The following is a 60,948-nucleotide window of genomic DNA, read 5'->3' on the forward strand; positions in this document are numbered from 1 at the left end:
AAAGAGATTTATGATGTCCTATTTTCTTTTCTACTTGTGTAATGGCGCATTTGTCTAACTTAGATAGTTAGATAATTAAAAATGTATAATAATCTTTTTCAATAATGAACCTTGTTATATCAAACAACATAATTAAGAAACGAAAATGAAGAACAGATTTATGCAAACAATTCTCATTGAGAGAAACTTAAACTGCCTACTTTTCTTTAAGAAAATCTTTTGTTTGATGCTGTTTTGCAACTAATTTGACTACATTGCAGTTTATTATATAGACTCATTATAATTACACAGTGCAATTATATTAGCAAGAGTTTATACCGGTTTGACACCGTTTGACCTAACATTTGACGCCGGAAATGCGTTATATATCATCCTTCTTCCGCATCCGTTTAGCACGAAATTTTTCATACTTCTAAAAAAAGTACACTCCAGCGGACTGACAACGAAACGACAGGACAGACACTTGTTGCTAAGGAAGCAATAATAATTCGACCGAGAAAGAGAAATACAGTTAATGGTTATTACCGGCACTTCCGGGAGGGGCGCGCGAGGGTGAGGCGAGCGCGTCATTTCCCTTCGCCTGGAATGTTTCATCTCGCGTAAATAGCGAAACACAGGCGACACAGGGAATCCTTAAAAAGCGTCGCGTACCCGAATTCCCATCGGTCCGCACTCTCGGGCTGCAGCGAAGTTTATCAGCCCACTTCGATAAACGCCCGCGCCTTTCGTTCTTCGCGCGGCAATTAAACGTCGTGAAGTGTCACAGAGACGGGAAATATTAATTTCCACTCGTCACGCGACCGTTCGCGAAAGGAATAATAATTTCTCCTCGTTCGGGGCCTAATAAAAATTCGCGATCGACACGAGACAAACCGATTGAAGAAAAAAACAAGTGTCGCGGGTTCGACGAGCACGAGCACGAACACGAACACGAACACGAACACGACCACGCGTCGGTTGGCAAGGAAAATCGAATCGAGCCCTTCATTATCGCTCAATTTCATCCACGCAAATGCGGTGGAGCAGCATGTCGGGGGAGCGGGGCGGGCGGGGTTGGTGCGCGAAGGAAAATCAGCCGGATTGAAAAACTGATGGAATCGACTGTGTCCAGCGCCGTGCGTCCGCGGGACAGATAAAAGGGAGGAAGGGACACGGGCTCGCCGGGGTCGTATTATAAAAATCCACAAAATAACCGACGCGGTGGCCATTAGCGATGCTCTTTTAACCCTCGCCATTCAGCCTCGCCCTCGTGATGCGTGTAAATTTTCCAGCGGCGGTCGCTCTCTGGCTACATTTTTCGTCGAGTGCCACTGTGTGTATTGCGGACCCATAGCAGCCCCCTCCCCCTTCCCCTCGGCGAGCCGCGCGCACACCCCGCGCCCATCCAACCAACCCCCCTCGAAACACCCTCCCGGTGGTAATCCGACTGGCTAGCCACTCGCGCCAACAAATACCCTCACCTTCGGCCACCCACTGCCACCACTACCGTCTACCCCACGTCCGGCTACCCCCCGAGCTACCCCAGCGCGACTCCGCGCTGCCGACCAACCATCTCTTTCTCTCTCTATCTCTCCTCCCTTTCTCTCTTTCTCTCTTTCGCTCTAGCTTCGAAACTCCCGCTACGCTCACGGCCTGCACACCGTGGACGCAACTCATCCCCGCGTGACCCAACCCGCGGTACACTCTCTGGTGAACCACCCCCGACACCCCGAACACCGCGAAATGAGCGGCGTTGGCCTCGTACACGGGCCACCACACGTCGACGGGAAAATTTTTCACGGCTACTTCCGCCCTCTCCAGAGGAGACCAGCGCCGCTAGATCGACCGGGATCCCGCGATCCGACGATCCACCGCCCTCCCCCACCCATCCGCCACCCTTCCACCCGCAAACCCTCGGCGCCACCGCGGTCCCCGCGGCCGCCACCCACGCCACCGGGACACGATTTTCGTCGTAGCCTGTCTGACGTTGTTTGTTCGACGTCGTGTATACTGTTTGATGCGCTTTTTTAAAATTTTTATTTTGTTTTTACCCCGGCTCTTTTTCGCTTTGTTTTCGCGAGGGTTGGTTTTCTGTTTTGTTTGCGTTGTTACCTGGTTTTTTTTTTTAACGTGGAGGCTGATTACGAATGCAGGAGGAAACATCGGAGATGGTTACGGGTAATGGACGACGAACGCTTGGAATTTCTTCGACGGACTCGGAAGATCGTGACGGGTCTTTGGAAGTAGATCCAAAGTCATCGACAGAGATTAGGATTCGCGATTGTTTATTGGATAGAGCTGATAGTTTATGTGCAATAATCCAAAATAATTCCTTGCGGAAGAGGGAATATGTTAAAGTGTATTTTTCAACCTTCCTTTCCACGATTTCTAATTTGCTTTCAATTTTCTTATTGATATTTTGATTCTTTTATCGCGATAATTATTTGTTTACGCATGTGTATACCCAAAAGTATTTTCACGCACAATGAGCAGAAATTATGTTTGTTTAGTGCTTGCGTTACACTGTTTATTATATTTAGCAATGATTTTTCAACACGATTGCTTTTACAAGATGACGTTAAAACGACTTTTGATATTTTTCATTCGTTTTATCACACCAAAAATATTATCGAGTGTTCTGATTTGAATAACCCTAGAATTTAACCCTTGAATTTATTTAATTTACGAATCAAAAATTTGTCTAATTTTTGTTATAGCCAGTTTGACGTTGCTTGATCGAACGTCGTGTCTTTTGCTTGCTATTGTTTTCTTGTAGAAATTCGTTTAGCTCTCTTTTGTAGCGGATGGTTATAAATGGTTTCGGAGTTGAAGTATTGGCGACGCTTATCAGTAATGGCTGAACGATCGACTGGACGTCGTGTTGCAAAAGCTGTTTGAAAATTTAGAACTCGAAATAAACTTCCTCCGAATATCGTAAGGTTGTCAAAATTTCCTATTCCAGGGAAAGTAAAATTGTTAACCCTTATCCAAGTCCAAAATATAATTCTCAAATTGTAAATTTACACTCTGAAATTTCAAATCATAGAAATATCGTAATTCAGTTACTCTTATTGTTGGCGCTAATCAGTTCCTTAATTCGTTGCTTGAAATAATATGAACGAAATATTTGGTGACAGAAGTCAAAATAGGGGTGTAAACAAATATAGAAATCGTGTAAAATTCATGGGGTACGTATAATATCTTATTGAAAATTTTTCAGACAAAACTAAATGAAATTACCGACCTAAAGTAAAAAATTAAACCTAATTATAAATTTTCGGAAATTCTACATCTCTCATTGAAGAAAATATTTATAATTCATGTGTATTTCTGAATGCAAAGCTGGAAGGTATTTTCAATCTTTATGATAAATTTACAACTCAAACAAGTTAAATAAAAATCCTGACACGAATCTAAAACTATAACAGGACCTAAAAATTGTCAATAAGGGAAAATTCATAATTCGCTTAAATTCGCTAAATTTTAAGTAGGAATTTTCAACCCTCGTAAATCTATAAGTTCTCACAAGAAGTTATCAGCATCTTACGATAATCAAGAGTTTTTGAAGCTGAATTAATTTAGAGAAGAAAATTCGTGCTTTGTGAATATATTTAAATTTCTAAAAATATTCATCATGTATCATAAATCATTAACCCCGCCGTTCTCTTCGGGTCTGAACGACCCTAAACCAAATTAAAATTCTCGTAGGTATCGTGTTTCTTAATATTTATTTTATACATTTACTGACGGTACGTTTCCACATTTTCATTACATAACTTCGTTACGGTTGTGTTCTGAATCCGAATCAAACACGTGGAGGGAGTATGAGCGTGGAAACAGCGGGGTTAATTGGAAATATGAATAACGTAATCGTGTTTAGAAGAAGACACGATTCACGAGCGTAGAAAAAATTGCAACGAACCGTGTTGGCTGAATTTCGACTCACGTCCAATTAACTTTTCCACCGTTGGAGGATCCACGCCGTCCTTTAAATATCCGAATAGTGTATCTCGCGATGCGGACGCAACCATAATGGGTTAAAGTCCATCGACGTGGTTGGCTACGTGATGGGTGCGAGCATTAACTAAAAACCGAACCGAGTGGTTCGCTCGGCGAGTCCACGATGGAACGGCGGCCACGGGGGTGGGGTTGGGGGGGTGGGTGAAAGAGGGGTGATGCCAGAGGACCGTGACAGGTACCGCGTTGGACCTCGCTTTAACGTACAAACCAAGCACAGTGTGTACGCGTGCATGAGACCGTGCGTATGCTGTTCGACGCTGGAAAATGCCAATCCGCGTTCATCATCCCGTCGCGACCATCAATGATAGTCTGCCATAATTTCATCGACAGAAAGAGCCCTTAATTACATTTGTTGCCCGGTCGTTTTCTTCTGTACGGAAAATCGCAATCGACGAAAGGGAAATTTTAATATCAAACTCAACTTTTGTCACGGTCGACTATGATTGGGCGGGGTTGCACGCCCCTCCCCATAGAATCAGTGCAATATTTCCATCGTTCGTTGCCGTTTGTTCCAACGTTTCTTAACGATTTGGCATTCGAGGTAATAAAGAAACAATTATCGCGATTTTTGTTCCGACGATTAGTCCACCATTTTGTGGCCCCTGCGACTAATTTAACCCTAGCCACCAGGTCACAAATATTTTTCTTTTCAAGTGTTTGCAATACTAGGTTTACTAAACTAATTTGCTACAAACATCCTGGTTTAGAAAATTCAATTTTTTCTGTGAAATCATTTCCCAAAACTCTCTTTCAATGTTAAAGAATATATTCGAATGTTAAAAAAAAATCAAGTTAAACCGGAGAAGAAATAAATGCGTGTATAATTGAGTTACCAATTTATAGGTTAGATTATTAGAAATACTTACTCGATATTATCCGAAAATTTGAATAAAAATTGGGGAGTGAAAAGATTACGAGAAATTTAATTTCCTGGGCAGAATTATTATTATATTACAAACATTCTACTTTGAAAAATTCAATAGTTTCTGAGGAATCCTTACGAAATATTTTCAACAATCTTTTCATTGAATTTTGAATTTATATTTGAGATTATTAGATACCCTTACATACTCAACAGTGTCCTACAAACTTATGCAATCCAATTGTATCAACAAAATTATCGTTAATAACACTTGTGAATCCGTTCTACCGTTCCCCTGTGATCTTCAACCGCAATTTGAATTGTTTTTTATCGGTGTATTATCGAATTACCTGTGAATATTGAATAAAGAGAGTCTATAATTGAAGTTTCATCAAAAAGCAACAGAATTTGACAAACAATGGCGCTCACTATCGCGTTGCAGGCTCTCGTCGGTGCGTACTCGTGCCTAACTAGGCCAGGTAGGCAAAGTGTTAAGTAATTCAAGCGGGATGGTCCGCCAATTATTTCGAGCGTCGCGTTTTAACGCCGGCCCCCGAGAGTTTATAACGGAGCATAAATAAAAATGACGCGGTTCGTTCGATTAATCGACAACACGCCCGGGTATAGGATCGTAAATATGCACCGTAAGCGACGGGGGATCATTCGCTGCCGAATAATTATTTTCTTTCTCTTCTTTTTTTTTCGTTTGTTTCGCGCCCCGGTCCGACCGAAATTAAAGTTTCATCTTGCTAAAGCGCGAGGCTGCCGACGGAATTAGAGATGAATAAGCGAGTGACAGGGCAACTCGTTTACCGACGATAACACATTGCGGCGACGAGTTCGTTCGTTGGCGCCTGTATCACGGTGTACGTTTTGGTGGTCTTTACGGGCTCCATATCGCGTGGTTATTTGTCTTCTCGTATCTCCGCCTCGGCAAAATTGTCCTCAATCCTTTGCGATCTGAGGAATTTTCGATACTCAGATCATTTATTGGGTCATTGGCTATGAAATGTACGATTCGATGCTTTCTTCTGTTATTATTCAGTGACCAAAAGGTACCATAATTATACAGGGTGTTCGACCACCCCAGGGGAAAATTGTAATGGGAGATTCTAGAGCTCAAAATAGGACTAAAATCAAGAATACCAATTTGTTGATGGAGGCTTCGTTAAAAAGTTATTAATTTTTTTTCTCGAAAATGTGCAGGTTTTCGGGGGTATGTCTATTCACCAGAAATGATTGTAATTGACCCCCACAACCGAAAATAATTTTTCCAGAACGATTTGAAATTTTTTCTTTTTCGTGGAAAAATTTAGGCTTCTCGAATTTTTTTCTTGAAAATGCGTAAGATTTTGGGGGTATGTCTATTCACCAGAAATGATTGTAATTGACCCCCACAACCGAAAATAATTTTTCCGGAACGATTTGAAATTTTTTTTTTTGTCGAAAAATTTAGGCTTCTCGAATTTTTTTCTTGAAAATGCGTAGGATTTCGGGGGTATGTGTGATGGTCAAAAATTATTTTAATCGAGTCCTGCGATCGAAAATAATTGGTTCCCTTCTAAAGATTCAGCAAATTTTTACGAATATCTTTGTCTAAATGTATTATATCCTAGGAACGTCATTACCATACATTATATACATTTGTATAGGGATATTATCATCGTTTAAGAAAGATGTATGACATATTCATCGTCTACCTGCTGGTCTTTGATGGTAAACTACCTGCCTAATTCCTTCGATTATGCGACCAAACCCTATTAGGTTGAACAATCGAGGAATTAGTGTGTTTACAGTATTAATCTTTTCTTTATAAAGCAGCTTGGACTTAGGTTCGCGAGGGTGTCCTACTCTAATTGAAACAGTAAATTTGCTTCGAAAACTTCAAATGATAGTTACTATAAACATAATGGTGGGGAAAATATAACAAACACGTAACTTTGTTCTAGATGAAGAGGCTACAGAGATTACAAGATTACCTTTTGTTTTTTTAAACGAAACTATCTATTTTTCCAATCAGGGGAATCCAACTTCTCCTTTCGTTTCTGTCGAAAACAATATTAATATTAGGATCGCAAGTTTGCATAGTTAGATTCACAAACACTCAAGAAATAGACTTGTGGCGTCGCCTCCCATGCTCGCCACTAGAGGGCTCGCGCTCTCACAAGCGCTCGACCGATTGTAGGGGAAGATGTGTAAATACAAATTCTGGAATAAATCAAAAATTAAAATGGAGTTCTAGTAAGAGCATTATTTACCAGTGTCATGGCGCTATTTCCGATAAATTAAATAACTTTTGGATTTGGAACGTCAGAAGCAAAATACTGTCTCTTTCGGATTAGTTAAAATGTACAACACTAATAACCTTCTAAGAAATGTTTAAAATGAATAAAATTAAAGAGCAACGAGTCGAAACGTAAGGAACGGTGGGGATGGCTCCGAGTGTCTTCAAGCCGGTGCTAAGGTTCGGTCATCGAGCGAGGGATCACTGTATCTCGTAGAACGGGTTGAAGAAAGAGGGCGCGATCGAAGTAGGCGGACGTGTAACGATGGTTCTCACGGTAAACGACAGTTGTATCGGAAGTCAACAAACTGCTGGGCCAGGTATTTCGTATCGCCGCGCTCGGCCGACCGGTTAACCGGCAATTAGCCGATCTCGCTCGTAAATGTAAATTAGCGCCGGCCAGCCGAATCGGCGACCGAAAAAAGAGTAAATTATCGCGGGACGGAGGGCAGGTGAGCGGATGCACCGCCGGTGAAACGCGGCCAGGAAGCGAACGTTCTGTTCTGCGACCTGTCACGTGAACGATCGTCACGGTCCGCTCCGGCGAAGCTTCGGGAAAAGCGTTTCGTCGATTTAGAATTAAAAGCTCCCAGCATCCTACGACCAACTGGCCACCGGAAGCTTTGAGGTTCATTTCAAATTATTTATATTCCTTCGGTCAATACAACGTTACGAAACGCTTTTCCTGCGTCGAACAACGTCGTCGATATTCGAAATAAATGTTGAACGCTCGAAAATTAAAATTGGCGACGTATTGTAGGTTTACAATTTTTAAAAATTCACTTTCGTAATTTTGTTATTCTTTATTGTAAAATGTTTTATTTGAAGTACAAGACATTAATATTTATTACAATTGTAATATTACGTGTCCTTAGAGAAATTAAGTTTTACGGTATAATCGTTTCAAAATTTGTATTTTTAAAGAATGCTACATTAATTGTAAAATTTGGTTCAGAACTAATTCATGGAACTTATTCGTGCAGAAAATAAAATTGATATTCTTTGATTTCTACTACAATCGATGCCAAAAAAATGGGAATTTTCGAAGTCCGTAAAGTTAAGAATTTATATTATCTTCTTCTGCCGATTCTGGGGTGTAAAATAACACGCAATTCTCTGTCTTCGAACAAACTATCGGACAATTCTATCAGTTTTCCGCCGTTCTTCTCTCTTAATCTCGAGCCTCTGCACGTAGGCGAATCGTAGAGCTGACGGTACAGATTCCGAGGCGCTGATAGGCTTCCGGACTTCCGCTGCTGACCCGTCTTCCGTGTCTGTGTTTCTGTGGACCCTCCTCCAAGAGAAAAATCGTTACCGCGCCTTTAGCGCCAGACGCATTTTTAACCCTCCTTTTCTCTTCAACAAATCGACAATTATCCAAAGAAATAACACAGTTGCTCCCAAACCACGCTATATTTTTTTCCGTGTCATGAAATTTGGGTTTTGGTGATAGCAATCGAATGATCGTTGTTGCACGAATCTCAGACACCTCAGACGATCGGGGTCTTCGGAGGTTGTTTCTCCGAATTTCTGGTTACTCGTCGACCTTATGTCGCTTTCTCCGTGACCGTTTAATAATTCCTGACGGCGCGGCGGGAGCAATGGGTGGCAGCTGCGCAATGAGATGCCGTTCTTAATTAGCGTGCGTCTTAAACGTCTGTTCCGAAGAAGGGGGCCTGACGTTTCCAGGGTCAGGACGCGGGGTTACAGGTATTCGAACAGGTGCGCTGCTGAACTTTGGGATTAATTACAGTTCGATTTTCCCCCTTCCACCGCTGGCCACTGTCAGTTGCTCGAGGAATTCTTTGTGGTTAAATTTAATTCCGTGGTTTCCATACTGTTCCAAAGACGCCCCACAGAAATAAATACCGGATTTACTGCGGATGAGCTACGCTCGTGTGGATTAAGAAAAAATTTTTTGTTTTCTTCCAGATACAAATTTGCGTCAGTTACACTGCATGACGATTGTTTTTTTTAACACTTAACGACATGGTTAATAACATTCTTGAATATTAGTACCCACTTACTTTTTCCATCCATCTAAAAAAAAAAAACGCTTTGTTTCAGATGTTTACAGTGGTCTAACCCCTCAATTTTTGTCAAGGAAATTAGAATCTCCAAAGTTCGACTTTGGAATATAAAAGCAGAAAGTTTTACCTTCCAAATCACCCCAGGAAGATGAATACTTCTTTCCCTGTTGCTATAATAATTCATACATCAACAATGTTTTGTCCAAACGCCCCAATTCTTATAAGCGGCAGTTTCGAAAATCGGTGACTCGGCGTTCTTGGTCCAGGAACGACAAGGGAGGGGGTGGTAAACGAGGGCGAATCCGCGCCCCCCGTACGGTAGATCAGAAAGCAATTAGAGCGTCGTACGCGATCACGGCGAGCGAGGAGTGCTCCGTCCGCGTCAACACTACCGGTCGATGCAAATTGCGGCCCCCCCGGGCCCGTAGAAAAAAAATATGATACCCATCAGGCCACCGCGACGTTTTTATCGCCGTCGGGGGGGAAAAAATGTGCCGGCCGGTCGCCGCGTTCGCGTTCGCGATCGCGCGCCGCGCCACGGCCGGCGAAATTTTCGAGGCTTCGTTTTTTGTCACACGGCCGCGACTTCGCCGCTGCTAACGGCGACCGAAAAAAGGCAACGAGCAAGCAAAAAAAACAGAGAAAGAGAGAGACGCGCGCACACGCTACGTTACGTGGAAGCAAAAAATCGAACCAACACGGAAAAAAAAAAATAGAAAAAAGTAGCGATCGAGCAAGACGGACGTAGAATAAAAAAGGGACGGGGCGCGTTCGAGGAGAGTGAAAGAGAGAACTCGCTTGACGTCACACACTGGTAACGGCGCTTTATCGAACTCTCATTACCACCGGGTGGGTGGTGGTGGTGTACGGGGGTGGAGAGGCGGGGGGGGGGGGAGGGGGAGGGATAGGTTTGGCGGAGAGTGTGTTTTTCGGCCTCGTGTGGTCGGCCGCCACTCCCTCGTTGCACACCAGCGTTCCACCCCTTTCCTCTCGCGTCCTTCCGCCCTTCGTTCCCCACCCCCCCCCTCCCGCCCCCGACCCCGCCAACGGCTGCCTAACCCTTTGCACGCCCCGCGCGACCCCTCGTCGCGTAAACTACCCCGCGCTCTCTTCCATACCACCCCACACGACCGCTGGACGCAATAATAAACAACCGCCGGTCGCTATGGCGACGCGTCCATCGCGCGCGAACAAAACACTACTCCCTCTCTCTCTCTCTCTCTCCCTCTCTCACCCCCGCATTCGACCCCCCTTCGTTTAACCCCCCCTATCCTCTCTCTTACCAACGTTTCCAGCGTCTCTTTCCACCTGGTTGTCTTTCCTCGTTCGACCCTCCGTCTCTGTTATTCTTCTTCTCCCTTTACCTGTGTACACCGCCCCCACCGCACAACTATTCACCCCCTGGAATCACCTCTCTCTCATCTCTCTCCGTCTCTCTTTACGCGCGGTTGCTGGTCGACGGGTTTGTCGCTCGCGCTGTTACATGCGTGCATGAGCCGAACGACAAACCGGCCCTGGAATTACATTAAAACAGTACCATTCGGGTGGTTAAGGTTTTGCGGGATGTTTGCCGTCCCCTTTGCCAGGCTCACGGATTTTTCGGGGGGTGATTATAGCCCCGTGGCGTTCGCGCGACGACGCGCTGATCGAGCGACACCGAAAATTCGACAGCGCTTCTTGCAGCGGCGGAATGTTTCACAAAATACGATCTTGGGATCTGATTTTCAGATGTTAGGCCACCTCGTCAGTAGATCGCGGATCTTTATGCAAGTTCGTATGTTTATTGAGAAATTAATGATATGGGAGCTTCGTAGAGGGTTGTCTCAACCCCTAAATATAGTAAATCATATCTCACTTCAAGTGTTATATTTTTGCATAAGTGCATTCTGTAGTTTCTTCCAGAATTAAAATTTCCCATAAATGTACAAGCATCCACAGTCTAATGATACATTCATTTTCAATCGTCGATGTATAGATCTTTGCAGTCTACTGCCTTCTTCCATCTACGAAATAAGTTTCAAATTCCATCTTCGATAATTTCGTTACCTGGTTCCAATTTAACATACAAAGTGCATCGATGGTCCCATTACGATTATTATTCTTTATTCATTCAGCAACATTTTCATTTATGTGCTTTGGAAACGGTGGATCTCTATTGCTAGTAAATTGGTGTTGGAACCCGTGTTTTCAGTCTTGGCGTAATTCCCATTTTTGTCAAACGTCAAGGAATGGCCAATGCTGGCTTGCTTAAAGTAAGTTGCAAATTTTATTGTCACTTCAGGGAGTTCTTTCATTCGGGGACGAGGATTTTAGGCGACTTTTAAAATGAAAGTATCATTATTTAATTATAGAGCAAGGATTTTAAAATGTGTCTCGAGTGTTTAATCATTTTTCGAGGTAACATAGTACCATTTTAATGCAATTATCTTTATTATTATTTAAGTTATTGTGAATAGTTACCATAATATTTAACAAATGGATCAATGTATAAGATAGAATGCAAAAGACTCTCATACTGTTACTAAACATGCATAATTCTGACAATTTTGTTTTTGGACCAAGAAAAGAAACAGAAATTATTGGTTTTTACAATATACGACGTAGACATAATGGACGATTTTAAATAATTTAAAATAACCATTTATTTTACACTATTTAGGGGAAGAACTATATTTTCCAACAATTGAAACTCGATCCTTCAATATTCAAATAATTAGATTGTTTTCACCAACCTAACAATAGAGAGTATTCTAAATATACCAAGCACAATAAGAATTTGTTCAAACTGTATTACAAGTAGTCTAATTCCATTAAATAAATCTAAAAAAAAACATAAAAATGTTTTCAAAAGTAATTAGAACCAATCTATGATGAGCACGTAAATCAAATTAAAAATCTGTAATAACTGCCCACTTGTAATTGAGATTTATTGCGTAGATAATCACAATTTATTATAAATTTCATATTCTCGATAACTTCTTTGTATAATTTTCATTTACTTTGAAATAAATTTGAAACAAATTTGAAGTTTAAATATCTGAGAGGTCACATTACGGGATGAATCATAAGAGAAACTGACTGCACTCGCAGAGACAAAAACAAAAAATAGTTTAAATTATCGACTCATTGGTGATGGTCGATCGTAACTGTCGATAATGTTGGATCTCTTATTTCTCATAATATGTTTATTTTATAAACGTAGTCCGACCTGATTTCCAACGAAACCAAAGAAGTCGATGATTTTTTCAGTAGATTTGAAATGTTAATCGGGATATTTTAAATCGACAAGGATCGATATACGAATCCTCCCCGCAGTGTGTCACTGCGAGTATTGAATTCAGGGCGATGTTTGCGAACACGTATTTCGTTCTAGCCTCATTTCGCGCAATAATAGCAACCGAAACTTCGCGACTGCCCCGGGGACGCGTATTAGAAAAATTAATTAGCATTTCATTTTAATATCAGTAGCTACGCGGGGCCCTTTCTCGCGAATTTCCGTTTCGACGAAACTTTATTAAAAATTCCTGGACAGGATGACGTTGAAAAATTGGCGAACCGGTGCTGACAAATAAATTGCAATTAAATCGCGTAATGAATGACAGCGTTCCCGTGAAGTTAAGTCCATTCGATATAAGGGAAATACGCTTCAAATTAACGTTTCGTTAATTAACCGGACGAAATTTCGTCGAACGATCGGCGATTAAAAATTGGCAGAGAACCATGCTTGTCGATATATATTTGTCGAGGGGTTACGTCACATTAGCACCGATAAACTCGGGGGTATATTTATGAATTTTTGATAACGATACTGTACGTCCGATTCGAATCAATATTTCATTACGTACGGAACGTATAATAAGACTGGAAAACAAATATTTTATGTGTATGCGCATTAGACTCGACTAAACGCGATGGCGTTTATCTAATCAGTATCGTGTATAACAGCGTTCGAAAAACCGAACTCGAGGAATATTACAATTTTCAAAAGTATGTTTTTATTTAAATATACGTCTGTGTATATTTAATATTTATGTATATTTAAATTTATATTTCAAAGAATTCGATATATTCATTCTTCATCGTACGGAGTTATGAAATTCTTTGAATTATTGAAATTGTAGAATTTATATATTTCAAGGAAAACGAGTTATGTTCGACGATAGGGAATATATAGTGAAACAATAGACTTACCATAATTATCATTAAATCTTTTGAATGCTAAAACAATTTTCAATAAATCCAACTCTTATTCGTGGACCATTGTCGACGTTAGTAATAAAAGAAGACGTATTAAAAACTGTTTTTAGACACATTAATACTTTTTCTATAAACATTCATATGTCATATTTCTGTTATTATTATAATTTTTTCAATGAGATCGTTTCTATATTATTTTTAAAAGATCGAACTATTGTTTCACAGAAAAAAAAAGTTTTTTTGTTTTTTTCTTTGCGAAGATGACGTAAAAATCACTATCGTTTAAAATATTCAGCGTTTATCGCGACGATACGACCATGCTGTCGTAATGGTGCGCATCGAAAAAGGGGTTGCGCACCCCCCCGGTGACGAAGGGTGATAAAAGTATCTACGTGTCGCCATCTCTGAGCCGTACTTTGAACAGGGTAGTTTTCTACGAGTCCGGCTCGAAAGAGCGCTGAAATATAAATAGTTTTATTTCGGCCACCTGTGATGAAAAATTCGAATCCCCTGAAAAAGTATTTCAAACTTCATTTTGGAACTAGCTTCGACCAACGTGGCCTGTATGATTTTACTGTTATTCTATATCAAACGTCGCGAATGTCCAACGATTTTGGAATCTTAATTATTCGCAAATCTATTGGTTCAGTAAATTTTAGCAAGCATAAATTTTATTTAATATTGGAAGAAATTAGAAATTAATATTATATAATCCATCCTTTTCATTGTTTCGAACACATTGTTTCGGTGTTCTACAGAAATATGTCCGTAAAATATAAAAATATATAGAAGAGCAGTTAGTGTATCTATATGATTGAAATAATAATAAACAATATCAATTAACAGTAATAGTATTAATAGAATTTTATGTAAAATTTTATGTGAAATTTGTAAACTATTTATAATACTTTACATCCACATTGACAGTAATTTAATATATTTTAAATTAATATACAGTCTAGTTTTATTACTTCATTTCACTTGTTAGGGGTGTGATAAGTGAGAATAAAAGACGTCCATACCTTTTTGATTTTGTAAATAAAATTATTGTCTATCGAGCATGATGAAGGGGTAATATTTTTCTAAACAAAACTTTAAGTTATTTGTGAATTTAATGAATTCAATATTTAACATTGGAAAAGTACTTTGGTATCTTTTTAGAGTCATACTATTACAATTTACTTTATAGTAGGCATAGAAATTAATTCAGTGCCATTCAAAAATATATTTATCATTTATTCAACAAGAAACTTTCTATTTTTGAAATATTTGGCATTATTTTCGCTCTGTTCTATCTCTTAGAAAATTACTCAATTAAGGATCAAATTACAGTTAACCCTGCTATAACACGGTTAATGCGTTCCGTCAATTAGAATTAAAATAAATCGAAATTTAACATTTTAATAAAAATTAGAAAATACATGACAAAATTTTCTGTCTATTTCGACAAAAACCATATGAACAAATATAATTTGTGATATATGAAGACCAAATTTATTAAATAGTGTTATATGGAAACCATGTAATGAATACCGTGTTGTAAGAGGATTAAGTCACGAAAATCGTAGTTATTTTTCAAAGTTTCTTTAAAAGTTCTAATCGAAGTGATACTTAATATCCAAATATCTTGGCCACTAAGAAAATAATGTGAATTAAATCTGTTAATTTGTTAAGAAATTGTAATCAATGTTTGCAAGCAGGTTTCAATCTAGCTTACGCGATCCAAACGAATCTTCAAATTCGATTTTCTCGAAAACAAGGCTTCGAACGAAATGGTTTCGTACCAAATTGTTTATTTATTTTTTAACGAACGTTATACCACTAATTTCGTCGCACTTTATACAATTTTAACATTAAAGATTCTTTGAGACCGAGTTATGATGCTCGAAAGACTCGAGCTTCGTGCAACCCTATAGTTCCGTGTTTTAAAAACGCAGAGCCGTCTTTAACGATTCACTTTCTTCTTTGAAGCAGCCGCCATTCTCGCTAGCTTCAGTTCCTACTTTTAGTTGTGTCGAGGATCCGTCTTCCTCCGACACGTGGTCGCCTCAGCCACGTTCGTTTCTCTCGCGCCACCCTGGCGTCTGGAACCAACCTCCGCCCTTCGAAACCGCAGCACCCTCTCATCCTCGCCCTGTGCGCCCTCCCTCCCGCCACACATCGCTACTAACCGTTCAGGAAATGTTTATTCTGGCCTTTTACGGGTTGTTCCGGAGGATTTTTGGATTTCCTCAACGTTTACCGTCCGAAAGCCAACGACCCTTTGTCGCTCGACGCCCCCAAGACTCTCTTCCGTAACGTAAAAACCTCGTTTCTCCACTTCTTTTCACCCTTCCTGGATTCCAAGTATTTTTATTCCCACCACTCTTATTCGTTGTAACAGAAACAAAATACATTGATTGACAATTGAGCTCTCCAACGACGCCATTATGCTAGTTACGAAGATCTAATTTGCATTCGACAGCCTCCAAAATGTTCAGTACACAATTCTGTTTTATATACTCAGAAAGTGTATTGGTATTGTTAATGAATTCGTGTCCGATATAATATTAATTCTTAACCCCTTGCTGTACAATGACGAGTCTGACATGTTACAATTCTTGATACCAAGTTTCACAACCATGAGGCTACACACTGGTCTTATATATTAAAATCAACACATTTTTACATTCACAAGGTAGTCGTACATCAAATCTATTCTTTTTCGTGACCATTCCTTGTACGAACAAATTTAAACCAAATAGTATACGTTTCAAAAATTACATTAAATCGTACGTCAAGGGGTTAACAGTCGCTAGCTCAGCGACCAAGTACTGTTGTCGCGTCAATGGTGACTTGCGACCATTAGTGTAACATAGTAATATAGGACGTGGACATGGACATGGTGAACATGTGTTTACGAACCACCCTGAAAACAGAAATATGTAATAAAAAAAAAAGAAATCAAGTTGGAGTATCAAACACCTGTCAGTGAGCAGTTCAGGACGCAAAGGGGCGAATGTTCCGCGGTAAAAAAAGATTTCCAGGCGAAGGTGGGTGGAACAGCCAATCGTAGGTAAAAGAATGGACTCCCGTGTTTTCTCGGGCGCAGGTTCTTCGGTGATCTTAGCTCGAGTCGAAGAGAGAAGAACGAGGATGCGCGGGTGGGCTGGCCAGGCCACAGCGCCGCCCCTCGACTCTCGACTTACTTTTGCCATCTTGCCTCCGATTCTGCGGTTAGTCCCACTACGACCAGAAACCTAGGAAGCCGCTTGTACTCCTCGGTCGCAAACTGGCCCCGTAGAACGATCATTGGGGATGTACCCTGAGAAACCCCTTTCATCCTCCTACGGGACTATGAAAAATCTTCGAGCGTCCACTTTGTATGAGAAATGCCTCGAAAATTTGGGTGAAGCATCTGGGGGTTGATAGAGACATTGTCGTGTATTGTGGAGACATCGTATGTTGTCGACTCTTCATAAATATTTCACCAAAATCATCTTTGGATTCTCAACTAGTTCGATGTTTCTTTTCTTCAGAACCCTTATCAGACGACGTATCTAGGTATGTACAGTGATCCCTCGATAACGATTATTATCTGAGTCGATCGCGTGTACAATTTCATTCCACGTGATAAAGAAAGCAATTGAAAGAAAATTAGGATTTCCTGAGAGGGGGTTGAGTGGGTGGAACTGGCAGATGATTTTCCCTTCTCGTAAGATGTAGATGTGATTAACTTAGCTAAAGATAACAATTCGTGTGAAAATTTATAACCTGTGAAAAGAATATGGAGAACGTTAAAGGTGGGAGTGGAACACGTGGAACTCTAATCATCTTTCAAATTCTGCACAGTACAGCTAATGTAGTCAGTCAGCAACTTTCAACCTTTGCACAAGCCAAACAAACAATATTCTCCTAAAAAATTAATTTCTATTTATTTGCTCGATTAAGTTTAACAATGGTATTCGCATTATAGTTTCTCATAATCGTACTCCAATCATCCCCGTGTGTCTAACGTTGGTCTATAAACGTCAATCAATCCGAAAAGCTGTCTCGAGTTGTTCGGTTCGATTTCACTCGTGCTATAAGCGTCGAGCTTTTTAGTTCGTAGGTAGAAATTTGCGAAAGTTATTCACACTTCTCGATTCGTACAAATTTATTATTGTTAAATACTCTGTAACGAAAGTTTGCAGAGATAACGAGAAAATACATAGAAGTTGAAAAGTCTTACAATAATTATTACGTTTCGTTTAAGTCTGAGGGAAATTGTAAAATCGTTGACAAATTTGCCTGAATATTCTTCAATATCTTCAAGTATAACATTTTAGAAAACTTACCAAAATATACATATTTCTGTCGTCGAAATATTCATCACATTTCTTAACAGTAACATCAATTTTAATTTTGTTATATTGTTTCTTCTCTGAGAATTAGAGGAATAATCAAATGTTTTTATCCATTTTATTTTCTGCATTTCAATTAGGAGAACAGTTCGATAATTCTTACGAATCGTTCTTGTCACTGTATAATTGGCAAACGAACGTTTCGATCGGTAGTAATGTTTGTCATGGCGGATAATCGAGGCGTTTGTAAAGGGTCGCGAACTCAAAGGGGCATTCTTAAAATATTTCAGTTGTTCGATCGATCGTCCGGCCCACGCGTTATTTATTTATCCCGGATAATGGATCGACTGATGAGCTGCTGAAGCAGACAAATGCCAGCCGCATCGAGCTACTGGCACGGAACGGCATTCTGGTATGTTTTTCTTTTCGTCGAGTGCGCAGGAATTATCGCGGTTACTGTTCTGCGTGTCTCCGTGATGCGCGGTATTCGGTTGATCGGCACCGATTTCCGTTTATCGGTTCTTTCGAAAAAAAAGAGCATCGAACCAATAATTTCTGCCTCTGCGAGAAATAAAAATGGCCTGTCGACGAACTTGGACGATTCAAATTTCTCACAAACCCATTCACAGTGCACAATGAATCTCAAATCGAATGGTATCATCCTTAAGTTCTCAACAATATAACGAAATACGCGTTCTTTTATGAACAAATAAATTGTAGGGATAGTTGGTCAAAACAAGATACTTGGTGGTATAAAACTGAGAATAGTAAATGCTATTGCTTGGTGCAAGCATATTTGCTAGACAAATACTCGAGAATCCACTCATCAAAATAAAAATTTAAAAACAAAGAATACTTAAAGTAAGATACAAATTATTATATTTAGGGGTTGAAACTTGTATAAAGCTCCCATTTCATTGATTCTATTACTAAAAATATGAATTTGAGTAAAGATCCACAGTCTAGTAACCATACACAAAACTTCTTAAAACAGCCAGCTTTAATTGAGCTCAAAACCTACAATACTCATCAAGAAGAAAAGGGCCATATTCATAAACCTACAATGCATCCAAGGAATCATACAACAGAGGGCTTCCCAGATCTATACTGTAATAGACTGTGGATGTTTATGCATTTATGGGAAATTTTAATTCTCGAAAAACTACAGAATCCACTTAACGTGCAGAAATATAAGATATACTTAACACTGGAACTACAAAAGCAGTTAAAATTCGTAATTTTCAATCAAACTTGTAAAAAATTTACTGCAATAAATTTTTGAAAATTTATGATAATTTTCTATAAGAGAATAAACACTTATTTTCATTGCATTTACATGTCTTCGTGTATCTATCGTTTTAATTTCTTTGGTACAAATAAATACAGTATTGGTGTTGGTATATTTAGTATTAAAGTAAGATACGAATTATTATATTTGGGGGTTGAGACAGCCCTCTACAAAGCTCCCATTCAACTGATTCAAAAGAAACACTTATATCTATTGCATTATACATTTCTTCGTGTATCTATCCTAACATGGAGGATGTCCTTAGACAGTCAAAACTAGCATAGTAGTCAACGCGTTAATTTACAGACTCAACCAGAACGGACGAATCCCAAGTGAAAATTCCATTTAACCCTTCCATTTAACCCCTTGAAATACAATTTGATTTCGAATAATTTTTCAAACGTGTATCACTTAATTTTGTTTAAATTTGTTTGTACAAGAAATGGCCACAAGAAAGAACAGATAACACTCGAAGACGAGTAAGTAGCCTCATGATTGCGAAACATGTCATCAAGAACTTGTAACAAGTCAGGCTCGTCGTTGTACGTCAAGGGGTTGATAAAAATAATTTGCATAAAGATCCACAGTCTAGTCATAATTCGAAACTCGTATTCGAGAAGTCGAGAAAAAGAAATGTCTCGTCAACAGGCGAAAAAGAAATATCTTCTCGATCGCAATAGTCGGAGCAGGGATCGTTAGAGCAGTTCGATCCGGTCGAAACAATCATTGGGGGTTGCAAAGGTCACGTTCGAAGCGCGGGTCGGCCCCGCGAGCGTGACGTCGCGGCGCGGGCGTCCGAAAAAAGAGCGCGGCCTCTGGTTAAAGGGTAAAAATTCGCGAGGTTGGCCCGCGGCGGCGCGCGCTCACGGCCATAATAATAATTTTTACAAGCCCGCGCGTAATCAAGGCTGCGTGTTACACATGTTCCGTCGACGAGCCGCCCCTACTCGCGCCGCTCACGACCCCCGTCGCCGACGTCGTAGGGGCGGCCGCGGCACGTGGTAGGGGCGGCTCGCCGCGGGAGGGGGGCGTCCGAGGACCACCGGAGGGGAGAGAGTTCCAGTTCCAGCGGGGCGGTCGCGGTCGTTGGAGCGAAACTACCCTCCGCGAAAGAGAGACGAGCGTCCCCGTACGTAACGATGGCTGTGGGGGGGTTTGCGGCGCGCGGGAGGATTTGTGGGAGGGGTGGGTGGGGAGGGTGGCGGCGTAGTGTTCACGCGGCACGGTTGCTGGTCGTGCTGTGCTGTTGTCGCTGTCTCTGCTCGTGCCCCGGTACCGTTCTTCGTGTATTGTTGTCCAATCGAGCGTACCGACGAGCCGGTTTCGAAACACGCGCGCGCCCCGCCGCTATCCACGCATGGTACGGTAACTTTTTCCTTTTTCCGATCGGTCGTTAAACGTCCGCGCTCGCGGCCGGCCCCCCCGCGACACGTGCTGCTGTTGTTGTTGTTCTGGTGTTGTTGAAACATGGAGAAATCGAACGGGGATAAAGATGAAAGTTGATTATTTTCGGTTCGAGCGTGTCGGAGGAGATGGTCGTTGAACTTGGTGTCACGGTGATCGGTCCCTGGTCGATCTTCGCACTTGCGACAGTTTGTTGAACTTGTTTTCGAATAAGTGTCTTTCGTCGTGATTCGAAGTTTTTAGTCCAATGGAATAGAATTTATGGGATGAAACAGGGGGGGTGTTTGTACTTGGTCTGGGCAGAAGAGTTGTTTGTTTATTGGCTATGTAGAAACAACGAACAGATCAAGACGGGAATCATCTGTGTCAGAACTTCTTAGGAAACGTCTCTGAAATTTAGAAACTCTTTTTGGGATTGATTTAGATGGATTGTTTATTATGTGATGCACACTTTCGTCGCTTTAGATTGAACTATAGTGCTCTAGCGACTGTCCCTGATGGTATTTATCATCTCTCGCACCTTCCAATCATTAATATCAAGTTTGAGAAGTTTGAGATTTATAAAAATGAGAAATCTTTGTGTACATTTACAGTAGGCCATCTCTAACACATGCCTACTTTTCCTTTGTGCCATGATTTACTTTTAGGGGATGAAATCTATCCTCAACACGTTGAATGCTACGTCACCCATAAGTGAGTGATAGGATTTTGCACCAATTAGATCGAAATATTAATTTCCAAGGCAAAATGTTAAAAAAACTAAATTTGGATAGAACGTACAAATTTTAGGTTATAAAAATAAGTACTACCACAAACATCAGATTAAGCTCCTAACTGTTTAGGAACAGAATATGGAGTTCACAGAAAATCTCATGGATTTGGCCTGACAGTCGATATATTAAAGAAACTGATCATTTTTATTCCTCAATAGGAAAGTTGGGAAACGTTTTCAACATCCTGTGATTCCATATTGTTTTAATAAAACATTATCAAAGAAAAACAGTCTGGCAAGATACCACTTTAAGCAGTTTACGTCTGTTTACATGATCCATTCATTTTAACGAATTTTATATTACAATCTGGTGTTCATACAGATGATCATGTAGTTAGGTATTATGAAACTATTCCAATAATAGGAACTGCTAATTTAAAAATCAGAAAAGATCTTTAAGGGGTGACTGAAAGCATGCAACCTTTGTTAAAACTTTTCTTCAATATTCTCGAGATATTCGATGAAAAAGATAATTCTACATTTTATATAAGGGTTCATTTCACCCCCTAAAAGTATTATAAATTGTGGCACGAACGAGAAATACAAAGTTTCATAATTTTTTGGTAATATCTTTCTTAAACTTCCTTTGCAAGTACTTTTCTATTTTCGTATTGTGCAATTACTGCGTTAACAACTGGTCTATAATATTCACCATTTTGGATTTATTTGTGTCATTAAACGTTCCATGCTTATTAAATCTTGAATTTTGGTTCTCCTTTCGATTACAAAACTTCTACCTATTTTAGATTTATGAATCCTTTTATAGAAATCATTTGTACACAATACTACCAAACACACATCGTTCGAACATTTATGTCAGTCTTTCCATATTGCAAATTCGAACGATTCTAACATTTGCTTTCAGATCTCACTCATAATTTCAACTTGATTGACTCGAACCTAATTTCGTATTCAAACCTAATAAATAACCAATCTTATGTGTGACACAAGAAAGTAAAATTGGGGGTTGAAAATCTTCGAGTTGGAAGCACGAAATGACTAGAATTCTGACATTCTAAATATTTGATTTAAAATCTCGAAATCGTAAATAACGAAGACTATATTGCAAACATGTTTAGGTTGCGACGAAGTGAATTTTGAAAGGAGAATATTCGAGGACGAAGTAATTCATAATCTTCCCCCGTTTGGAATCGAGGAATTAAGGGGAATGGGACCGTTCGTGGTCGGACGCGGCGACGTTCACGAAACCGCGCGTTTTTTCCGCCTCTGACGCGATCCCGCCGCTCGCTTTCCGCTCGTTCTTTAAACGAACGTTTTCGCGGGTATCGATTTGCGCGGTTTTTCGATGAATCGCGCCGCGTTGCGTGATCGCGTTCGCCTTCCTTCGATGACACGTGCTCCGGATTACGTTTCCATCAGACGCTTTATCGCGCACGCCGCTCGAACGATTCGATATACAGCGAAAAATCACGATCTTGGCACGCGCTACAACTAAAATTAATAATAACATTTTTATCAACACCCACGATCCTTTAGACACGGTACAATATCAGACTTGGCGGAAAGATTTTCTTTTCTTTTTTACAGAATCTAATAAAGCAATATATTCTTTCGATCTATGTCATTTTAGTTAGTGAAATTTCGTCTCCCTCGCATTAAATAATTGTTTAAATAGTTACCAGGAACTTTTAAAGTTTGTCTGGTTTAATTTAAAACAAATTAGATGCTTCTCAACCTTCAATTGGTGACATAATTTGTGGATATTTTTTCTAGATACGACTGAGTATTTTCTATGTAGTTATTCAACATTTATGAAAATATTACGTTGTAATAAAATTATGCAGTAAACAAAAAATAATTTTATACATCAAATGGAAATATGTTTTGCCTAATAAAATTATTGGGACCTTGGTAATTAGAATAATTTGTTTGGGGAGCATAGAAAAATCTTCCACCATAAATTAAAATTATCTATCGTATAATTACTACAGTAATTTCGAATTAATTGAGGACCTTTTCGATTGGCATGTGCAAAATATTTTAATTAAAATTTTTCTTTATTTCTTTCAAATCGGTTCCACTATTCTCTAAAGGACTTTGCATTTATAAAGCAAGGAAAAAAGAATTTTCATCTTCATAAACATAAAACTTGATTACTTTTAATAACGAGCATCATATTGTATCAAAGCAAAAATAAATGTTAATATTTAATATTTGATAATCAAAAATACCAATTTTCAATAAATATTAAACTTTTTGACGTGATATTAACAAAAAGAAAAATAAACAATTGTACTTTCCACGGGTCCTGATATATAAAAATAATCGCAGCATAGAATGAGCACAAACGGAAATATAAAATGGATTTGCTCAGGCGCCACATGTTGATCTCGACGATCCAAGTACCGGGATCGATCTTACGATTGATTAACCGGCGGTAAAATTAAAAATAAAGTGTTCGAATTTGGAAATCCTTTCAAATCATTTCATTTTAGTGAATGCTTGGTACAAAATAATTACGAGAAACCAAATTGTTTACCGATATTGAAACAGTAGAAAACGGGATTCGAATAATAAAATAAAAAGTATTTTTCAATGGGGGAAATAAGAAACAAATATATAATAGAGAAATCGTATAAAATTATGGTTCTATCAAGTTAATTAATGATATTGACATCTTCGAAATGTAGGTATTCTAATCTTCTAAACTTATATCGTAATTATAATTTGTTTTGTGCCATATGCTACCATTAATACTTAACATAGTTTTGTAGGTACCTTTTATTATCCACTTCGATTTGAATTTTTTCATTATTCCAACTCCTTTTTTTAGAACTATTTTTTACCGAAGATATTTAAAATTTAATGCATTACAAAATTGGGCAAATTTTATTTAAATTCACTAGTAAACTAGTTCTCTGCCACGACTTTGTTTATCTGAATATTGGTTTGAAAAGTTTGTTAATAAACTCTAATTTACAAACAGATTTGTGAATGAAACGTACATGAATCGATCTAAAATTTGTGTTATTTGTGAATGAAATTTGTCCAACTTTGGATGATACTATAATAAAAAAATACTTGAACCGATCGATGACGAAGAGAATAATTTTTTATTCGTTTATTTAATAACGGGGAATGTATTGACAGTGTAATTGGATCGAGAGTTTGAAACTTTCATTGGCCGTGGATTCCGAAATATATTTCTGTTTGTTGGTATCTGAAATAATGAAAATCGAGAGTAAAGGGTAGTTTACTGAAACCATGATGCTCGTCAAAAAGTGCTACTCGATAATGAAGAGCAGACACGAACGCTCCTCCACAACGATCATTTATCGACAGCGAGACCATTAATTACTGTCATTCATCCCCTCGTCGCACGGTGTTTTGCGTTGATCTAGGGATCCTTATAGACTGAAAGATCACCGTAAACGTTGATCAGTTGTCACGAACGTTTTATCGAACACTTCAAATTTCTTTCTCGAAAGCTCTCCATTAAAATTACACACTAAATTATTTTAAAAAGAACAAATATTAATTCAACCCTTAAATGAATAAAATAGAATGAAAATTACTAATCTTCCGTACACAAGTATAATAGCTTTTTCATTAGAAAAATTAGACTCCTAGATAAAGAGCAATCATTTTATATTCATTTTGATTTTCTTTTTAATGTAAGAAATTTGTTTATTTTTTACAATATTTAGTAATCTATATACGTTTATAAATTTAAAAAATTCTGTTTACTAGTATCGATTCGTCGTATACGTTGTATCAAATTACTATACGCGGATCTTGTTGGTTATCTGTTATTCGAACAAAATTTTACATCGAGCGCTAGATTCGTCAGATGTGAAACTATTAATGCTGCCACGGTGGTCACCGGTGACCACAGCTTCGAACTTACGGCGAACTACTTGGAACGAATAAACTCTAATATTTTTAAAGTTCCCAATATAACAAGTACTTTATTAAAATAATAAATATTTGTATTTTTCACGCTACATTAAGAAATTTAAATAACGTTTCGAAAGGGATAAACGTACAAACAAAATGAGTTGGAAATATGTAGTTCAATTTTTTCATACGATGTCCCCTTTTTAAGATAATCAAGTAATATTCTATTGCATGCATGCCCCATGGAATATTCAAATCGATTTCTTCGAAAACGCAATCTCGTGTAAACAAAATTTATTATATATTTCCGATTTACTTTTCCAGTTGCACTATGAGTACTAGGATATTCTGTATAATAAAACAAAAATGTAATCATTGATGAAACTATTACTAATATAATTATTTTGAATTGGTAGTTGCTCTGTCGAAATCGTCTCCGATTATAATAATTATTTTTCTAACCTAATGGAGACTACGTACTCCGAGGTAGGACCGATTAGACAAAAATTCTGAACGAACTCCAGTTATCCTTTTAGCATTCGAAATCATGAAAGAGATTAATATTTATCCAAAATTATTAATGTTACTCCATCTGACCATCTATCGGGCATTGCATAACGTCAATAATTTATTCATTAACCAAGTTCTGCGATCGTCTCCCCTAAATATTCACAGTAAGCCCTTTTTTCTCGTTCCACGTTGCGTTCATCTTCATTTTCACTCATCAAAGGGGTCGCTCCAAGTATGACCGAATGAAATAGAAAAAAAAGTAAAAGATCGCGTGTCCCGGTTTTTGGGGAACAATCGGCGGGAGCGTCGGTGGCGAGTCTTTGTTGCCCGCGTGCTAGTTATTCCCCCCCCGAGAACGACAGTACGAGTTATCGTCGGCAGAAATGGCGGCGAGGGAAAGAGGAGGCGGAAAGAAATCGAGCGGGAATATTCCGCGGTCCCCCGATTCGCGCGCTGATCGGAGCGTGACGAGCGGTAATTGAATGTAGGTATGGCATTTGCATTGACAAGCGCCGGCAGAGATAATTCGAATCTCGTCGAACGCAACGGTCCACACGGGCGTTAGGTCGTTTGTCAATACGACGACGGCCGTCCAGTTTCCACGTTTCCAGCGTATCGCTGTTTGTCACCGTCTCGTCGGCGAATCGCTCGCCGCTGAATACCGGCGCTTCTGCAGCTCGCGCGATTCATTCCGCGGACCTCGTTGCTGTTATTCAAATAAACGACAGATTGGAGGGGCACCGCGGCGCCATCGCCTCTGTTTCCCTCGTTTTCGTCGCGTTTTCGTCGGTCCAACGCGGCCGCGAGCTTTCCCCGCCAACCGTTCGTTCGAGGTTTCGAGGTTTTCGATCGTTCCGCGGACTTTAAAAAAATGTCTTCGATCGTATACACGCGGCAGACTACCAATCTTCGCCATTAAAATTAGTACTTATTTTCGTAACCACGCTAAAATCCTTTACGAATTTTTGTCCATTAACGTTTCAGAATTAATCTTTGGAAAAAGTCTTGTCACCAAAGTGATAACTATAGGGTAGCACAATCTTCACAATTACATTTTATCATGAGTAAATAAATTGCAAAGCATGAATTAGTTGGCTGGGGGTTGCGGAATCTAGCTGGATTTAGAAATTGTGAATGTTCAGTGTCCAGAAGGTGTCTGTAGAGTATTTGAGTTTAACGTTAATAATGTTCGTAACTTAGTAGGAAAAACAAAATTTGTTGGTTGGAAACATACAGTATCGAAATCAATTTTCTATTACTTTGATTTCTTATTGGAATAAAAGTCTGACTTCTACGTTACAAAACTCGATCGACATCTAAATCTGACCGATACAATGGCTATGTTTGCCAATAGAATATTATTTAACAATCACGTTCAGCGTAATTTCCAATATAAGAATACCTTAGCAATTTATTTTGGACCCCATTTAGTATGATACATTTTGCAACTTTTTGAGTGTAAAAGTTTTATACGAATTAGAATTATGTATGTTTAAAGAACCCTACAAAGGTTAAAACTTTGTCTTCAATTCCGAAGTAGAAGCATCAACAATTAGTTCAATCGTGATGTCTGCAGAGGCAATCTATTTGCATCGATGGATTTTCAAACTTATCCCCAGAAACTCGAAAGATGTCAAGCGGTGTTCCAACTAATACCACGTTTACCAAATCAATTTCTCATAAGCCGTCTAGTATGGCTGAACACACTCCGAATTATGTACCTTCCACCATCGGTGCTTCCTTCCATGTGCCTTCGTAGGTTATGAAAATACGAACAAGCCTTCGAAATGGCTTCCACTCGGTTCTCACGGATCTAAAATACCCCCAAAAATTCATTTTCGAAAGTAGAATCGCCTTTAAAAGTTCGTTCCATTCTGTCTGTTCCGACTTTGTTTGTCTCCAGGAAATTTAAAAGATATCAAACAACTATCAGATCGATCAGATCAATTTTTTAGAAACGTGGATCAACTTCAGTGGGCATAAACTCACTTTGATCAGACACCCTCCATCGTTAGTTTCTTCTCAGTGTCTTCGTAAATTACGAAAATGCATAAGAAAGTAACAACTTTTAAATTGTTTCTCAAGTACTTATCACTTATCACCAAAAAAAATCTGTTTTTTTAAATCTATACCACGTTCATCTTGCTCGTGTTCCCATGAGTACAGATAAACTCGCTCAAAATAAATGATTTTCCCTCATCGGTGCTACTTTCTAGCGTCTTCGTAAGCTACTACATCGTGTACAACTTTCAAATCCTTTCCAAAAATTTAAAACGCTCAGGTGTCCAACTTTATCCAACTCTGCTCCAAAATGTACCGCCAGAAAACCGAAATCGTTCATCGTTCGAAACCCATAACCGCGTTTGCTCGATGATGATCCCCATAAGTAGGAACTCGTTTCGAGCCTCGAGCATCTTCTCGCCATGCTTCCTTCCAAGTGTCCTCTCGATTCTTTCGTCGATCGAAACCTGCAGACACACTCGCCGCGCTGTACACCGCGCCGCTATACGCTACAATGGAGCTTCACTTTCGAAAATCAAACAGAGAGAACCCAGTCCGGCGCATCCTCGCAGCAGCACTGTTTGTACGAACGTGCAAACAATGGAACTACCCATTTCCTGTGCGAATATATCCTGACGATAGCCGACCGGTCGCAGACTTGCCGGCGGGCAAACACGCACGATGATGCGCGGACTTCTGCTCGGAAGATCGAACTATCGATCACTCTGCTTCTTGCCGCGCCACGATTACGCGTCTATCGCGCGAGATGGGATCGATCTCCCACGGAAAAGAAGCGTGTCGATCCGATAGGTCGAACGAGCCCCTTAAAGCGTCGACGATCTCGTTAATGCCGCTCGATCGTCGGGGAACGTCCAGACCAGCTGGCGATCGCTCGACGCGTGTAAACAATCGGTGCTCGCGAACAATAATGACGGGGCCTGTGCATGTGTGTGCGTGTGCGTGCGCGTGTGTGTGCCGTCTCCTCGTTAACTTTCGGCCGGGTAGGCGGCTAATTAAACGCAACGACCACTCGTTACGACTCGTAGACCCGCGAATTTCGGAGCGGCGCGCGGGCAACAGCGCCAAGTCGAAGGCGAAAAAAGTCCGTCCTCCCCGGTTCCCGGTGAATCGCGCTCGATAGATCGATCGAAGCGGTGCCCTCCCACCGGCGCGGCGGTCCGTCAGACGCACGCGAGCCACACCGCAAAAGGGTCGACCTGGGGGGAAAGAGAGAAGCGTGTGGGCGGCAGGGCGAGAGGGAGGAACGGGGGAGGTGGAAACAGGGGGGGTCCGGTGGGAGATAAAGCGATAAAGAGCAACGGCGCCGAGAGAGAAAGAGGGAGGAAAGAGAGGCGAGCCGGCGTAACAGAGAGGAGGACACCCGGCGCTGAACAGAGACGCCACGACAGCGAAGGAGTGGGGTGCCCGAGGGGAGCCAAGAGGGAACGGGAAAGGGGAAAGGGATGCTGCGTGTGTTGGCATGGACCAGTGCGTCAACGGCTGTTGCCTCACACGAACCGCCGAAATTATAGTTAGTGGCCCCCAACGGGTGTCCCGACGATACGCCTGCGACTAGCAAAACACGGCTGGCACGGGACTGCCGTGTCCAAAGTGATTCCTCCGTGTTTCCAGAGGATTCCGCACGGCCCTGTTCCTTCGGAGGAGACGTCGCGCGTGGCGGGACTCGTTCGGTAGTTTACGCGTAGACGATCCCCCGAACCGGACGACAGACGATGACGGATCTTCGGAAAAGTTCCAACGTCCCGTGGATCTCAGTGGATCTCCCGTCGACCGATCTCGTGGTGGTTCTGTTCCCAGTGATGCAAGTGCCATTTGTATAATCCGTCGGTCGCGATGGTGAACATGGTTGACCAGTGATTGTGTCTTCAATGGGATTCTTTGCGCGCTGGTACTGGATGAAAACGTTGAACTCTCGCGAACGGAACGATCGTCGAAAGCTATTCCCAACGATTATCACGAAATCTGGCCAGGAGGAGTCCCCGTCTACGCGGAGACCGGTTCGTCCTACGGTCGCGTAACGGATCGTGAAGAGTTCACTGATATCGGTAGCGATAGCTCGTGCCGCGTTAGACTATTCCCACCGGAAGTGCGACACACGGCGTCCGCCCGGTAAGAGATTTGAATGCGAAGTTAAGCGGGAATCTTAGCCGTCGCTGCCTGGCTGGGTACGTTCTTTCGCGATCGTCGAGCGACGCACCAACCCTCCTCGCTCGGTGGATGAGTCGACCGCGGTGCTCGATGACAGCGATCGAACAGATCCGCGATAAACGTCCGTCGAGTACGGGACGCCTGTTCCGCGATAATCAACCGGGATTGCTCATTACTGTCCCTCTAATCAAGCGCGTCGCGTCGAAATCACGTGTGGATAGTTAGCGATCGAGTGCCCGAACGATTCGAATTTCTCCTCCGTTGACGAGCGACGCTGCATTCTCGTGCGTGTCCGCGAGGCCTTCGATACCGAGGCCTCTCCAGCATTGACAGAGCAACGTGGCAACGTACCACGTGCAGTTTGACACGCGGTTGTACGTGCGTAGGGGCTGGGTATCCCCGTGTGGCGTGTGGGGGTTGCCTGCCGGCGGGAGTTCTTTTTCCCCTATTTTTTCCGTCCCCACCACCGCGGCCGGTCCAACCCCTCCTGGAACCACCTGGATCCGGTGTGTCAGCCCCGGTGACGTGCGCAAAAATTACTGAATGAACGGTGACGTCACTAGCCGGCCGCGTGAAAAGTGTGCGAGCCGTTCCTGTCCGTGTCAACCCATTCCGCCTCCACCCTTTCCGCCCCGTTTCTCCTCGTCCACCGTCTCCGGCAGCCCTCGTACCGCGATCACCCTGCATTCCGGGGCTGTCGCGTTGCTCCGTGCCTCGACAGACACGGTTAAAGGGCTCCGGTCGCGAGATAAAGGCTCCTGGAAGCCTTCGTTAAATGGATTAGGGGCCGAAAGGGTTGGTCGCATCAGCGACGAGACTTGGGGTTGCCGCCTCCGGTAGAGGCTCCTGGGACCGACCCTTTCCTACGACCCTGCGAATCAATTTTTCCTCCCGCGTTCGACCATCTACGGAGACCTACTGACCACGCCTGAATTTTCTTGCTTGCAGGTAGATTCAGGACGCCCCCGCTGTTCGTGGTTCGTACGGTTCCCTTCCCCGAGGCGGCCGCCTAGAATAGAAACGGTTACGCGATCGTGGCAAACTTCCTACTCCCCCGTCGATCCGGAAAGGAACGCCCGAGCCCGTCAGATGACGAAAGGGAGACTTCCAGCGAGAAGGTACCCGATGTTCTCGAAGAACCGTCGCCAAAGTTGCCCCGTAGCACGACAGCTCGACAGGCCTTAGGCACGCCGGACCAGTTGGGTAGCAGTCGCGCAACCGACACCCTCGTCCAGCGTCGGTTGCTACCATGCTGGACCGAGACGTCTGACCCAGGACACCGTCGATTCCGCTAACGATACTCCGGAGGTCCAAGCTCAGCCCGTGAACCGAATGGAAGGATGTATCATCCGGCGTTCTGACTGCCTATGGATATATTCGGCCGTTGCAACGGCGGCGGTGGCGGAAGCACAGTATCCGGAAGCGGCGCTGGCACGGTGAGGGGGTCCGGTAACGAGTCCAGCTGTGGAACGGCCAACTCTGCCACCGAGAGCGGTGGATCCAGCGGTAGGATGCAGTTGACAGGAGCCTCGGCTCCTGGCACTGCCGCCTCGCCGGAGTCGGGCGTCTCTCCCTTGACCGACGCCTACACGAAAATGACCAACGACATCCTGGCGGAGAGGACCCTGGGGGACTTCGTCAGCGAGCATCCTGGAGAACTGGTCCGAACAGGTGCGACTTCGACGCTTACCATCGCCTAGATTCGCGGTCCGTTTCGCCGAAAACTGAATTATTTGCACCGAACAGACGGCCATAACTATTGGGCCAAGTCATAATTAATTGACATCTCTTCCTTCCAATTTCACATCTTTTTTAAAAGAGCCTCAGAGCAAGGAAATAGCAATACCTTCGGGTCACCAATTTGACAAACTTTGAACACTGATAGATTTCGACACCCTTTTTACGAAAATTATAGAGTCAGACACTCAATATTTTCCATGGTATTCAGGTTTAAAGCCTTTTAGTGCCATTAAAAACACTGTTGAATGAAGGAATTGGTAATTAATATTGTGGCTTAGATGTAGTAAACCGTAGTGTTAGTGTAAATCGGGGTTCAGATCTCTCTAGTTAGACAAAATTTATTCAATTACCTGCACAAATATTTATGACAGTGTTTTGAGACATGCAGCAAGATTGCAAGGAAAATGAAAGTTTTTAAATGTAAACCAAATTTGCTTTCTAATGAAAGCACCTACTAAAGAATAAGTGCAGGTGCAATAAGACTGCATTTATTCGAGGTGTAAGATGTTTCTCGAATTTGTATTCCTTGTTTTTACAAAAAGTTCTGTACTTTTGTTCTGCTATAATTCGCTTATTTCAAACAATTACCATTCTTATAAAAAGTGACATGAATTATTTTTGTGATTTTTATACCGCAATGAAATTTAAAACGTACTCCAAATGAAAGTTCATTCACTATTTTCATATAGATGAATATAATCATATAGATAAATAAAAAGGAAAAATATGTCTGGTTGACCAGAGGATTTAAGAACACAGGTATTCTACTACTGAGCCACAATAGTAAATATCGAATTTTTTCATGGATAAAGTTCTTGAAATCAAAGATAAAAGAACAGACGTTAGAGTTGATTTTCTCTGATTGCTCTGCACTTGCCATTCGTACTCGGTCATAGTAATCGCACCTACGTTGCTAAGAAGTAATTAGAACGCATGACAATACGGATAATGGGTGATAATGCTGATCAGACGGTTAGAGCAGTTTGCCATGTTAGAAACTAGATATAGAGCGAGGTGAGAATCTCGTCAGAAAATTTGTAGGTCTGTTTCAACGACTCTAGTAAATTAGATCATTTTTAAAGTCACATCACAATCCTATGTTAAGAAGTCAAAGAAAATTTTCTAAATCTATCCAAAGCATCGTGCTGAGAAGTAGGCTCGAGTTTCAGCAACTTTAAAACGGCAACGCGAGTTTTGAACGGGTTTGAACGTGTTACAGGGTCACCCCATTTGGTGTGCAGTGTTCTGCCAGCCCACTGGCGGTCCAACAAGACGCTTCCGGTGGCTTTCAGGGTCGTGGCCCTCGGCGAAGTCGGCGATGGCACTTTGGTGACTGTTCGTGCTGGTAACGACGAGAACTGCTGTGCTGAGCTGAGAAACTCGACCGCCCTTATGAAGAATCAGGTGGCCAAGTTTAACGATCTGAGGTTCGTCGGGAGAAGCGGTAGAGGTGAGTGTACCACACGGTAGAAAATGTCAAAGACGAGTCGTGCTCGGACCGTTCGCGATCGAGAATATTCCACGGTTTATGAGTTAAAAGGATTAAGAGACACCAGGACTCGACTGCAGGGTCCTTCGAGTATCGTCCCGCGCGAAACTAGAGTCTAACTCAATATTCGGTTCACCAGTCCTGTTTGAAGAAAGGGCCGTAATCTTTGGAACGCTGCTTCCGGTAAATTAACGTTCTCAAACGACCGGAACAGCAGTTGCAGAAACTTCGTTAAACAGTCATGCGTTCCCAAAGAAACTTCCGAAGTGATCCCGCGTTTCCTCTCGTTTCTTCCCCGGTTCATTCATGAAATTGCGACGTTGTTGATCCCCGGTTGACAGACCGCGACGCGGAAGAAAACCCCGCGCTGGGGTGGAATGGAAGTCCCCGTCAAAGAATTCGGCCTCGTAGTAAGGGTAGGTCGCGGACGTCTTGAGACACCCTCGTTTTTCCTCCGTTCCTCGAGGAAAAGTGTACGGTTCTTGGGGCCGTGGGGGGTTGAAATTGGACGTTTCGCAGGGGTTGGTTGGCGACGTTGATTGGTGTGCGAGAGGACTCGAGGAGACAACGAAGACGTCTTGGAGTGGGTAATGGGTTTTATTTGTCCGCACCACCACCGAGCAACCTCCTCTTTACTTTCCTTCTTCGGTGTCTCGATTCCGGGAACAGACGCGCCGTGGAAAAGGACGCCTTCTTCGTGCCGCGCCCCTGGATACAGGGGCGGCCGATATTAATTGAGGTTTCAGTTAGCTTTTAATTAACGTTATTAGGGCCGCTATTTTCTCTAGCCTTCTCTTCCGAACTCGCGACTGCCGATTAGCTGGTCGCGACCCAGTTCTCCAGTCACCGCCGGAACTCGATTAACGCGTCTCTAGCCGCTGACGTAATATTACGTCGTGGGGGATGATTACCTTAGACGCGACACTACGTGTTTTTCTGAGGGATTTTCAAATGTCAGTGAGGTCTGTGTCAATGTTTTTGTGATCCTAATGTCTAGCACCTGCTAATGAAATTATTCTAATTAAAATTGGGCAAGTAGGGTTTATAATATTAAATCCGTGGTGAAGAATTTTTTCTCTAATTAATTTTTTCATGTACTTGTCTCTAGCGGCATTTCTAGGAACTTTGTTACCCAGGTATATGCATAACATTTTCGTAACAACTGACGTAATATTACGTCATGAGACGTGACAGATGATTATCCTAGATTCGCATTTTTCTGAGAGGTAGATTATAATCGGGGGTATATATCTCTTCATATTTCACTGAGGTCTCTATCAATATCTTTTTGTGTTCCTAATGTCTAGTACCTCCTAATAAAATTATTTCAAGTTCATTAAAATTGGACAACTAGGGTTTATAGTATTATACCCGCAGTGAAGAATTTTTTCATGTACTTGTCTCCAGCAGCATTTTTCTTGGCCTTTTTTACCCAGGATTTTGGTTCAACATGTTCGTAACAACTGACGTAATATTACGTCTAGTCATAAAACCATATATTTTTGCGAAAGATAAATGATAACTAATAAATTAGTAAATTTTTTCACATTTCACTGACATCGATATCATAATATCTTTGTGATCTCAACACCTAATAGTATTTCAAGTTAACTATAATTAGCTTTATAATACTGAATTGAATACGTAGTGAATTAGTTCTTCTATAAATATTGACTCGTTCCAGCAGCATTTTCCTTAGAATCATTGTTATTAAATAAATGTTTTAACATGTTTGTAGTTATTGACGTAATATTACGTCCCATCGTAATACGAGCAGATCTAGTAAAATTGATTTCTGCATCTTCCTAAAAATCTTCATAATGGTCTCGTTTATAACATTCCCAGTCACTGTCGTAATATTGCGTCGTTTCGTAAACCCGTAGCCATTTTACAGCCATTTCAACGTTATTTATCTTTAAGTGCCACAGTCATAGTTTTCAGTATTCTGTAATCCGTTACGCGTGTTTATCGAATCTTTTCGTCTCATTTAACGAGTTCCATCTTTCTCGTAATGTTTACACCTACGATTCGCAAGTATGGATCGTCGACATTTTATTCCCGATTAATTCGCCGCTGAATGCTAGACGGTGGAAGCATGCATGCGAGGTTAGGGTCGCGCGAGGGAAACAGGGCGTTCGAAAATCACGGAATGCCTGAATTTTCTATCCCGACGGGATGGTGAATTTTCCCTTGTAGGGCGGAGGGGGTTCACAGGGCGTCAGTCATTTGTCTGGGATTAGCTCTCAATTGTTTTCGTCGAGCGCGGAATTAACATAAGCTAGGATGAAGAATGTAAGAGAAGTGTCTCTCATCAGGATTCCTAGGACTCGACTCCTTGAATATTCCCTGGGAACCGATGCGCGCCGAACTCTAGCGAATCCTTAATGATCCTCTCGTTTGTCAAACGCGATTCCTGTGTGTGCATGTGACAGGAGGACTCGATTCCACTCGGTTTAGAGGCGGAGCTGGAATCGTTCTTGGACTCTAAAGAACATTATTATTGAGCAAGAAACCGTTTGTCGATGGTAGGCAGTGCATGATGGACAGGTTATCGAAACTCAAACGTATGGAACGATGTGTTATGAATATACAGTCTTCCCAAGTTAAACCATCAAACTATGACAGTGTGCTGTGTGAATAAACGTGAAATGAAAGTCTCAAGTCTATTATTATTAGGCAAGAAACAATGTAAAACGAGCACATTATCGAAACTCAAATATATGAAACGATGTAACATGAATATACTCTTCCCAAGTTAAAACATCAAACTATAACTAAAACATGAAAATCTTAGGTTTAAAACAGATTCGTTTAAAATTTAAAACGTGATTGACTAACATAGGTAACAATAATTTAATTGTTCACTTAAATTGTTGAGGTCAAGGTCATTTGCAGGTTACAGAACTCAGTCGTCCTTCAGCGACGATTCTGCCAAGTCACAAACTAACTATTTTTATCCGAAATAATTGCCTTTGAAATTTGTTATACTACTTACACCCGATTCGAGACATTTTTAAGCCCCCGTCGAAACAAAGTTCTGCACGAGAATAAAAAGTAAAAGAGAAATTAAACCAAAATGAAAAGCCACGAAGTTACATCGAAAATAATTAACAGAAGAATACAAAATGGAAGATGGAAATAGGTGAAACTGAGCTAGGCTTTATTTGTTCGAACCACCCGAACATGGATCATCGAGATTCGAAATCCTATTCGTTCGCACGCTATAAAAATGCACGTTTACGGGGGCATCCGGGATTGTAAAATTATTTATAGCAAGGTCGATTTCGTTGAAAACGGTGGGAAAAAAAGGAAGACTTCTCGCGTGGCGAACGGAAATTGTTTCGCCAGGCTGCGCGCGATCCCGTCGCCAGATGAGATAGGTATATTCGCGAGAGCAAAGTTGAAGGATACCCGTCTACTCCTGGCTGAAACTGTAAGCGCTCAAATGATCTATCTCGTTATAGGGCTTAGGGTTGAAGGGGTGGAAACGATCCAGTACCTTCGGGGTAGACTTCGCGGTGATGGAGCTGGCATTACAGCCGAACGTGCAGGAACGGGGCCATAGCTTATCATCGATATTACAAAGCTCTCGACTAACGTGCTTGGTTTTCCTCGAACCGAGAACACTTTTAAGTGGTCCGGACCCAGTGCTTCTTAACCCTTTTTTTTTCCTACGAATTCCACTCGATACTCGAGCAAAATTCGCGGAAACCCTTTTCCAAAACGACCCTTCAAAACAGCAGTTAAATCAATGGCGAAATGCTTTACTAAATGTTTATATTACGTGGAAAAGGATCGAGGTGTTCGCGAATTTCATTTTTTAAAGAAACTCTGGGTTCTAATAGACTTCGTTGTCCTATTTAAAGATATGTACTAGTATATATATATTCACATTATTAGAACGCACATACGGTTTCCTTAACAATCTTATAACATTCTACTCGTTGTAACCGATCGAGTGCAAAAAGTAAATGTCCCAGGAAAGAAATTAAATTAATCATACAATACAAACAATTGTTCCAATTAATTTCTAGGGGATTATATTTTATTTTACCGGGGTAGTTACCCTACTAGGAAACTAATTTTTCTACCAACAGAGAACGCGATTTCACGGTGTTGGTGGCTCGCACAATGATTTCTGTCCAACTATGTTTGACAAAAGTCGCTCGAACGTTGGCGGTGGGAGAGTGGGTGTGCGTTCGAAGGGGTGAAACAGGCGGCGTTGATTCCCGAGGACCAGGAAAGGTGGTCCTTGTCGCTGGCGGCAGTTCATCCTGACCATAATCAATTCGTTATCAGAGTACAATAGCGCATTTGCGATTCGTTTGGGGAAAATTGAAATTAATTAATTGGCTCGACAGCGGCCCCGACAGCCTACCCGCCCACACGGTAGGCCTGTGTGCATACACGTGCCGGTCCACATTTTCCCAGAGAATCGTATGCTAACGAGCATTATCAGGAAATCGATCTCAATGCACTTCCACCGCTGTCTCTCTTTTCCAATCGCACCCGGTGCCAATTCAATTTGTCCCCTTAATGTTCTTCATACACTTTTCGCCCCCCCCCCGACGATCATCATTTTCTTTCGATCGTGACGCCGCGGCCTCTAAAAGTCTACCAGCGATTTAATTTTATAGCTGCGTACCGGGAAAAACCATTCGTCGATGCTAAGAATAAAAACGGATGGGGTTTTGCTAAGGTATCGAGATTTCTGCGATTTTTCAGTAATGCGCTGATAAATCTTCTCTCTATGTTGGTCTGATGCTGATGGTGCATCCCCTCTGCTAATTCGCGAGTTAATTGTCATTTGTAAGTCGTTACAAAGCAGAGCTTCCAAACGATCCTCAGGCTGAGACAGTCGACCAGCGATAGAACCTTTGTAAATGGCACAAATGTCCCGAGCAAACTCAGCAAATTATTAGAATAACGATTAAACTCATGCAGTACTATAGAAGATGTCAATCTGGGACTTTATAATTTTTGGCTACAATTTTTTTTGTTTCTATTAGCTAGAACCTTTGTAAATGGCACAAATGTCCCAAGCAAACTCAGCAAACTATTAGAATAACGATTAAACTCTTGCAGTGCTATAGAAGATGTTGTAAATCTATGACTTCATAGTTTTTGGCTACAATTTTCTGGCTACAAAATCATTTTCATCGAAAAATAAAAAACTTATAGAATTGATCCCAAAATAATTAAAAACTATTGGAATAATTGTGGCTAAGGGAATTCATAAAAACTATTTAGAACCTATTGATAATTCTAGCTAAGAATACCTCCCTTTTTTTCGTATTATTTTTCTAAGTATGTTGTTTTCATATATGCTGTAGTATTACAAAATTTTATGTCGAGAAAACAGAGTGTGTAAGTACTTGTGTTGGATAAACGATGGTTGAGAGGGTATTATTTACTCGAAACGTTATGCTCTCGTACCTTGTAATAATATGTTATTTTAAAACGCATTCCGATTACATTTGTGTAATTTTAAAACAAGCATATTATCTACGATTAATTAGAGAAATTAATTCTGTCCATTCTGTTCCTTTGTCGAAGCTTTCTCTGTGCCTGTACCGTACACAGAGGTTTTAAATTCGTGGTCCAATTAATTTTCTTCAATATTTTGACACGCGTAGTCGGCTGAAATTAATTGAAATCTCGCTTTAATGCTGCGAAGGTCATTCATAAACACTGCTTTCGATGAATAAACGTTAATGCAACATCGTTTCTTCGTTGCAAAATTATCTAAGACATTCTTTTGGTTTTTTTAATGTACATTAAACTCATACAACAGAATATTTACAATCATCGTCGTTTGTTTCAAGCTCTTATTGCTTTTTAAACTTTCTTATTGTTTTTCTCTTTTTTGAGTAAACAATTTTTTTCTTTGATATGTATCAGTGTCTTGGAAAATATAATTGGACTTTTTATAGTAGTTCTTTGTTTCAGTTTGTTAAATGACTAAAATATTATAAATTCAACATTTCAATTTGTATATTTCTTTTAAAATCAAAGAGTCCACATATTTAAGAAAATAATACATTCTTGACGCTCATTTATCTGACAGAATCGTTCCAACAAACTTTTAGTGATTAACATTGTAAAAGCAGACTTCTGTTGTCCCTGAAATATTTAGTGAATCCAAACTATTTCCTGATTCGATGGCTGTCCACCTCGAAATTTACAAAATACCAATGCTCGAGCTTGCAAAAATAAGAGTGGCGTCGAACACCAAGGAACAGAATGTCTTCCTAAACTGGTTCTTGGAGAAAATCGAAGGAAGGTTTCGTTAGGGTGGGGTTAGGCGGGAGCGAAATAGTCAGACGACTTTTAATGGTTCCATGGCGACTGGCACCGAGGGTGATACCTACGTGTACCTACCTAACTGTGCAACCACGAACCCCCGCAATAGGTGAAAAGGTTTGCCAGGTCGTGGAGGAGGATGCCGTGACTTGCAACAAACTGACGGGATCCCCTGCTGGAAAACGAGAAGCTCGCGTGGTGAACCACCGTGTGGCCACGCTCGACACTCGCCATTATTCCCCTCCGATAGTTTCTCTCTTTCTTTCTGTCTTCCTTTCGCGTCAGTCCCGTGGACGTCGAAGGGCAGGAACTTAGGCTGTCGGGAAACCCATGATTCACTATATTTTCAATTTAAATTTAACCACAAACTTTCAGCAAACACCCTCCCCCTGTCGCAATTAATATCATCACACAGAATTAAATATTTCGTTTCTGCAAAATCGACTGTAAAGTCACAAGAATAAAGTTCCATATTATTAGAATTATTCACTATATTTACAATTTAAATTTAAGCACAAACTTGGAGAAAATCCCCTACCCCCTAAGTGGCAATTAATATCATCACACAGAATTAACTGCAGAATCGATTTTAAAGTCACACTAATAAAGTTCCATATTATTAGAATTAGTCACTATATTTTCAATTTAAATTTAAGCACAAACTTGGAGAACACACCCTCCCCCCTAAGTGGCAATCAATATCATTACACAGAATTAATTTCACTTCGAAACAATGGGATGTATTAAATTGGCTTATTTAAATCTTTCTTTCTCCTAACTCAATCATTATTTCGATACTTAAATTCGTACTTATTAATCTGACGTGGTTCTTTATGTATGGAGAACTTCGATAGAAACATTTGATAAATTATTTGTAAAGTAGTGTCATAAAAATTGGCAAAGGGAACCTTCCCAATGACGTACGATTTATTTAATCTGTAAAAGAAAGTGTTATTTTTAATATTATCGTGCAGGACTATACATTATCACCAAATCGTTAAATCGATCTGTATATCTTCTAACGCAATTTATTTCCCTCGTGGCCTAAATTATGGACAATGGTGTATATTGTTGAATTGTTTCCAAAAGTGTTATGCCTCTTTTCTATCGATTTTCTTCTGAAAACCAATAGCTTTCCAAAGAGGCAATCAATTTTGCTCGACGATACAAATCATCGGAACGTGTCGAACACGATAACAGTCCATTTTTAGCGTTTTCCGCTACGCCGGGAAGGGCGAAAAAGAGAGAGCTATTCGATCAGCGATCCACCCGGGGTGAGGAACGATGGAGGCGAGAAAAAGAGTGAAAGAGGGTGCACGTGGAATTGCGGTGAACCTCTGCGTGTGCAACCACCGTGTTCTGCGTGGCGACGCTTTTTTTTACGCAACATTGTCCGTAGTTTAACGAGCGTTTCATCGAAACAACCCCTCCTTGACTTCGAAGACACCCCATCGGTCCTGTTCTACTCAATAACGACCCTCGAAAAAAAAATTGTCTTGGACAAAACTTTGACGCATAATTACTTGGAATATATACTGCTTGGAAAGTACATAAATTTAAAATATTGCAGTCACTTTGAAACCTGGAATTTGGACTGAATTTTTTGGCCAAATTTGACCACTGTTCGATTAGTTTTTCCGTAGTAATTTCGAGTAAATTCCAAACAAACTGAATAAGTTGAATAAATGGTGATATAGTGAGCAAATCTAATAATTTCCAACCTTTCGTTACGAATTAACTTTTCCTTTTTCTATTATTACTAACTTCGTAACGTGTATCGTGCAAGTGCATATTTTCAATAGTATTAGATTACTAACATTTGCAGGCGAGTAGAATTTATCTCAGCAAATATTTTTATCGTCGACGTATTGTCCATAGCATATTCACAAACGTAGAATTTCAAACTCGTGATGTTACATGTCACAGATGGATAATATCTCAAAATCGTGAGCAATTATGTGTAATTATGATATTGTTGAAATAAACATGATACTGACTGATGGTGGAACTAGATATCTGGTATCCCCTCTTCCATTATATGCTCACTCGCGACAATTAATTGTCAATACACAGCTTTTACATTTGGTCAAATATTTTTAGAAAAGAATTGACAATTTTACAGTGAACCCTCGATTATCACTTGAAGTTTTTAAACTATTAATACCATTCAAGGTTCTCAAAAAATTCAACGAATGCTGACAAAATTTTTTATGTCAGTGTGCATCAAATAATTCATATCTTGTGTTCTAGAAACATTGTATACATTTAAATAGGGATAATATTATTTAGAATATATTTATAAATCAATCACTTTACTGTTTCTTAATTTTTTACAAAAGTCGACTCTGTTTTTTAAAAATTTTTCTTGTACGTCTTTCGAATTTCGAATTTAGTATATTTATTTTTGATAGGGGTATAGAATAAGGTGTTCACGCTATTATTACATTTTTCTCATAAGTAGTAAGTGTTAGAAAAAATAAGAAACTTATTTAGCCACATTGAACTTCTGTTACATTATTAAAAAAAAATTCTTGAGAAATATGCAAAACATTTCCTTCATTTCTGACCTTATGTTTGCGTATACATTTCTCTGTATTCATATATAACAATACAAACGACAAATATACAGATAACTAGGTGACAATAAAGCGGTTCTTTGTACTTCCACAATTTGCAATACTTCAAGAATGAGTATTTGATAAATGACAAATATTTTTTGGAAATTCCATTTTAACATTATAATAAAATCAATTTGGAAGTCGACATAAAGTCTATCCCACCCTCGTTTTATTCTAATGCTCACTACTTACGAAATAAACATTGGTTGCGAATAACAACCCTGTAGGAGGTGTGTAAAATGTAAAACAGTTTTTTTTTTTAATATAGAAGATATAGGAATATACCAAACGTCTTGTAGTTTTGTCCAGTGTTGTATAATGCGAAAGGGGGAGGTTGGTTTACGGGGTGACGCGCGTTTAACAGGGTTTTTAATATAACTTCACGCACCCGTTCACCGGGCTCGGTCGCGTCGGCTGGCCACCGTCACCGTCGACGACGCCCTCGATACATTACCGACGGTTAATTCGGTTACCACCGAGTTTCAGCCTGCTAACCACGTTTGCGAACTTCCGGCGCCGTTTCAATGCCCGCGAATCGACGACGATCCACGCGGAAGAAAAACGAGCGACGGGAGTAACGTTCCGTTCCCGTTATTTCAGGGAAGAGCTTCACGCTGACGATCACCGTGTCCACGACGCCGCCCCAAGTCGCCACGTACACCAAGGCCATCAAAGTGACCGTGGACGGGCCGCGGGAACCGCGATCCAAGACCAGTGAGTATCACTGTAAGCATTATTGTTATTATCTATTATTTATATTATACTTTGCTTAGACCGTAAGTACGCGAGATTGGCAGAACCGTCGAAATTAGGGGGCTAAACTAGGGGTTTCACGTCCTACAGAAAAATCGTCTAATACTTTTTTCTACGTACCCATCAGCCCTACTGCAGAAAAAAGTTTCATTGAAATATATTCACTATTACAGGAGTTATCACTGTTTGAAAATTGGAACATTTTTATGGAATTTTTCTAACTTTACCGGGGTCAAGGAACAACTTTTCCAATATTGTTAGAATTTGTACATATTCCTCACTAAAATAGGGGTTTGTGCCTTTCTAAACATTATAATCCTTCAATTCGTTCAGAAGTTGTGACGTTTTAAAGCTTCTCATGAAAATTTGGAGTAAATTCCTGGCTACACAATTATATATATTCATAAAGGAATTTTTTTCTCGAAAATGGTTAGGATTTCCAAGGTACGTCTATCGACAAAAACTGATTATAATTGACCCCTGCAGTAGAAAATAATTTTTCTAGAACGATTTGAAACTTTTCAATTTCGCCGTAAAATTTGGGCAAATACTCGAATTTTTTTCTCGAAAATGCGTAGGATTTCGGGGGTATGTCTATTCACCAAAAATGATTGTAATCGACCCCCGCAACCGGAAATAATTTTTTCAGAATGATTTGCAATTTTTTCCCCCCGTCGAAAAATTTCACACATTCTCGAATTTTTTTCTGGAAAGTGAGTAAGATTTCGGGGGTATGTCTATCCACCAAAAATGATTGCAATTGACTCCTGCAACCGACAATAATTTTTTCAAAATGATTTAAAAAATTTTTTTTCGCCGAAAAATTTTAGCACCTACCTGATTTTTTTTCTCGAAAATGGGTAGGTTTTCGGAGGTTCGCGTATTCACCAAAAATGATTGGAATTGACTCCTGCAACCGGAAATAATTTTTTCAGAATGATTTGCAATTTTTTTTCCCCGTCGAAAAATTTCACACATTCTCGAATTTTTTTCTGGAAAATGAGTAGGATTTCGAGGGTATGTCTATTGACCAAAACTGATTGGAATTGACTCCTGCAACCGACAATAATTTTTTCAAAATGATTTGAGACTTTTCAATTTCGCCGAAAAAAGGCACCTACTTGAATTTTTCTCTCGAAACTGAATAGGATTTTGAGGGTATGTCTATTGACTCGTTAACGAAGCCTCTGTCAAGAAATTGATATTCTTAATTTTCGTCTTATTTTATAAATTTTCCCCAGGGATGACTGAATACCCTGTATATACTTTCAACAAATGAAATAAAAAAAGAAGTGATTTGTCCCCTTAAAATTTGGAACGAAGAGAGAACATCGATGTCCTCGAACCCTCTGCCAATTAATTATCGAATTGTTCGAATGTCATAAGTACTATGTATAGCAACAGTCCCGTCGGTGGTGCGAGCGCGTAACTCCTTGGCGAACGCCGCGCCCCAGGAGGCATTCAAAGCCGCAAGTTTGAAATGGCCCGGAGCGTGTGGTTCCCGCCGGTCGGCCGTTACACCTAGCCGGCTAAGTTTCGCGCAATTGCCATTATTTATAACCGCTGCCGGCCGCCATAACATTGATAAAGGGCTGCGGCGTTCAGCCGCGGAGATATTGTGCTGCGAGGGCGACGCCTACGAAGTTTCCCGGTTGCATCTCGAGCTGGCCGACGGTTTCTCCGCGGCTATACCGCCGCTGGGACATACAATTACCGAGGTTCCCAGTTATTTGCTCGGTTTGCGACCATCGACGTCTGCGTACCGAGTTTCACCCCGCCGCGTTACTCGATTCGACTGTACATTCAAGATCTTGGAGAGAAAAGTCCCCAGATATGGGCAAACAGCTTCCCCAATTTTGCAATCTACCTCAAATAATTAATGACATTATTTCTCAGCGTGTGTATCCCTGTTTAAAGCTTTTAAATGTAAATGTCGTTCCTCAACTCAACTACTCTTATTGAACCAAAGATTTCTATACTTTAGAAACAGTTAGTAAATAAACGATGGCCAGCTGGAAATTGTAATATAAAAATTGACTAAAAACTTTTTTTATTCCGAAAAAATCGAGGTCGCCTTTGTCTTTTTCTTCGTGTTACTGTAGCTTCTGTCATGACAAACTCCACAATCATATACCATGACCTTCAAATGACTTTGAAGGAAAGAAAGTAAAATCAATGACGTTTGAAATTGTTACGTACACTTTGAATCATATTAAATGTTCAAAGGGTAGTCTGCTTCATTTTATTTATGTATTTTATTCTACCTCCAAAGGAGATTATTCTGCGAAATTAACCAGCGTTGAGAATCCTATCTTACTCAAATATAACGCATCAAAGACGAGGATAAGCTTGAGTTAAAAGAGTAGAAAGGTGGGGAATAACTGGAGTAAGGAACAGGAGACAGGTAGAAGTAGAAAATAAAGGATTTAAAAGGATGATAAATGGTGTTATTACAAAGCTGATAGTGCTAATATCGTCTCATTTCCAGCAAATTTTTGGGTCCAAAATCAAGTTTATCCTTATTATCATCGAGATCAGAATAATCATTAAAAGAGAAACTAATTGGAAAATGATGAGTCTATCAATATTATTGGGTAGAAAAAACCTGTGCTCTCGGAGTACTTTTTGGCAGCAATTTATAGTGTCACTCTTCGAAACGGCGCCAATATTTAAAATTGTATAATGGATGAAACAACGCCAGAAATCTGGCGATTTCTCCACCATAATTTTTACGTGCCAAAAATATCCAATACGTTCTGCTAACCTATACACAGGGATGTTGGCAGATTGCGACCGCATCCGCTGGTCTGTTTGGACCACCCACGAAATTTTCATCATAAAAGATCCTCCATAGCGTGAATTTAAAAATGGTGATACAACCAATATCCAAATTACCGTTCGCCAAATCCTATCGAAGGATCTTACAAATCGGAGCTTCTCGATCTTCTCGAAAAGCGACACAGTGAGTTCTTTGCAACCAAAGGTAAAATTTGTAAGAATATTTTATTATTCATAGTATCTTACGCTTCGTTTCCATTTTTGAATAAATTGATGTGTTTTGAAGCATTTAATATATAAATTAATCTCGTTGAATGGAGAATTAGTTTATGGGAAATGTGATTTATCAATTTAATAACAGGTGCTCACAGAAATTAATTTTCAGAACGTAACGTTAAAGAAAATAGATCTAGATGAGATCTTTTCAAAAGTAATTATGCATAGTTGATGCTGGATTCTTCAGGGGTCAAATGTCACAATGATATCGGTTGTAACGGAACCATGAGACGCAACATTTCCCTTTACCTTCGATCCGAATGATCTGAACGGGTTGACAGTCCACGAGCTAGGATGTCGCGGTGTTTTAAAATAGGCGGCGCGTTACATGTTCTACGAAAGCAAACAATTTCCCCGAAATAAAAGGAACCGGCGACAAGTCGAAGGGAAGCGGCGCGAGATAAAAGGGCAACGAGTCACGGGTGGTCGATCGGCGCTCCTTTAAACTTGCTGCTTCCTCGTCTTTGAGCCCTAATTTTACTACGCTTACATCCTCTAAAACCATCACGCTATCCCAACACACAATTAACCTCCCCTGCCATTTAAAATTCTTGTCTATCGGAGCCGCCCAATTTCTTACTCGTTTCACGGAATCTAGCCGGAATATAACTTTACAAGATGGATGCAATTGAAAATTAATCAAGACGAATATATTTCATTATAGAAAATTATCTAACATTGGTGACATAATATTAATTTATGGAATAAAACATAGGCACTGATATATTTTCAGTTTCAAATTTTTATTACGTTCACTTTTCAATTTCAATATTAGACAAAGAGTGGTGGAAAAAGGTATGCTTGGATTCTTATGCATCGAGCAGTTTTCTGATAGATTTGAATATTTGTTATTGTCGATGATATTGTTTATCGATACTAATTTTGCAACACCAGTGCTCGAAATGCAGCCTTAGATTCTGTATTTAGTTTTAAGGGGTTTCGTGAATCTAATGATTGATGATGAAAAATAATGTATCATTATGTGTGGTTGTTTTTATTACGTCTTTACAAATTTTGCCTTGTTTAGAAATTCATTAGGTAAATTATATAAAAATATATTTTGGAACGTTCTGTATCCAGTAATAGCCCAAATAATCAAGTTTTCAGAGCAACTTTCGTAGAATACAATGTAAAGTGAATAACAAATATACTTTTCTAAGATTTCAAAATTCTTATATAAGAAACATAAACATATAAAAAATGTTTCCCTTCTGGAAAACCTTGATTTGTCAAGCACAACGCGTGTCCAATTCTTCACGAACTATAAAGATTCTGACGTACACCAAGCACCTGAAATCTGTGAAAATGTAATTATTTTATGAATTTCTCGTTAATTATGTTAACCCGTGTAGTCTACGTAGCCTATAGATAAATATAGTAGCTCTACGACCCTGCAGCGACCACGAACTTTAATTAAGATGGACGGCGAAACACTTCCTGCGACCTCTTCGTAAAAATTTGATCGAACAACCTAAAGAAACCTAGGGAAAAGTGGAGAAAGAATATAATTGATAGGGCTCTTTGTGCAGCTGTTGTCCTCTATCGGATGAACGAAACTCTGCTCTACCCTTCTTCGTCGAGAGATAAATCAGTCCTATGAGATGCGTACTGGCTTCCAAATGGGCCTAGGAAACGATCTCCGATGGCGGAACGAAAGGACTCCCAGTCCGTGCTCCCGGCGTCGCTCGAGGGTCGTAATTAATTAAACAAGCAATTCATTACACATTCTACCCTCGTCCCGCAGCCGAAGGTGGCCGCAGAAAGGATGCAAGGCTAAGGAAATTGATCGAGAGAGGTTCTCGCGGATATCTGGCTCCGGGCGGAAGTTCGAAACCCCGGGTTCCGGAGTCGAACACCTTCGATGGGCAACAGAACCACGTCCGCTTTGTCGGGAGAAAAGGTCGAAAATGGTATGGGCATTCAGCGTGTCGGGGAGGGTCGATTCCGTGGGGACGGAACGAAATGAGGAGCTGTCGCTGGCAGCTGGTAACTCTCGAGAAATTCCCTGGCAGTCACCCTGCACGCGTAAAGGGGTTGTCCAATGAAATCGATAAGGGAGGTAACGACCCACGAGGAGGTCCGAGTAACTTAACCCCCCCCCCGTCGCCACCGAAAAATCTGTCGGTGTGGTCGCTTTAGAAGTCGGCGGTTAGGCGCGATCGTCTGCCAGGTAGAATAGATTAACCCTTTACGACAATAGGTCGTCGATGATTGGATCCCATATCTTGTAATGTTTGGTTTCAGTCTGACAACGGTGAAGAATTTTTTGAACCTTTTTTATCTGAGGTCTTTATAGATTTTAACGGAACCTGGAGAGTCTGTAACGAGGATTAACCCCTTATGTAAACCCCTATAATGTTTCGTTTTAGTTTAATGAGGAGGAAGAATTTTTGAAATCTTTCCAAACTCCAACAAATTTATACTCAAGTCATTGTCACATTTCCAACTCTCATTTTGCATTAAATGCTCACTTCTCAGATTTTAGTACAATTTTATGGTTCTAAAATCTGGGTGATCGTACATACTAACCACAAAAGCACTCATCCAACATTCTCAAACCCTCTCGATCGAAAGACCAATTCCACTATCAATGTTCCATAGTGTTCAATTATTCAGAAACCTTTCATAAACCTACCAAAGACTCATCCAACATTCTGAAATCCTATCAAGCCCTGACAGGTGTCAATCGAAAGACCAATGCAGTCATACAGTCCAAAAGATTCGTTACAAATCCATCTCCAACTGCCTGTCAATCTCTGACCAACCTCGACAAACACTCATATCATTCTCCGTTCACGGAGACATCCAAGGTTGACACGACGAGTTCGCGGGCTGAAACCCCACCAATAATCTATCAAATGAAACCGATGGCCAACAAGACCGAACCGGGAGCTGGACGTAAGGAAGTCGTTGGCAAATTTCTTCAGGATCGGCGCAAAGCGTACGGAATCGCCGGTCGTTTAAACGAGATCTCGTTAGCCCCGGGTCCCGGTCTGTATTCCGGCGTCGCGCCCCCATTGTGTCCCCAGGATCGAGCAGCAGCCGTACCCTATTCAGCAAACCGGCGGGAATTTCGGGTTGCCGAGTTAGAATTAGGGCTTCGATTGGATTATCAGGACGGCGGGGGTCTGGCTGTTAGCCTGGCTCCTCTCTCCGTCTCTCTGGCTCTCGGTCCCTCCTGGCTTTGGTCTCCAGTGCCTTCCGTGGCAGTGTTGGTTCGTAGATTTCGACGGTTCGGGAAGAGGGTAGGAGGGTTGCTTCGGCCGCTTACGTACAGAAGGGAGGGGGAGGAGCGGGTACAGAGGACCTGGCCTAACCTGACCAACAGTTGGGGTGGCAGGCAGCCTCGTCAGATAGGACCGTCGCCTGTTGGGACGTCTTTAATTGGGTTGGCGACACCGTACCCGGAAAATAAAATGAATCGGTGCCACTGCGTGTCTCTTCTGTGCTCCCTCTTCCATGTCCAGCCAGTCGTTTAGTTTCACCCGTTCGAGCCTGCATGGCCTCGTCGACGCCCCGGAGAAAATAAAACCCAGTCGCCCGCAGGGAACGACGGGGACATTTTCGGGCCGTCTTTGACGACGATGGTCCTCGTAGAATTTCGGGACGCCGAGCACCGAAGATGCGTCTGGTGATCGACGAGGTAGCCAAAGTCGGCAAAGGTATCCCGCGCGAGATTAAATTGAGATCTTCGGACAACCGGGGGAGGGATCGAGGGCTGAGGAACAGTTAGCAGTAATGGGAAGTTCACACGAGTAATTCCAAGTTCAGAGAAACTCCGCGTTCAGGGACTTCTCGCGAGATTGGATGCGATGCATCAATAACAGATATCGAAGACCAGGATCAGTGATCGATGAGACGATGGGGTCTCGAATGGGATTTTAGATGTTAGCCAATTTTCATCTGGTCGAAACTTTAACCAGACAGCAAGAATATTAATTGTTTTGTCCACGATCGACATTTAGTCGCTGTTAGGATCTCTGGATTACGTATAAGTGAACATGTGTAATAGTCGAAAAGATTTTATAGTTTCTTGCTAAAAAATTTTCAAAAATGGCCCACAAATACTCGTTTACTAAAATATTCATAAAAAAAATAAATCTTGCATCACAATTTATATTTCCAGAGGAATAAATTTAATGACATTCCTATCTGAACAATTTCAGGATTATGATTTTTCAGATTCTTTGCCCTATCGAAATTGCGTTTGAAAAAATGTGAAATAAAGCTTCGAAATTGTAGTATCGTCTAAGTTAGGCAGACATTATGAGCATAGATATTGCATGGTAGCGTCGTTGGGCGCTGCAGTTAACCGGGCTTTCGAAATTCGTGACAAGGGTTGATTTTGTTACGAACCCATCAATTTCTGAGCGTTGCAAAGTGTCACGAGGGCGATTGATGCTAGGTACCGGAAGTCCAGTGGACAGGCGCACGGTTGATCGCAGTGTTGTCTCTTTTAGGGCAGCAGCAGCAGTTTCATGCGTTCGCGTTTGCCTCCCAGAGGGGTGGACCGTTTTTCGCTTCGCCGCTGGTGGACCCGTTGCAACCCTTGCCGAATCCCCTTCAGCCGTTGCCGAATCCGCTGCAGCCGAGGGATCCGTTGTCGTCATTTAGGCACGCGATGCCAGGCAACTGCCAAAGTAAGTATTTTCGATGATTCGTCAACCGTGTTAATTTTTAATCCGTCAGACTTTCCCGATCCTCTAAACTTCCAGACAGACGTCGCTTAAAATAGTCATTTTCAACGTAACAGTAATTTTTCGTGAGAAACCAGTTGCAAAATTTTGGCGCGAACAGAAGACTCTTGAAAAATATTATATTTGACGACTTTTAATACCTGATTAACCTCTGATCCCTTAACGCTCACGCCTGAGTCAGACTCGAGTAGCGATAGACCGTTTAAGAGATACAACAACGCAATTAACAGGAACCACATTGTTATGTGGCCTCTGAATAAATGCAATACAGAAAACTGATCGTTCTTGGCGGAATAGGCCGACAAAACGTGAGCGTCGAGGGGTTAATTTAATAATAAATGATTATTACGAATCTGTTTAATTCTATTATGCCTGATGGTTAGGTCGATTTTCGCTCGATTGTCTCGGTACTTTCCAATTAAAATAATTTGATCAAACAGGAGTATATTGGTCCCATTAATTTTAACTGATCGAGCATAGAAATTAGATGATGCAAAAACAAACGTAAAAAGATTATTTTCAATTGCCTTAACTGTGTGTTTCTGTATTTAAAACAAAGCACTTGATGAAGTTACTAACCACTGAACAGTTAGTTATAAATCGTTACGTATTTAAAGAAAAATTAATCCAAACGAGCAGGTTTCCCAGTTAAAAAAAAAATTATCCAAGATTATAGCTATTCTGGATTCGTTTATCATGTTTCTCGAGATATTTTTTACAATTCGCGTTTGTTTTGGGGCTCGACTCTCCAGGAAGCGTGAAATTATCCAAGATTCTCGTTTCCAGAAGTCCGCAAAGCGATAGCCCCGGCCGTTTTCAAAATTAAATTCATTCCTGATACAGTAAGAAGCGCTTTCCTGGAAGCTCGGGAATATTTCCAAGCGCAGACATTGCCGGCCTCTGTTGGATACAGGCAGAGCTTTCGGATAGGCTTGCGAGCCAGCTTCTCGACTCCAGAGGCGGAAACCGCAAGCCTGTTCAAAGCTAGATTAAATATTATATTAAAGGGGTTGCCACGGAAGCGGCGGCGAGCTTGTTGGGGGGTGGCTCGTCGTTTCGGGGTGGTAACCCCCTGATTCTCTGTACGTTTGCAACCGGATTCGTAGATTTTCGCGTGCAACACCACGCTCTTGCAGCCACGACCCTTCGAGAAAAATTTGGTGCTTTTTTAAGATCTCGACTCGGAGTTTTCGCCCTGATTCTACCGAACTCGTGACTTTAAACCACATTTCACATTTTACCAACCATATAACTTCTATTGGAATTATCTAACCTCCCAAGTAGAAGAAAAAACTAAATTTTTGCACTGTTTGTTAGTATTAAATATATTAAAATTGCAATCTTCATTATTATCGACGCATTTTTCAACGCAAATAAAGACACTCGTTTGTAAAACATTTTTTACGCACGTGACGTGATTAGTAGAATATTTTCACATAACCTTTTGGTTGAGTTTACTCAATCAAATAAATTATTTAATTAATTATTTGGTGATTAAAATATTTAATTTCAGTTTGAAATTGGGCTTCCAATATTTCGTTAATATTTCTGTTAAAAAATGAGCTATATATTCTAACTCTGTGATTGAATTATACATCTGTAGTTTTGGAATTATAGCATCTTTATTTCGTATTTTTTTGAAATTCCGTTTATTTTACGATTTATTTTATACTATATACATATAGATATGATGAGCTATTAAAAAACATTTTAAACGAAAATGTAACATGTTTACATGTCATTAAACGATGATTAAAAATCGAATAATTTAAGTAAGTTACTTGAAAATATTTTATAATTTCTTATAAAATAGTTAAGCTTTCCGAACGTATAGAGAAACATTTTCTAACTTTTTCGATCTTACATCGCGGCTAAATTCTCTAATTTCTACAGCAAGTCGATTCGACGCTTGGAATTTTGGGGGCCCTGAAAAGTAATCGAAATATGTTGCCGTTGAAGTTGGTATCGTGCATGGAAGTTGTTGATTGGTTAATGAATCCTCGCAACTTTCGGGAATCATCGTGCGCCGCGGTTCGCTTATAAATTCTCCCACGTGGAATTTATTATCTTCTCGCGAAAGAAACCTACGCGCGGAACATACACGAGAGCCGTTTTAATGAGTCGCCTTCTGATCTGAACGCGATAACGCGGGAAATTCCTCGATAAAGTATCAAGCATGCAGAGTATTTCCTTTATTAACGTTTTTCACCACATCGAACATCGATAATTCGCGTTCGTATCTCTCTGGCCGTGTAACCGGTCGAGTCTCGGACATCTTGCTATAAATTTTGCGATATTGGTCAGCATCGTTCGTCCACTGGTCAGATTTATTCCCATCGATGGGTATTTTTAACACGTCGTTTTCTACGAGATCATTCTAATTTTAGATTACTTTAAACAACGTGAAATGGAATTATGCTAGTGCAAATGTTAATCGTGGTAGTGAAAGAAACCACTGCTGAAGAAGAAGAGATTATACTAAATCTACATAGAATATTTGGAAATTTTTGGAAATCTTTTTTGTTGCTGAAATCACATTGAATTTTAAGATTGAACCCTCTTCTTTGCAGTAGCTTCCCTAAAAAATAGTTTGTGATTTTTTTTCTTGAGGTTATTCCAGCTTGAATTAGGCGTACACATTAAGAACAACGCCTGCTATATTAGCAAAAATTAAAACATTCATTACCGTTAAAAATTGTCGTCATTATTTTTGTACTGTTATTGAAATCTATGTTGAATTTAGAAATTCGTTGAATTTGTCTCATATTTCAGAAAATACCATTTTCATTTTTCCCCCAAAAAAATCTTTAAAACGACCTCATAAAGGTTGCTTACGAAGTTATAGCAGTTGAAAGATTGTGAGCGTTCAAACTCGATTTTCTCGAGAAGTAAATCTCGAGTCTATTATATGGATCTACTACCCTATCAAATTTCATTAAAATTATTAAGAGTTTGACTTAATTCGACATCAAACGAAACTCAATTTATATAATTTTTCCCTGTCTCCCTTTAAAGCTGTAATTCGACCTAGTTGCGTCAGGCGATCTATAGACACCCAATTTAATTCCCTTCGAGACGTCTCGATTTGTCAAGAAGCAGTCCCCGAAACCGTCCTTTCCAATCAATTAATCCCATCTTTCTCTTTCGTGCGAACACACTCCGAAGAGACACCTGAAATTAATCTGAAAATTTGAAAACGGCGAAAGCTCCTTCGACGATCGGTCGGGAAGCCAGGGTGAAAATTGAACGACGCGAAAGCATGCCGTGTTGCAGTATTTAGGGTTAGGCTCTCCTCGACACGGCGGACCGGTGGCTCTGGTCGAGAGCCGGAGCTTGGTTATTTGAGTTGGCCAGAGCCACGCGGGGATGACCAACCCTTTGATCTCGAGCGCGGCCGCCCTCCGTTTTCTGTCCGGCTGCACCCCGCCTCGCGAACCGTGTCCGACCTTTCTGCCTTCAGTCCCGCAACTCGTTGGAAAATCTATCGGGGGATACGCTGCCTATACGCCGCAAAAATAAATCCGTCGACGGGGGCCGCGCGCGAAAGAAACGGTCCATCGATGTACAAAGTGATTTAGATCGACGAGAATCGTCGTGCTCGTTCGCCACCGCAACAATCGTCCTTGTACGTCCATTTTTCAACACCCCGCGCAAAGGACGTTCCTCTTCTCACCGTTCTGGGAAGAATCTAATTTTTCTTAGGAAGGGTTGCTCTAATCTAGAATACTTTTCTGTGTGCACAGGTTTAGAAATTGTAAAATCTCTTTCAAATCTAAAATACAGGGTGTTACGCATTTTTCCGTACACACTTCAGCTGTGTGTTCTTCGAGCAAAAATAAGAATAAAGTGTGATATAATAAAATATTCATAAATGCTTTGTTTGTTCTTTCATTTACTAAACAAGCAAATTTACTAAAATTTTGTTTAATTGGAGCAACTGTTGAGGCACGAAAAAATATTTTTGACGTAGAATTATGTGAATAACTTGAACATTTCTTTATCAGAATTCAGTTTCTATCGTTTATCTTGGGTGCTGAAATATTCTTTCTTCGATGATAACTATTGTTCAAGTTTATATTCAAGTAAATTGCAAAGAAACTCACGATATCAAATACTTGCAAAAGATTGATTTTCTTTTATTATAAATTTTTCTCATTTTAATGTCCAGAATCTCAACCGAGTTTCACAGTACATATTTGTGTTATAATTTCTTAACAAAGCATTTATGGATTTTCTGTTGTATGACATTTTAGTCTCAGTTTTACTTGTAGAACATACTGCTAAAGCATGTACAGAAAAATGTGTAATATCCTGTATAAGACACAGTTTAACATCCTTGCTTTACGATCATACAATAACTGTTTGCTTTAAAGATCGCCTAAAAAGATCGTTACCTAAAAATTATACTGCTTGGAGAATGACTATACGAGAAACAGTATAACATCCTTGCTCTACTATTATACAATAACTGTTTGCTTTAAAGATCGCCTAAAAAGATCGTTACCTAAAAATTATACTGCTTGGAGAATGACTATACGAGAAACAGTTTAACATCGTTGCTCTACCATTATACGATAATTGTTAATTTTACAAGTCGCTTATAATTAACACTACCAAATCGTGAATAATTTCTTAAAGTGTTAAGAATTGCGATATCGTGATGTGCGAGCGTGAGATCTCTTCAGACATGTCGCAGTTCGGTTTGACTGCGAGCAATTCATGGGGATACGGAAGCACGGCCGGTTACGCTGGTTATCTTCCCGGTCCTTTGTCGTCGTGCGCTGCACAGGCGTCGTTCCCACCCCCGCCGCCGCCACCGCCGCCACCGCCGCCGCCGTCATCGTCGTTGGCGTCTTTCGCGGGTACGGCGTCCATGAACACACCGACGGCGCCGGATTCGACAGCGGGCTCCACCGTCACTTCCGGCACCGGCGCGGGATCCACGGCACAGCAGGACGCGTTCTCAGCGGTGTCTTCCCGTAAGTCTCATCACTTCATCGTTCTCTCCTGTAATTGGTCATTCCGACGAACCCGTTAACCGCCAACGGTGCCCGAACGATCGGTTCTAACGCGCTGACACTGCCGCGTCAGCTCCCCATTTTTACAGGCCGTCTCGACATTTGTCCAAATCGTGCCGCGAAACTTACGAGCGTTCGATAATTCAGTGGCAAGATGATTGTTTTACATTTCTATTTAAAACGTTGTTTACCATTTTACGAGCGTCAGGGTTCTTTCATTTTAAACGATTTTGAAACACATTGCAAGTTTTAATGTCACGGTTTATAAGAAACTACGAATCGCAGGGAATAAACTTACACCACTTTCAAAATAAATGATCGTGCAATTCCAGTTAATAACTTTCAATTGCGTGGAACAAGCGAATATTTTAAAATTTGAATTATAAAAAGTATATGAATAAAAAGTTTGCATTATACAAGGTGTTCGGCCACCCTTGGGAAAAATTTTAATGGGAGATTCTAGAGGGAAAAATAAGACGAAAATCAAGAATATCAATTTGTTGATTGAGGCTTCCTTAAAAAGTTATTAAAAAATTAAATTGAAAAATTTGAAATCATTCTGGAAAAATTATTTTCAATTGCAGGGATCAATTACAATCATTTTTGTTGAATAGACACACCCCCGAATTCCTACGCACTTCCGAGAAAAAAATTCGAGTAGGTAGACAAAGTCGGCAAAATTAAAAAATTTCAAATCGTTCTGGAAAAATTATTTTTGATTGCAGAGGTCCATTAGAATCATTTTTGGTCAATCAACATACCACCGAAATCCTACTCAGTCTCGAGAAAAAAATTCATTACCAAAAATTTCATGTCTGACCATACCATTGATATGTTTCACTGAAATTTCATGAGTATGTTTAAAGCATCATAACTTCTGAACAGATTGGAGGATTTTAATGTTTCAACCGGCAAACAACGCGTATTTTAATGGAGAATATAGAGAAATTCTAAGAATATTGGTAAAATTATTCCTTGTCCCCGTAAAGTTAGAAAACCCCCATAAAACTGGTCCAGTTTTCAAACGGCCATAATTTCTACAATAGTCAATGGATCTCATTGAAATTTAGTCTGGAAGTAGGGCTCGTGGATACCTACAAAAAAGTATTAGACAACATTTCCGTACAGCGTCAAACAAATTTACTAGAAATCAAAAACGACTTTTTAAGAGAAACCGACAGGGTGTAGGTAGTAAATTTTTCGTCGAAATTGAAAAGTTTGAAATCGTTCTGAAAAAATTATTTTCGATTGCAGGGGTAAATTACAATCATTTTTGGTCAATACACATACCCCCAAAATCCTACGCACTTCCGAGAAAAAAATTCGAGTAGGTGGACAAAGTCGAGAAAATTAAAAAATTTCAAATCGTTCCGGAAAAATTATTATCGATTGCAGGAGTCAATTGCAATCATTTTTTATCAATACACATACCCCCGAAATCTTTCGCACTTTCGAGAGAAAAATTCTTTACTAACTTTTAACGAAGCCTTGATCAACAAATCAATATTCTTGATTTTCGTGTTATTTTGGCCTCTAAAATCTCCCATTAAATTTTTACCAGAGATGATCAAACACCCTGTACAACTGTTTTTTGATACGTGGTCTCGTATGGCTTTCAAAATAAACGGTGCAAGCGAGGACGTTTTATACAAGTTTTGCAAAAAAGTATGCCCCAAATGGGGGATGGAATTTTTTATAGAAACGTGTTGCGTACATAGTGGAAAGCGTACCCTTTCCAACGCAATTTGTTTCAAGTCGATATCTCGATCGGTTCCGGAGATACGGGGCTTCGAAGTCCGGGCTCGAAATGATCAATGGGACGTGGACTGAGATCCCTGGAACCGTGACCCAGATAATCTCCAGGAAATGCGTACGCTACACTACTACTGTTAGTAAACAAAAAATACGTGACTCGGCGCCTGTTACTGACCAGCGCGCACGTGACGAGCTTGGGCTAGGTCAGTGACAAGGCGCGACAGTAAGAGAGAGAGGTACGAGCTGCGCGACGGAGACGGACATACCGAAATATTAAAAATTATCCTTCCCTTTGCACGGCGATATCTCCGCAACGGAATATCGTATCGACATAAATCGAACGCCATTTAAAAGGAAAAGCTCTACTGTTCCCAGTTATGGCGATTAAACTGACAATGCACCAATAACTTTGGGACAACAATCGTTTAAATTTTTATTACTTTCAATACGATTAATATACAATATGTTATATATATGTATAATATTTACACTGTTGGTTAAAATTATGAGTTCAGTTCATTTCTGGCTGGTTTAATGTCATGGTTAGAACTATTGTGTTTTCTTTTTGCAACATTACCTATTTGCAGAGGGTAAAGTCATAAAAAAGAGTTTTTTAACATTTACAGAAACAACGAATCATTATTTTCAAGATTTATTTAGAAATTAATTATAATGAAAGTTGTTTTCAATATTCAGTAACTAATTCGTGAAGTTGGTTGATGAACCTTCGTTTTTATATTATTTAATATGTTTCTCAGTGGCATCTCATAAAGTTCCCTGATTATGCAATTCAAATTTCTTTGGTCTTCGAGAAAATTTAGAGAAATCTAGAGTAATTAATAACACTCCCCTAAAAAATATAATAAATAAATAAATACTGGAAGTATTACGGTATAATTATTTTTAAAACTGTATTATTTAGTATTGAATACACGTTTGAAAAAATAGTCATCACGTGATCGATATATTTAAAAAAAAATTGCATTATTTAATTCTAATTCGTAAATAATTCGTAATTTCTTCTCTTGGATCGTGAAATATTACTTGAAATCAATATTTCGATACTTATAAGCTCCGAAATTCTGAAATTGAAAATTTAAACGTCACTCGTTCACGAATGACCTTTCCACCCTGCACGAATTAAAATTCATGTATCAATTGTAAATGAAATTCGCGTGGCGGTCAATGTATTAATCAAAATCCTGCAATATTAATACTACTACCGAACTGCGGATGTTTATACAAGTATTATGCATGCAAATACGTAAACTTATGCGAAACGTAGACAAGAACTGAGGAGATGCACATATATGCAAAATGTGTGGAGATATACATATAAAATGTGTGCACTTGTTCAAATTCACATTAGTCACAATACATACGAATATCTGATGGTTTTTATGTAGCTGGCGACAATTTTTCAATCGAAGGTCATCTCAAAGTCATAGTCAAGGTCATTCATAAAAAACTGTTTTAATTACACATCTTAATACGTTGCAATAATGAAAGTTTTAAAATTGCATTCTGCTACAATTGTAAAATTTTCTATATTGCACAAACAGATCTAGAGTTTTATAGTTTAATTGTAACATTTTTAATGAGAAAATTGTCTATTTTCACGTAAATATTTCACAGATCTTCGAAACGTTGCTTCGACAGATTACTTTCGTTAAAATTCGTGCAATCAATAAATTTAATGTTAAAAATGATAGAAATTGGTCAGGAAGTAGCTTTCCTAGAAATGAGTGTAACTTCGTTATTTTTACAACTTGTCTTTGCAGACATATTTTCAACGATATTTTCATATTTTCAAACTTCAAAAAGACGTCAAAAAAAGGTTGATTCTTTCGACGTGGATCACTAGAAGGCCCTCTTAACGTGACTGTAAACGCGTTTCGATAAAAATTCGTGCAATCAATAAATCTTGTGATAAAAATGATAGAAATCAGTAAGGAAGTAGCTTTCCTAGAAATGACTGTAACTTCGTTATTTTTACAACTTGACTTCACAGACATATTGTCAATGTTCCAAACTTTAAAACGACGCCAAAAGAAGGTTGATTCTGTCGCCGTGGATCACTGAAAGACCCTCTTAACACATTGACTGCCCACATATGATTGACACGACTTTTCATCAAGGAGTTAAAAAAATTAATTCCCAAGATTAAATATAAAAGAAAATAAAGCTAGGTGGGGCCCTTGAATTCTAACGAGTCTGTGAAAATAAATTCCATGACAAATTCTTGGTATGCTAGTTTCCAATTGTCTAACAACAAAATTTAATTTTCTTTTTAACTTGAGGGGTTTGGTCTGGCAGTCGAAGTGTTAAAGCAACAACTGTCAGTATGACGGGTTTCGTTAAAAATTCGTGCAATCAATGTCATTAAATCCAGTGAAAGAGCTAGGAGGAAGTAGCTTCCTATGATATTTATCAAAATTGTAGCTTGCAATCGATGAAAGTAATCCGATTGTCCCGATCTCTGGTGCAACGTCCCCCAGATTCCCCGACGAGTAGAGTGCTAAAGACAAAAGCTGGTTTGTTTGTTGCGACAACAGTGGTGCCTGACTCGACGACGACGAGCCCGACGGACCCGTTGGACCCACTGAGCAGCCTGATGTCCGGCACGCCGAGCCAGAGGTACCAGGACTACGTGTCGCCCAGGTCCCTGTCGACGGACTCGAGCACCACCGAGAGCCCCGTGCACGAGGAACAGGCCTTCGGGCAGAACTACGGCAACTACTTCCCGTCGCCCGGGGTGCTGCCCAGCATCCTCTACTCCCAGCTGTACAGCAATCAGTTCCAGAACTCGGAGAGCCCGGAGCAGAGAGCGGTCGCGGACAGCTGTAGCGTCAGACAGGAGGAGGTCAGACCGGACAACAACGTCTGGAGACCATACTGATACCAAGAGTCTGGTACATCGAACCAGCCTCTCATGTAAGGTGTTAACCGTGGGTTCCTTGAACAAAGAGGATCGTGGGACGCCGTCGATCGGCAAACTGTGATTGGTGCGACGTGTTGGCTCGGCCACCGAGCGAAACTAGCTACTAGTGGGCATTAAAAACGAAGGAGAAAAGATTGACAGAGACACACGCGGGTCCGGGTGCGCGGTTCGAACGGCGATTTTAACGTCGCGAGCGTTCTCGGTTCGATCACGGCCGGATCGTTCTCCGCTGGTTGTGTCTCGACGAATCATTAGAGCGGGCTGATTTCTAGTTAAGCGTGAGTACGGGTCCTGTGTGCAATGCCGGAGTGTGTGGGTACGCGTGGCCCACGGTGATGGTGACGATGATGATGTATATAACACTGTACATAGATAGAGCATTGTCGTTTCATCGAGTCGTTCATCACTGTCGACGGACTACGCGAAGCGCGACGAATCGGGCCTGGGACGTTTCGAAGATGGCTGGCCAAACTTCGGGGCGACGCAAGGTACGGCTTAGTGCGACAAAAATATCTAATTAAATATTACCGTGTCACAGGGTCGACATCATATTCGATTATTATTCGTTTCTGTCGAATTATTTGCTCGGCTCGAAACCGAGGGAATACGAACTGTCTTTTGGACGAAGCTGATCTTTCTATTCTTCCGGTTGTTATCTTTTCTTAAAATTCTGTTTGTAATTACTGTGGATCTTCATGCAAATTTATATTTTTATCAATAGAATTGATGAAATGGTAGATTTGTAGAGCTTTCTCAACCCCTAAATATAATAATTTGTATCTTACTTTAAATATTTATTATATTTAGGGGCTGAGAAAACTCTACAAAGCTACCATTTCATTAATAAAAATATGAATTTGCATAGAGATCCGCAGTCTAGTCAT

At 40.5% G+C, this 60,948-nt stretch overlaps 1 protein-coding gene across 1 annotated transcript; it reads left to right on the plus strand.

Moving 5' to 3' along the window:
- Positions 1–31,063: 31,063 nt before the first annotated feature.
- On the plus strand, positions 31,064–60,022 carry LOC122400436 (runt-related transcription factor 1-like). The gene is made up of 6 exons (XM_043401911.1): positions 31,064–31,367; positions 32,656–32,886; positions 42,447–42,572; positions 50,099–50,293; positions 55,036–55,329; positions 59,679–60,022. Exons 1-6 carry the CDS (start codon positions 31,064–31,066, stop codon positions 60,020–60,022), a joined length of 1,494 nt encoding a protein of 497 aa, XP_043257846.1.
- The last annotated feature ends 926 nt before the right edge of the window (positions 60,023–60,948 follow it).

This window comes from Colletes gigas, unplaced genomic scaffold, assembly GCF_013123115.1.
Source record: "Colletes gigas isolate AHSC1104 unplaced genomic scaffold, ASM1312311v1 Colletes_gigas_Sc00002, whole genome shotgun sequence".
Classification (NCBI taxonomy): domain Eukaryota; kingdom Metazoa; phylum Arthropoda; class Insecta; order Hymenoptera; family Colletidae; genus Colletes; species Colletes gigas.

Excerpts from the sequence above, each read along its gene's own strand:
- LOC122400436 (XM_043401911.1), top strand. The coding sequence starts at position 31,064 with ATGGATATATTCGGCCGTTGCAACGGCGGCGGTGGCGGAAGCACAGTA. Across the intron at positions 31,368-32,655 it reads TGGAGAACTGGTCCGAACAG|GGTCACCCCATTTGGTGTGC; the intron begins GTGCGACTTCGA and ends AACGTGTTACAG. Across the intron at positions 50,294-55,035 it reads GATGCCAGGCAACTGCCAAA|ACATGTCGCAGTTCGGTTTG; the intron begins GTAAGTATTTTC and ends AGATCTCTTCAG.